Consider the following 72,089-nt stretch of genomic DNA (forward strand, 5'->3'; position numbering starts at 1 on the left):
ACCATTGGAGGAAGTTTACCCTTGATGTGATTTATTATATTATTTACTCTCCTGTTTAAAGTGAAAAGTGCCCCCTGCTGGACCATTGGAGGAAGTTCACCCTTGATGTGAGATTTAATTTATTATTTTCTCTTCTGTTTAAAGTGAAAAGTGCCCCCTGGTGGACCATTGGAGGAAGTTCACCCTTCATGTGATATTTATTATATAATCTACTCTCCTGTTTAAAGTGAAAAGTGCCCCCTGCTGGACCATTGAAGGAAGTTCACCCTTGATGTGATATTTATTATATAATTTACTCTCCTGTTTAAAGTGAAAAGTGCCCCCTGCTGGACCATTGGAGGAAGTTCACCCTTGATGTGATATTTATTATATAATTTACTCCTGTTTAAAGTGAAAAGTGCCCCCTGCTGGACCATTGGAGGAAGTTCACCCTTGATGTGAGATTTATTATATTATTTTCTCTCCTGTTAAAAGTGAAAAGTGCCCCCTGCTGGACCATTGGAGGAAGTTCACCCTTGATGTGATATTTATTATATAATTTACTCTCCTGTTTAAAGTGAAAAGTGCCCCCTGCTGGACCATTGGAGGAACTTCACCCTTGATGTGAGATTTATTTTATTATTTTCCTCCTGTTTAAAGTGAAAAGTGCCCCCTGCTGGACCATTGGAGGAAGTTCACCCTTGATTTGATATTTATAATATAATTTACTCTCCTGTTTAAAGTGAAAAGTGCCCCCTGCTGGACCATTGGAGGAAGTTCACCCTTGATGTGATATTTATTATATTATTTACTCTCCTGTTTAAAGTGAAAAGTGCCCCCTGGTGGACCATTGGAGGAAGTTCACCTTTGATGTGAGATTTATTATATTATTTTCTCTCCTGTTAAAAGTGAAAAGTGCCCCATGCTGGACTATTGGAGGAAGTTCACCTTTGATGTGAGATTTATTATATTATTTACTCTCCTGTTTAAAGTGAAAAGTGCCCCCTGCTGGACTATTGGAGGAAGTTCACCCTTGATGTGAGATTTATTATATTATTTACTCTCCTGTTTAAAGTGAAAAGTGCCCCTGGTGGACCATTGGAGGAAGTTCACCTTTGATGTGAGATTTATTATATTATTTTCTCTCCTGTTAAAAGTGAAAAGTGCCCCCTGCTGGACCATTGGAGGAAGTTCACCTTTGATGTGATATTTATTATATAATTTACTCTCCTGTTTAAAGTGAAAAGTGCCCCCTGATGGACCATTGGAGGAAGTTCACCTTTGATGTGATATTTATTATATAATTGACTATCCTGTTTAAAGTGAAAAGTGCCCCCTGGTGGACCATTGGAGGAAGTTCACCTTTGATGTGAGATTTATTATATAATTTACTCTCCTGTTTAAAGTGAAAAGTGCCCCCTGCTGGACCATTGGAAGAAGTTCATCCTTGTTGTGAGATTTATTATATTATTAACTCTCCTGTTTAAAATGAAAAGTGCCCCCCTGCTGGACCATTGGAGGAAGTTCACCCTTGATGTGATATTTATTATATAATTTACTCCTGTTTAAAGTGAAAAGTGCCCCCTGCTGGACCATTGGAGGAAGTTCACCCTTGATGTGAGATTTATAAAATTATTTTCCCCCTGTTTAAAGTGAAAAGTGCCCCCTGCTGGACCATTGGAGGAAGTTCACCCTTGATGTGAGATTTAATTTATTATTTTCTCTCCTGTTTAAAGTGAAAAGTGCCCCCTGCTGGACCATTGGAGGAAGTTCACCCTTCATGTGATATTTATTATATAATTTACTCTCCTGTTTAAAGTGAAAAGTGCCCCCTGCTGGACCATTGGAGGAAGTTCACCCTTGATGTGAGATTTATTATATTATTTTCTCTTCTGTTTAAAGTGAAAAGTGCCCCCTGCTGGACCATTGGAGGAAGTTCACCCTTGATGTGAGATTTATTATATTATTAACTCTCCTGTTTAAAGTGAAAAGTGCCCCCTGCTGGACCATTGGAGGAAGTTCACCCTTGATGTGAGATTTATTATATTATTAACTCTCCTGTTTAAAGTGAAAAGTGCCCCCTGCTGGACCATTGAAGGAAGTTCACCCTTGATGTGATATTTATTATATAATTTACTCTCCTGTTTAAAGTGAAAAGTGCCCCCTGCTGGACCATTGGAGGAAGTTCACCTTTGATGTGAGATTTATTTTATTATTTACTCTCCTGTTTAAAGTGAAAAGTGCCCCCTGCTGGACCATTGGAGGAAGTTCACCCTTGATGTGAGATTTGTTATATTATTTTCTCTCCTGTTTTAAGTGAAAAGTGCCCCCTGCTGGACCATTGGAGGAAGTTCACCCTTGATGTGATATTTATTTTATTATTTTCCTCCTGTTTAAAGTGAAAAGTGCCCCCTGCTGGACCATTGGAGGAAGTTCACCTTTGATGTGAGATTTATTATATTATTTTCTCTCCTGTTAAAAGTGAAAAGTGCCCCCTGCTGGACCATTGGAGGAAGTTCACCCTTGATGTGAGATTTATTATATAATTTACTCTCCTGTTTAAAGTGAAAAGTGCCCCCTGCTGGACCATTGGAGGAAGTTCACCCTTGATGTGAGATTTATTATATTATTTTCTCTTCTGTTTAAAGTGAAAAGTGCCCCCTGCTGGACCATTGGAGGAAGTTCACCCTTGATGTGAGATTTATTATATTATTAACTCTCCTGTTTAAAGTGAAAAGTGCCCCCTGCTGGACCATTGAAGGAAGTTCACCCTTGATGTGATATTTATTATATAATTTACTCTCCTGTTTAAAGTGAAAAGTGCCCCCTGCTGGACCATTGGAGGAAGTTCACCTTTGATGTGAGATTTATTTTATTATTTACTCTCCTGTTTAAAGTGAAAAGTGCCCCCTGCTGGACCATTGGAGGAAGTTCACCCTTGATGTGAGATTTGTTATATTATTTTCTCTCCTGTTTTAAGTGAAAAGTGCCCCTGCTGGACCATTGGAGGAAGTTCACCCTTGATGTGATATTTATTTTATTATTTTCCTCCTGTTTAAAGTGAAAAGTGCCCCCTGCTGGACCATTGGAGGAAGTTCACCTTTGATGTGAGATTTATTATATTATTTTCTCTCCTGTTAAAAGTGAAAAGTGCCCCCTGCTGGACCATTGGAGGAAGTTCACCCTTGATGTGATATTTATTATATAATTTACTCTCCTGTTTAAAGTGAAAAGTGCCCCCTGCTGGACCATTGGAGGAACTTCACCCTTGATGTGAGATTTATTATATAATTTACTCCTGTTTAAAGTGAAAAGTGCCCCCTGCTGGACCATTGGAGGAAGTTCACCCTTGATGTGAGATTTATTATATTATTTACTCTCCTGTTTAAAGTGAAAAGTGCCCCCTGCTGGACCATTGGAGGAAGTTCACCCTTGATGTGAGATTTAATTTATTATTTTCTCTTCTGTTTAAAGTGAAAAGTGCCCCCTGGTGGACCATTGGAAGAAGTTCACCCTTGATGTGATATTTATTATATAATTTACTCTCCTGTTTAAAGTGAAAAGTGCCCCCTGGTGGACCATTGGAGGAAGTTCACCCTTGATGTGAGATTTATTATATTATTTTCCTCCTGTTGAAAGTGAAAAGTGCCCCCTGCTGGACCATTGGAGGAACTTCACCCTTGATGTGAGATTTATTTTATTATTTTCCTCCTGTTTAAAGTGAAAAGTGCCCCCTGCTGGACCATTGGAGGAAGTTCACCCTTGATTTGATATTTATAATATAATTTACTCTCCTGTTTAAAGTGAAAAGTGCCCCCTGCTGGACCATTGGAGGAAGTTCACCCTTGATGTGATATTTATTATATAATTTACTCTCCTGTTTAAAGTGAAAAGTGCCCCCTGGTGGACCATTGGAGGAAGTTCACCTTGATGTGAGATTTATTATATTATTTACTCTCCTGTTTAAAGTGAAAAGTGCCCCCTGCTGGACCATTGGAGGAAGTTCACCTTGATGTGAGATTTATTATATTATTTTCTCTCCTGTTAAAAGTGAAAAGTGCCCCCTGCTGGACCATTGGAGGAAGTTCACCTTTGATGTGATATTTATTATATAATTTACTATCCTGTTTAAAGTGAAAAGTGCCCCCTGATGGACCATTGGAGGAAGTTCACCTTTGATGTGATATTTATTATATAATTGACTATCCTGTTTAAAGTGAAAAGTGCCCCCTGGTGGACCATTGGAGGAAGTTCACCTTTGATGTGAGATTTATTATATAATTTACTCTCCTGTTTAAAGTGAAAAGTGCCCCCTGCTGGACCATTGGAAGAAGTTCATCCTTGATGTGAGATTTATTATATTATTAACTCTCCTGTTTAAAATGAAAAGTGCCCCCTGCTGGACCATTGGAGGAAGTTCACCCTTGATGTGATATTTATTATATAATTTACTCCTGTTTAAAGTGAAAAGTGCCCCCTGCTGGACCATTGGAGGAAGTTCACCCTTGATGTGAGATTTAATTTATTATTTTCTCTCCTGTTTAAAGTGAAAAGTGCCCCCTGCTGGACCATTGGAGGAAGTTCACCCTTGATGTGAGATTTATTATATTATTTTCTCTCCTGTTAAAAGTGAAAAGTGCCCCCTGCTGGACCATTGGAGGAAGTTCACCCTTGATGTGATATTTATTATATAATTTACTCTCCTGTTTAAAGTGAAAAGTGCCCCCTGCTGGACCATTGGAGGAAGTTCACCCTTGATGTGATATTTATTATATAATTTACTCCTGTTTAAAGTGAAAAGTGCCCCCTGCTGGACCATTGGAGGAAGTTCACCCTTGATGTGAGATTTAATTTATTATTTTCTCTCCTGTTTAAAGTGAAAAGTGCCCCCTGCTGGACCATTGGAGGAAGTTCACCCTTGATGTGAGATTTATTTTATTATTTACTCCTGTTTAAAGTGAAAAGTGCCCCCTGCTAGACCATTGGAGGAACTTCACCCTTGATGTGAGATTTATTTAATTATTTTCCTCCTGTTTAAAGTGAAAAGTGCCCCCTGCTGGACCATTGGAGGAAGTTCACCCTTGATTTGATATTTATAATATAATTTACTCTCCTGTTTAAAGTGAAAAGTGCCCCCTGCTGGACTATTGGAGGAAGTTCACCCTTGATGTGAGATTTATTATATTATTTACTCTCCTGTTTAAAGTGAAAAGTGCCCCCTGGTGGACCATTGGAGGAAGTTCACCTTTGATGTGAGATTTATTTTATTATTTACTCTCCTGTTTAAAGTGAAAAGTGCCCCCTGCTGGACCATTGGAGGAAGTTCACCTTTGATGTGATATTTATTATATAATTTACTCTCCTGTTTAAAGTGAAAAGTGCCCCCTGATGGACCATTGGAGGAAGTTCACCTTTGATGTGATATTTATTATATAATTGACTATCCTGTTTAAAGTGAAAAGTGCCCCCTGGTGGACCATTGGAGGAAGTTCACCTTTGATGTGAGATTTATTATATAATTTACTCTCCTGTTTAAAGTGAAAAGTGCCCCCTGCTGGACCATTGGAAGAAGTTCATCCTTGATGTGAGATTTATTATATTATTAACTCTCCTGTTTAAAATGAAAAGTGCCCCCCTGCTGGACCATTGGAGGAAGTTCACCCTTGATGTGATATTTATTATATAATTTACTCCTGTTTAAAGTGAAAAGTGCCCCCTGCTGGACCATTGGAGGAAGTTCACCCTTGATGTGATATTTATTATATAATTTACTCTCCTGTTTAAAGTGAAAAGTGCCCCCTGCTGGACCATTGAAGGAAGTTCACCCTTGATGTGATATTTATTATATAATTTACTCTCCTGTTTAAAGTGAAAAGTGCCCCCTGCTGGACCATTGGAGGAAGTTCACCTTTGATGTGATATTTATTATATAATTGACTATCCTGTTTAAAGTGAAAAGTGCCCCCTGGTGGACCATTGGAGGAAGTTCACCTTTGATGTGAGATTTATTATATAATTTACTCTCCTGTTTAAAGTGAAAAGTGCCCCCTGCTGGACCATTGGAAGAAGTTCATCCTTGATGTGAGATTTATTATATTATTAACTCTCCTGTTTAAAATGAAAAGTGCCCCCCTGCTGGACCATTGGAGGAAGTTCACCCTTGATGTGATATTTATTATATAATTTACTCCTGTTTAAAGTGAAAAGTGCCCCTGCTGGACCATTGGAGGAAGTTCACCCTTGATGTGAGATTTATAAAATTATTTTCCCCCTGTTTAAAGTGAAAAGTGCCCCCTGCTGGACCATTGGAGGAAGTTCACCCTTGATGTGAGATTTATTATATTATTTTCTCTTCTGTTTAAAGTGAAAAGTGCCCCCTGCTGGACCATTGGAGGAAGTTCACCCTTGATGTGAGATTTATTATATTATTAACTCTCCTGTTTAAAGTGAAAAGTGCCCCCTGCTGGACCATTGGAGGAAGTTCACCCTTGATGTGATATTTATTATATAATTTACTCTCCTGTTTAAAGTGAAAAGTGCCCCCTGCTGGACCATTGGAGGAAGTTCACCTTTGATGTGAGATTTATTTTATTATTTACTCTCCTGTTTAAAGTGAAAAGTGCCCCCTGCTGGACCATTGGAGGAAGTTCACCCTTGATGTGAGATTTGTTATATTATTTTCTCTCCTGTTTTAAGTGAAAAGTGCCCCCTGCTGGACCATTGGAGGAAGTTCACCCTTGATGTGATATTTATTTTATTATTTTCCTCCTGTTTAAAGTGAAAAGTGCCCCCTGCTGGACTATTGGAGGAAGTTCACCCTTGATGTGAGATTTATTATATTATTTACTCTCCTGTTTAAAGTGAAAAGTGCCCCCTGCTGGACCATTGGAGGAAGTTCACCTTTGATGTGAGATTTATTTTATTATTTACTCTCCTGTTTAAAGTGAAAAGTGCCCCCTGGTGGACCATTGGAGGAAGTTCACCTTTGATGTGAGATTTATTATATTATTTTCTCTCCTGTTAAAAGTGAAAAGTGCCCCCTGCTGGACCATTGGAGGAAGTTCACCTTTGATGTGATATTTATTATATAATTTACTCTCCTGTTTAAAGTGAAAAGTGCCCCCTGATGGACCATTGGAGGAAGTTCACCTTTGATGTGATATTTATTATATAATTGACTATCCTGTTTAAAGTGAAAAGTGCCCCCTGGTGGACCATTGGAGGAAGTTCACCTTTGATGTGATATTTATTATATAATTGACTATCCTGTTTAAAGTGAAAAGTGCCCCCTGGTGGACCATTGGAAGAAGTTCACCCTTGATGTGATATTTATTATATAATTTACTCTCCTGTTTAAAGTGAAAAGTGCCCCCTGGTGGACCATTGGAGGAAGTTCACCCTTGATGTGAGATTTATTATATTATTTTCCTCCTGTTGAAAGTGAAAAGTGCCCCCTGCTGGACCATTGGAGGAAGTTCACCCTTGATGTGAGATTTATTATATTATTTTCTCTTCTGTTTAAAGTGAAAAGTGCCCCCTGCTGGACCATTGGAGGAAGTTCACCCTTGATGTGAGATTTATTATATTATTAACTCTCCTGTTAAAAGTGAAAAGTGCCCCCTGCTGGACCATTGGAGGAAGTTCACCCTTGATGTGATATTTATTATATAATTTACTCTCCTGTTTAAAGTGAAAAGTGCCCCCTGCTGGACCATTGGAGGAAGTTCACCCTTGATGTGAGATTTATTTTATTATTTACTCCTGTTTAAAGTGAAAAGTGCCCCCTGCTAGACCATTGGAGGAACTTCACCCTTGATGTGAGATTTATTTTATTATTTTCCTCCTGTTTAAAGTGAAAAGTGCCCCCTGCTGGACCATTGGAGGAAGTTCACCCTTGATTTGATATTTATAATATAATTTACTCTCCTGTTTAAAGTGAAAAGTGCCCCCTGCTGGACTATTGGAGGAAGTTCACCCTTGATGTGAGATTTATTATATTATTTACTCTCCTGTTTAAAGTGAAAAGTGCCCCCTGCTGGACCATTGGAGGAAGTTCACCTTTGATGTGATATTTATTATATAATTTACTCTCCTGTTTAAAGTGAAAAGTGCCCCCTGGTGGACCATTGGAGGAAGTTCACCTTTGATGTGATATTTATTATATAATTTACTCTCCTGTTTAAAGTGAAAAGTGCCCCCTGGTGGACCATTGGAGGAAGTTCACCTTTGATGTGAGATTTATTATATAATTTACTCTCCTGTTTAAAGTGAAAAGTGCCCCCTGCTGGACCATTGGAGGAAGTTCACCCTTGATGTGAGATTTATTTTATTATTTACTCTCCTGTTTAAAGTGAAAAGTGCCCCCTGCTGGACCATTGGAGGAAGTTCTCCTTTGTTGTGATATTTATTATATAATTTCCTCTCCTGTTTAAAGTGAAAAGTGCCCCCTGCTGGACCATTGGAGGAAGTTCACCTTTGATGTGATATTTATTATATAATTGACTCTCCTGTTTAAAGTGAAAAGTGCCCCCTGCTGGACCATTGGAGGAAGTTCACCTTTGATGTGATATTTATTATATAATTTACTCTCCTGTTTAAAGTGAAAAGTGCCCCCCTGCTGGACCATTGAAGGAAGTTCACCCTTGATGTGAGATTTATTATATAATTTACTCTCCTGTTTAAAGTGAAAAGTGCCCCCTGCTGGACCATTGGAGGAAGTTCACCCTTGATGTGAGATTTATTATATAATTTACTCTCCTGTTTAAAGTGAAAAGTGCACCCTGCTGGACCATTGGAGGAAGTTCACCCTTGATGTGAGATTTATTTTATTATTTACTCCTGTTTAAAGTGAAAAGTGCCCCCTGCTGGACCATTGGAGGAAGTTCACCCTTGATGTGATATTTATTATATAATTTACTCTCCTGTTTAAAGTGAAAAGTGCCCCCTGCTGGACCATTGGAGGAAGTTCACCCTTGATGTGAGATTTATTATATAATTTACTCTCCTGTTTAAAGTGAAAAGTGCCCCCTGCTGGACCATTGGAGGAAGTTCACCCTTGATGTGAGATTTATTTTATTATTTTCTCTGCTGTTTAAAGTGAAAAGTGCCCCCTGCTGGACCATTGGAAGAAGTTCACCCTTGATGTGATATTTATTATATAATTTACTCTCCTGTTTAAAGTGAAAAGTGCCCCCTGGTGGACCATTGGAGGAAGTTCACCCTTGATGTGATATTTATTATATAATTTTCTCTCCTGTTTAAAGTGAAAAGTGCCCCCTGCTGGACCATTGGAGGAAGTTCACCCTTAATGTGAGATTTATTTTATTATTTTCTCTCCTGTTAAAAGTGAAAAGTGCCCCCTGCTGGACCATTGGAGGAAGTTCACCCTTGATGTGATATTTATTATATAATTTTCTCTCCTGTTTAAAGTGAAAAGTGCCCCCTGCTGGACCATTGGAGGAAGTTCAGCTTTGATGTGATATTTATTATATTATTTACTCTCCTGTTTAAATTGAAAAGTGCCCCCTGCTGGACCATTGGAGGAAGTTCACCCTTGATGTGATATTTATTATATTATTTACTCTCCTGTTTAAAGTGAAAAGTGCCCCCTGCTGGACCATTGGAGGAAGTTCACCCTTGATGTGAGATTTATTATATAATTTACTCTCCTGTTTAAAGTGAAAAGTGCACCCTGCTGGACCATTGGAGGAAGTTCACCCTTGATGTGAGATTTATTTTATTATTTTCTCTCCTGTTTAAAGTAAAAAGTGCCCCCTGATGGACCATTGGAGGAAGTTCACCCTTGAGGTGAGATTTATTTTATTATTTTCTCTCCTGTTTAAAGTGAAAAGTGCCCCCTGCTGGACCATTGGAGGAAGTTCACCTTTGATGTGATATTTATTATATAATTGACTCTCCTGTTTAAAGTGAAAAGTGCCCCCTGCTGGACCATTGGAGGAAGTTCACCTTTGATGTGATATTTATTATATAATTTACTCTCCTGTTTAAAGTGAAAAGTGCCCCCCTGCTGGACCATTGAAGGAAGTTCACCCTTGATGTGAGATTTATTATATAATTTACTCTCCTGTTTAAAGTGAAAAGTGCCCCCCTGCTGGACCATTGGAGGAAGTTCACCTTTGATGTGAGATTTATTATATGATTTACTCTCCTGTTTGAAGTGAAAAGTGCCCTCTGGTGGACCATTGGAGGAAGTTCACCTTTGATGTGAGATTTATTTTATTATTTTCCTCCTATTTAAAGTGAAAAGTGCCCCCTGATGGACCATTGGAGGAAGTTCACCCTTGATGTGAGATTTATTATATAATTTACTCTCCTGTTTAAAGTGAAAAGTGCCCCCTGCTGGACCATTGGAGGAAGTTCACCCTTGATGTGAGATTTATTATATTATTTACTCTCCTGTTTGAAGTGAAAAGTGCCCCCTGCTGGACCATTGGAGGAAGTTCACCTTTGATGTGAGATTTATTTTATTATTTTCTCTGCTGTTTAAAGTGAAAAGTGCCCCCTGCTGGACCATTGGAGGAAGTTCACCCTTGATGTGAGATTTATTTTATTATTTTCTCTCCTGTTTAAAGTGAAAAGTGCCCCCTGGTGGACCATTGGAGGAAGTTCACCCTTGATGTGATATTTATTATATAATTTTCTCTCCTGTTTAAAGTGAAAAGTGCCCCCTGCTGGACCATTGGAGGAAGTTCAGCTTTGATGTGATATTTATTATATTATTTACTCTCCTGTTTAAATTGAAAAGTGCCCCCTGATGGACCATTGGAGGAAGTTCACCTTTGATGTGATATTTATTATATAATTGACTATCCTGTTTAAAGTGAAAAGTGCCCCCTGGTGGACCATTGGAGGAAGTTCACCTTTGATGTGAGATTTATTATATAATTTACTCTCCTGTTTAAAGTGAAAAGTGCCCCCTGCTGGACCATTGGAAGAAGTTCATCCTTGATGTGAGATTTATTATATTATTAACTCTCCTGTTTAAAATGAAAAGTGCCCCCCTGCTGGACCATTGGAGGAAGTTCACCCTTGATGTGATATTTATTATATAATTTACTCCTGTTTAAAGTGAAAAGTGCCCCCTGCTGGACCATTGGAGGAAGTTCACCCTTGATGTGATATTTATTTTATTATTTTCCTCCTGTTTAAAGTGAAAAGTGCCCCCTGCTGGACCATTGGAGGAAGTTCACCCTTGATTTGATATTTATAATATAATTTACTCTCCTGTTTAAAGTGAAAAGTGCCCCCTGCTGGACTATTGGAGGAAGTTCACCCTTGATGTGATATTTATTATATAATTTACTCCTGTTTAAAATGAAAAGTGCCCCCTGCTGGACCATTGGAGGAAGTTCACCCTTGATGTGAGATTTATAAAATTATTTTCCCCCTGTTTAAAGTGAAAAGTGCCCCCTGCTGGACCATTGGAGGAAGTTCACCCTTGATGTGAGATTTATTATATTATTTACTCTCCTGTTTAAAGTGAAAAGTGCCCCCTGCTGGACCATTGGAGGAAGTTCACCCTTGATGTGAGATTTATTATATTATTTACTCTCCTGTTTAAAGTGAAAAGTGCCCCCTGCTAGACCATTGGAGGAACTTCACCCTTGATGTGAGATTTATTTTATTATTTTCCTCCTGTTTAAAGTGAAAAGTGCCCCCTGCTGGACCATTGGAGGAAGTTCACCCTTGATTTGATATTTATAATATAATTTACTCTCCTGTTTAAAGTGAAAAGTGCCCCCTGCTGGACTATTGGAGGAAGTTCACCCTTGATGTGAGATTTATTATATTATTTACTCTCCTGTTTAAAGTGAAAAGTGCCCCTGGTGGACCATTGGAGGAAGTTCACCTTTGATGTGAGATTTATTTTATTATTTACTCTCCTGTTTAAAGTGAAAAGTGCCCCCTGGTGGACCATTGGAGGAAGTTCACCTTTGATGTGAGATTTATTATATTATTTTCTCTCCTGTTAAAAGTGAAAAGTGCCCCCTGCTGGACCATTGGAGGAAGTTCACCTTTGATGTGATATTTATTATATAATTTACTCTCCTGTTTAAAGTGAAAAGTGCCCCCTGATGGACCATTGGAGGAAGTTCACCTTTGATGTGATATTTATTATATAATTGACTATCCTGTTTAAAGTGAAAAGTGCCCCCTGGTGGACCATTGGAGGAAGTTCACCTTTGATGTGAGATTTATTATATAATTTACTCTCCTGTTTAAAGTGAAAAGTGCCCCCTGCTGGACCATTGGAAGAAGTTCATCCTTGATGTGAGATTTATTATATTATTAACTCTCCTGTTTAAAATGAAAAGTGCCCCCCTGCTGGACCATTGGAGGAAGTTCACCCTTGATGTGATATTTATTATATAATTTACTCCTGTTTAAAGTGAAAAGTGCCCCCTGCTGGACCATTGGAGGAAGTTCACCCTTGATGTGAGATTTATAAAATTATTTTCCCCCTGTTTAAAGTGAAAAGTGCCCCCTGCTGGACCATTGGAGGAAGTTCACCCTTGATGTGAGATTTAATTTATTATTTTCTCTCCTGTTTAAAGTGAAAAGTGCCCCCTGCTGGACCATTGGAGGAAGTTCACCCTTCATGTGATATTTATTATATAATTTACTCTCCTGTTTAAAGTGAAAAGTGCCCCCTGCTGGACCATTGAAGGAAGTTCACCTTTGATGTGATATTTATTGTATTATTTTCTCTCCCATTAAAAATAAAAAGTGCCCCCTGATGGACCATTGGAGGTGTGATGAATTAAAGGATGTGACGCGTGATCTCATGTCGCGCGGCTCGCACACGAGACAGATTAAACCGTGATGCCGCGCGGTCGGTGGGATTGTCCCTGGGGCATTGTCATTTACGGCGGTGGTTCACTTGGTGCTCGTTGAATGGTGAGAATTGAGGGTATACCGGACTCCGTGCTTATGCTGGCTAATTGCTGATTTATTTTGCGGTGATCGACTGCATGTATACCTTGCTGCACATGTATTCCTTTATGTGTCTGAAGAATCGGCTTCAATCAAGTGAAATAAAGCCTACACTCCGAAGGTTTTTCCCTCGCATTCATTTCAATTTATTTCACTTGATTCCTTCGGCTCCCTCAACCGACTATGGACAAGATCTACAAGCCGGAGAGGTTCGATGCAGACCCCAACGCTACTGACTCGGAAATGAAGTGGTCGCATTGGTTCCGTTCCTTCTCACACTATCTGACCATCATTGAAGAGGGAGCCGACAAATTGGCCGCACTTGTGAATCATGTCTCGCCCAGCGTATTCAGGCTCTTCTCGGAGTGTGACACCTACGACGCAGCGATCGACGTGCTGCAGGCGCTCTACGTGAAGCGCAAGAACGAGGTATACATACGACATCTTCTCAACACACGCAGGCAAGCAGCCAGGGAGACAATCGATCAGTTCCTGCAAGCTCTGAGGCAGTTGGGCAAAAACTGCAGTTTCCGGGCTGTGACCGCCGAGGAACCGACCGAGATGAAGCGACCAGAGAGGCGTTCATCCAGGGGCTCCGGTCAGCCCCCATTCGGCAACGCTTACTGGAAAAAGCACAATCCACTCTTGAAATGGTATCTGACCAGGCCCGAGCTATGGATACGGCTCAGCAGCAATCTGAGTCATATGGGACACCGGTGTTGCTAATGAAGGAACCTCCCGGGACACCTTCGACACTGAGGATGGAGATAAACAGCAGGAATTGGATACCCAGACCTCATCAAACTCCTCAGCAACTACTTCGGTTGGTAAATGTTTCTTTTGTGGGTATAAAAGACACCCCCGAAACAAATGCCCCGCCAGGGATGCCACATGCATGAACTGTGACAAGAAAGGGCATTATGCCAGGGTATGCAAATCTACCCTTAGAAGAAATAAACCCACTTCTGCGGCCCTCTACTCACAAAAGAAAGTAACAGCAGCTTCACCGGGGAATCTATCCAAAGTTATCATCAACGTACGAATTAACGGGCATATGGCTGAGGCTCTGATTGATACCGGGAGCTCTGAAAGTTTCGTCAACAGCTCGCTAGTGAAGGGCAGGATATGGAAGATCCACCCGACAGACAATACGGTATGCATGGCCTCCACATCACTACAGTCCAGTGTACGAGGGTACTGCAATGTTGAATTGGACGTAAAAGGGTACACGCATCGGGATGTAAGGGTACTGGTGCTTCGTGATTTATGCGCAGATGTAATTTTGGGTCATAATGTCCTCAAGCAGCACATGAGCGTCGAAATACCCTTTGGAGGAAGCAAACCTCGTCTAATTCTAAATGCTCTGACCACCGCAGACGTATCGTCCCCCCAGCTGTTTGCTAACTTGTCGCCGGAGTGTAAACCGATAGCGATCAAATCGCGACGATATACCACTGCCGATATGAACTTCATCACTTCTGAGACCAAGCGATTGCTGGAAGAAGGTATTATAGAACCAAGCGATTCGCCATGGCGCGCGCAGGTGTTGGTGACCAGCAGCCAGAACCATAAGAAACAAATGGTTGTCGATTATTCCCAAACGGTCAATCGCTTCACCCAACCCGATGCTTACCCTTTGCCGCGCATAGATGAGATGGTCGAACGTGTGGCCAATTATAAAATATTCAGCACCATAGATTTGCGAAGCGCCTATCATCAAATTCCCCTCCGAGAGGAAGACAAACCTTACACCGCGTTCCAGGCAGGTAGACGCCTCTACCAATTCAGGAGGATTCCGTTCGGTGTCACAAATGGAGTAGCTTGCTTCCAACGAGTTATGGACGACATCATCTCGGATGAAAACCTCAAAGACACTTGTTTACGTGGACAATGTCACGGTGTGCGGTAAAGATTGGGGGGAACATGATATGAATCTGGACAGATTCCTGAGCATTGCTGGAAAATATAATCTGACCCTCAACTACGAGAAATGCGTATTCTCGGCAAGGTCAATTGACCTTCTCGGCTACACAATAGCCGACGGCACGATTAAGCCTGATCCTGAATGATTGCGCCCACTCCGTGAGCTACCCCCACCTCATGACCTGCAGACAATGCGGCGGGTGATCGGGATGTTCGCTTACTACGCGAGATGGATCCCCCAATACTCCGAGAAAATACATCCCCTAGTGCATTGCAAAAACTTCCCACCAGATGCCGCTGTTGTAAAAGCTTTCCACAACCTCAAAGACGATATCAGTAATTCCGTGGTTTTATCGATCGATAGCTCGGTGCCCTTTGTGGTGGAGACCGACGCTTCAGATCACGCGATAGCTGCTACACTTAATCAGTCCGGCCGACCCGTCGCGTTCTTCTCGAGAACTCTCTCTGGAAGCGAGCAGAGACACTCGGCAATAGAGAAGGAAGCGTACGCTATTGTCAAAGCCCTGCGTAAATGGAGACATTATTTACTGGGAAACCACTTCACGCTCGTCACGGACCAGCGATCCGTTGCCTTCATGCTTGATGGGAAAAATAACGGGAAAATTAAGAACGAGAAAACAATGAGATGGCGAATAGATCTATCTTGTTATAGTTACAACATTGTTTATCGGCCCGGGAGGGAAAACCCTGCTGCAGACACCTTCTCTCGGGTCTAATGTTTGGCGACAATCAGTCAGGCTTTGCAAGACCTCCATGTGTCTCTGTGCCACCCGGGGGTAACCAGAATGGCACATTTCGTGCGCAGACAAAACCTTCCCTATTCTATCGAAGATATTAAACAAATGAATGCTTCATGCCCTGTTTGTGCTGAACTAAAACCCAGATTATATGGCGCGGCATCTGGCAGGTTGATCAAGGCCACTTCACCCTTCGAGAGACTAAATATCGACTTCAAAGGGCCCCTGCCGATCGAGACTGACAACAGATACATACTCACGGTTGTTGATGAATACTCAAGGTTCCCTTTCGCGTTTCCGTGCTCGGATATGACCTCGGGCACTGTCGTGAAATGTCTGTCTGACCTCTTCGCTATGTTTGGGAAACCTTCGTACATACATTCAGACAGAGGGCCGTGTTTCATGTCGGCCGGGCTAAAACAATTCCTATTAGAGCACGGCATCGCAACTAGTCGAACGACGGGTTACAACCCACAGGGTAATGGGCAGGTGGAACGGTATAATGGAGTCATTTGGAAAGCCGTAACTCTGGCGTTGAAATCAAGAGGGCTGGGGACCGAGCGGTGGGAGGTTACCCTTCTCGACGCTCTGAATTCCATACGCTCTTTGCTCTGCACGTCCACCAATGCAACTCCTCACGAACGAATGTTTACTCACCAGCGACGTTATGTTGACGGCCAATCGGTGCCCAACTGGCTAACCCATCCCGGAACAGTGTTCATGAAACGCCCGGTACGACAAAGCAAGTATGAACCCATGGTGGAGGGGGTCGAACTCATCGATACTAATCCTGAGTATGCTCATGTTAGACTCCCTGATGGCTGTGTATAAACACTGTGTATAACTGTGTATAAACAGTTGTATAAACACGATTGGGTGTGATTTCTATCTTGTGAATGTTAAACGCTGTGCGGTGTATAAACACGATTGGGTGTGATTTCTATCTTGTGAATGTTAAACACTGTGCGGTGTATAAACACGATAGGGTTTGATTTCTATCTTGTGAATGTTAAACACTGTGCGGTGTATAAACACGATTGGGTTTGATTTCTATCTTGTGAATGTTAAACACTGTGCGGTGTATAAACACGATAGGGTTTGATTTCTATCTTGTGAATGTTAAACACTGTGCGGTGTATAAACACGATAGGGTTTGATTTCTATATTGTGAATGTTAAACACTGTGCGGTGTATAAACACGATTGGGTTTGAGTTCTACCTTGTGAACGTTTAACGTGAGGGACAGTGTTTATCTCCCTGTCTATTTGTACCGAGTCCCGCATCGTGAGGACAGAATAACACGAAATATGAGACGCAGACTCCGCGCATCCAAAGCACCGTACTGTTGCCACCAGGGAGGTGACCAGAGGCTGGATCTCCATTTAATGTTGTTATTGAGGTTTTGGCTTCTGAGAAGTAATATTTAATCTCATCATTATTCAGAATTTGTATCGTGTCAAAGTTTTTCTCATCGCGCGATCAATTAATGAGTTTTCCTTATTGTACCGTCGGTCACGTGGCTGGGCGGCACGAATCTGCCGCTGAGAAACCGCGATTCAAATGGTTTTGTGATCACGTGGTTTTCTTTTGTTTTCTCTGTGTCTGCTTTGTAAATTACTTGCCTTTTGTCACACCCCACAAATTCCTTGCTGTCCCTGCTGTACATAATAATAAACCCCATTCACTGTGCCACGGCTTAATTGTAAATTAATTAATTTCCTCGCTTAATTGTAAATAAATGCTGATGTGGAGATGTTCCCAGCTCGTTTTCATCATTTCTTTCATTGGTCCAACATGGTCCGTATTCTAGCTCAGCCGGGACGTTATCTGAGCCGGGCTGGTGTGTCCCCCGGTAATTATATCACGTGACCATTAGGTAACCGGTATTCATTGGACGGAGGACCCCAAGTCATGTGGTCGAGTTATTGGCGTTCATGGTCGTTCACGCGACCCGCCGTGTCACGGAGTTATTCGTGTGCGACGGCCTGCGATTCCAGAGAGTTTGGTGGGAACCCGAGGTCGCTTCCCACCCCCCCCCCCTCGTGGTCTTCTCGTCCTCGACCCCGGGTCCGCAACAATATTTTGCTTTGAAACTCATGAAGGGAAACCACATAACTTTTGTAAAGTACACCGAGTCACATAAAATAACCAATTGCCTTGGAAACAGCCACGAGGACAAAGGAATACGTGATCGCTCGTACGCCGCTGACCCATCATCATCATCAAAACCTCCACCACCCATCATCATCATAAGATACGGGATGGAACTTTGCCACCACAACACCCATAATCAAGCATGCAGCAGACATGCACACTTACCGACAGAGAGTCCCTTTACAAATCCAAATCTACAGATGTGTACCTCTACCTTGTAGCAACTGTGGACTGTATATCCCGATCCAGACATGAACTACACTGTTATCGACTGCAAGGTGCTTGGAAAGTGGCTTAAGCACTCAAGCAACCTCTCAAATTAAATGGTTGATAAGGAGCGGGTGGCTTGGTAAGTGATAGCAAGCTGATTGGTGATGGAACATACCCGCAAAAACACTTAACATTGCCGATTGCTAAACATTTTCAGACTTCACTCCTGGTTTCAAGTTTTTTTTAGTCCACGTTATCCAATCCTCCAAACTCAAATGAGATTTCTATCACATAATTTAACTAGTCCGTGAGAGGAGATCGTGGGAAAATCGTATCATGTCATGCATGTGATCACTCGAAGGTCCTAATTTGAAAACTACAGCACTTACAAAAGCGATGTACACAGTGATTCATAGCTACTGTATATCGATGAAGCATTCGATGATGTGAGTGAGGAAAGTGAAAAAAAACAACATTTTGAGTACTTTGTCATCAATAAACAGTTGCAGCCCTTTCCAACCCAAGGTATTGTTGAGCAGGCTGAACAAAATGGCGAATTAAGACCCCAGCGAGGCCACTAAGGATGTGCCTTAGACCCCATCGAGAGCGATGTGGCCGAGGATCGCGTGATTTAGGATATAATTAAATAAGGCCGTTAATTGTCTTCAAAAAGGGTGTTTTAATTAACCCAAACACCCAGTTTTCACTCATGCACTTCCTTGGAGTTCCCTTTGTCGGCACGCAAACTTTCAGGCTGTTTGGTTTCATGGTTTTGGAATTAAGGAGGAGAAACACACATATTGACTGAATGACCTTCTGACACACTCTGACATTTATTGGTATCGATGAAGAGGATGCTTCATTGAACTGAATGGACATATTTAATCTGGTGTTTGTGCAGTGCAGGCATGATGGTCCGAATGACCTCCTCCTGCGTCTAAGTTCCTTATTCCTTGTTTATTATTTTTCTCACATCACTGTTGGTGAAAGTCAGGTTCGCCCTCAATTAGCCTTTTATCTTGACTGATTCATCAAAGTGAAAGTGGACGTCCACAAGGAAATTTTGAACACTGAATGTGAAGGCCTTGGAACCCTTCTGTGCCGTGAGATGTGCCACAAGTCACGTGGGGAGGAGTTGGGCACCCTGTGTACATCGACGGCTATTTCGGCTTGATCCTCCGCAGTACAGAATTATTCTTCCCAACCATACTTGATGCATCGTCCTGTAGTTGTCAAAAATGAAACCATTATTTTTGACGATAGGCCGTTGCCTTCAGAATTGATCCTTGTGGATCACTCCTTGGCAGAGGACAAAATATTGTTTAAAGTAGGGATGGCTGGAAAGTTTCATTTTCACTGTTGTAGTTTAATTTTGGTGGAATAAAGTACACTGTGCAAAATTAAAGCTTGTAGACACGAAGGAACAACAGATAATCAAATGAAGATGGGGATGGTCACCCTGCAAGTACAGGTCCAACCAGAGTGGCCTCAAAATGAATCTCACTCTGGTTATATCCCGACCAGTAGGGTGGCAATCTCCACTCGGGCGACGACCTCCACCAGATAATCCACCTGAAACTCAGGTGAAGCACACAACTACGGTGCAGACCTTACCGTGCTGTTTCACCCCCCAGGGATCTTTGCCTAGTCGAGGGTGAACAATGACTATCACCGCCGCACCTCAGCACAGAGCGCCATTTCCTGTGTGTTTTATATTTCACGGCGATGGCCCCGCTTCACACAGGAGCGACAAAGGCTTCATCGGCTTGAGCCGTGACCTCCTGAACCAGAATGGGAGGACGGCTGTCTGAACTACGACACAATGACTGGGAAATCTTAGGTATGACAGGGCAGAATAAATCTGAAAGACTGAACCCAAAACATTTTCCAAATTAAATTTAACTGAAAGGTAAAAATAGGAGGAAGATTGAAGGTGAGCGATAAGTTTATACTTGGGAAGGTGACTTTTGTGTGAAATACAAGAAAATAGAAAAATGTTCTCCGTAGAGAAAAATCGAGAAAAGAGGGGCAGAGGGAAAAGTAGGAAGCTTTGAAGATTGGAGTTCTGGATCAGCAGTCATGGAATCATTTGATGAAGTCACCTGGAAAGTAGAGCAAGATTGTCAGACATTTAAGAAGGGAAAGGTGATGTCATATTGAGGAGAAATTTATCTGATGGCCATCAGCCTGCATAATGGCGGCCATCAAATAAATATTGAGAAAAGAGCAGAAAAGAGGGTCAGAGAGGAAAGTAAGAAGTTTCGATGATTGGAGTTCTGGGTCAGCAGCCATGGAATCATTTCTGAGATTCACCTGGAAAGTAAGGCAAGATTGTCAGACGTTTGAGAGGGGAAAGGTGAGGTCATATTGAGGAGCTATTTCCCTGAAGGCTGCCCGACTGGATTATGGCTACGCTCAAAGAACTAAAGTATCTGGAAAAGGACAGATAAGAAAGAAAGTATCCAGACAGGGAAGTAAAAAAGTTTTGTTTCTTGGAATTCAGAATCAGTAACATGGAGTCAATTATTGGAACCACCTGGAAAGTAAGGACAGATTGAGAAATGTTTTTCCACCTCAAGAGAGAATGTCACATGCTGGAAAAGTTTTCTGAAAATAAGGGAACAGGTATGGGGCAGTTATGAGACGGAACTCGGTTAGGGCTTTGGGTTCAGGTTCGGATAAGGTGCCAAACATACCAAGACTTGCACGGGGTGGAGTTCTATCACTGTAGACTGGAATGATTTTTAGAAGGAACTTTCTCAACAATTCCAGTCAACTCAAAGGCTTGATGGTTCTTTTTGTCCAGTTCAGTCAAACTTTTTCAGGTATAGTTCAGCACTTCCGGTGCTGTCACTTCCTGGAATCCTCTGGGTACAAGTGACGTCACAGCAATTTTTCTCATATCACTCAGTGGGGAATTTCCTCAAGAGGAATTTCCTCCTCCCCATTGATGTCAACCGAGCTGTTGCTCCATTTCCTCGGGAATTCAACTCCCGTACCACTTTCTCCTTCTTCACTCTTGAATCTCATTCTTCCCTCGAGGTCTTCAACACTGCTGTTCACCATCATCTCAGATCATCCTCCATCAAAAACCTTCATCTAATCCTTGGTGAGGCCAGATATTCACAGGAGCATCAGCAAAACGCCACAAGAAGATCCGGTTAAACACAGAAAAAAAAATGACACGAAAACACATCTGAATAGGGACAAAAAGATGGAGAGACACGACGGATCTGTTCTGAAAACTTAGCTGTGATAAACTGTGAAGAGGAACTGCACCACCAAAGTCTAACACACTCAGATACAGAACCGCATGTTAACCCTGTGAACCCTCATGGCCGTTTTCCCATCTGATATTCAAACCCTCCATGTATCTGAGCGGTTGTATTTTTCTCTAGGGAGCCCAGGGTGGTGGAGCTAAAAGTCTCAGGAGTTCAGGGTTCAAAGGATTAATGTTTATATTGTCTAATAGTTTCCCTGCTGCCCTATAATTATCAGTTCATGCTCTCCATCACCATGCTCTTCCATGAGGCTCCATCTTCCGGACAAATAATACTAACGGAAGATATTCAGAGTACAAGAGGAGGGCTGCTTACCTTCAAAATTACAAAGAGGGACATTTTCTGAGCCATATGTGCTTTGAAATGTTCTGCAAAAGAATGTGTTGGAATCCAATATTGACACGATCAGGAAACACGTCCACCAGTCAGCAACAGCATTTTTCTCCACCAAAACAGGAGGTCAGCAACTCCAGCACGTGTGAACATACTTGTTCATGCAAATCAAACAGATGAAAACGGTGTCCAACCCTCACCTCCATCGTGAACCTTGACCGAGGATCGTGGTGAGTCATCCCAAGCAAAAGCCACCTCAAATCATCGCTTGCATGTTCTGGCATTTTGCGCAATATTTTCGCGAACTTGTTGACTTCTGACTTTTCCTGTGAACAATTAAACACAAACGTGTTCGTGACATAATCTGAACGAATCGTCACAATCGAATACTTAAATTCACATAATAAGCATATTCCAATCAAGCACTCCCTGATGCAATCACCGAGACTTGACTCAAAACGAATAAAATGCATTCTCATCAATAAATAAATTATGGTGTACATTCGAGAAGTTTTCTTCATGAGCTGAAAAACAAACCCTCTCGACTCAAACCTTGGATATTAAGTCCATGGTTTTATTAAATGCTGTAAATTAATTTGTGACAACTCAAATCTTTGGCAGTCGAAATGAAACAAACCAAAGAAGAATGACAAAAGAGAAGATAAGTGAATGATGAAACAAGTTCTTCTCAACCTATCCGTAACACTTCCAGCAGCAAAAACCGTTTGGATGCCAAAAACTCCTGCCAAGTTCTTTCATCGCACTTCGTTCAACAAAAATCAGAGAGGTCATGTTCAAAAAGGCAACTCTGCACATAATAATGATGACATGTCTTCGTGATGATGATCATGACGCCATAATAAACAAATACTCACATTGTTAATGTCAGATCCATCAAATTCCAGTCCAATAAATAATAGTATGGACAGGATGCCCAGTGACCACACGTCGACTGGGGGACCTTCATAGCCATCCCCTGAGATCTCTGGGGCCATGTAGGCAAGTGTGCCACAGAACTCATGAAGTTTTTCACCTTGCTTGAAAAATGTAGCAGAGCCCAAGTCGATGACCTTCACGGCCATCAGATTGTCGCAAAGCACGTTGTCAAGCTGAAGAGCAAACACAAATCATTATAATAATAACAATCAAACCTTTGATCATAAAATGTGACAAAATAAAAATCCAAATTTGAATGAGAAGAGCAGGTTGGGAAAAAAAACATAACCCGGGCATAAAGGCCTACAGGCCTAATGTGTTAGGCCCAAAATAAAACCAAGATGGCGGCCATATAATTCTGCCTGAGTGCCGTGGTGGGTGGAGTCAAGTGGCCAATGTGGGCGTGGTCAGGCAGCTGTCTGACCAATGGGTGAACATTTCAAAAATCGACCCCAACGATAACCAATACAACAGCAACAACAACAACAACAACAACAACAACAATGCGGAGCTCTTGTGGACCTGCCACACATCACAGGTAAAAATTCCAGGAAGAGAAACAGTTTTAAAAAAAACATCCTCCACCAATGTCAGAAGTTAATACAATAATATGGAGGAGTTTGAAACGAGAGTGGATAGACAATGGAGTCGCAGTTCGTGAGACTCGGTTTCGCTGGAGGAAGGGACGAGAAGGCCACAAGATGTCGAGGTGTGATAGGAAAGAGAAAATAGTAGGAGGTGTATCAATCGAGGTGAAGAACAATACCGTGTGAAATCAAGAGAAAGGGGTGATGTGAAGGAGCGAATTGACGTGGAGGGTTCTGTGTGGAGAGACATTAAAGATGGAAGAATAGTTATCGGTTCGTGTATCAGGTTCCTGGTTTGACGGAAGAAAGGTTCATTAAGCATTCCGAAAGGCATGTGGTCAGGGAAGAGGATTGATTGTGGGTGATTTCAATTTGCCAGGAAGAGATTGGGTTGAGGAATGGGGAATGGGCAGGTGAGGAATTTCTCGATCTAGTCCAGGATTGCTTTTTAATCCAGTTTGTGGATAATCCCATGAGGAGGGGTGGAGTGTTCGACCTCTCAATAGGGAATTACTCGAATATGGTGGAGAAGGTTGAGATGGAAGTGCGTTGATGGACAGGTAGCGTGTATCAGTGGATTCTGCAAAGACGAGTTTGAGATTTTAGAACGACTCACAATGTCAAGATGAATAGGCATCAAACCTTTGATCATAAATAATTAAATACACACTCCGACAGTGGGTGGTTCTGTTTATCACACACTGAAACCGAACTGAAATGGATGTTTAATTTTGACATCTTTTCGAGCTTTCTTGGAGGTCTAATGAATTGTGTAATGAGCACAAAAAGGGTGGATGTGTCACAGCCCCCCAAACTCCACCTCCCCCCTTGTTGATAATCACCCAACAATATAAATTTTATTATTTCCCACCCTCTCCACTTCCCACCCCCATTCCATCCTTGCTGTGCTGAACAATATCTGGTTTTCATTGCAGTGTTACACAAGTGGGTTACCTTGATATCCCGATGCACAATGTTCTTGCTGTGCATATATGTAAAAGCAGAAACCATCTGGAAGGAAGAGATAAAATATTAAATCATGGAGACGGATTGTGATTGTTAACATTGTCCAATTTCGAGTTTCAAAACACATCAAGATCACACTGAGGCTGAAAAGCTCTTTCATCTCACCTGCTTCATGACGTGCCACCCATCAACTAAAGAAAATGTCTTCCGGAAAAAAAGTTGGTGAGAGAGTGAACCTGCACGCATCGAACGTAAACATACAAGGGCAAAGCAATGAGGTTATTCATTTTTGAGAAAACACAAGTTGAGGAACGATAAAATGGAGCAACGACAAACAAAACAATAAAAAAAATCACTCATAGAGCGACACTTGGTAAAACAGAACAAAGTAGAACGGTACTCGGTGGAGCGCATACCTCCGCCAGGTCGAACAGTTTACGTTTTGTATCCCCACTGATGGGTTCAATCTGAACCAAAATCTAATTGGCTTGTTCGTGTCACCTGACCATCTCATCCACCTCGTTTTGTCATCACTCGTCCACAACTTTTTGAGATATCGTGATATGTCGAGATTTTGGCCCTCGACCCCGGGTCCCCTGGTGACCCGTACCAGTGCTCTTTCCTCTGAGCTATCTGGGAGACCTACTGGCTGAGCATTCAATTCTCCCACATCTAGAAATGCCACTCTCTTTCCGCCACTGATTCCGGGACACTCACTGCCAACCATAGGAGCAGCGACGGCCTGTCCACGAGATTATGATGGATTCTATACATCGTTGGATGACAACATTTAGCATCAGCACAAAAACGAATGACAATCCGTCATATAATGGACATATAGCATGCTTTATTGATAGGAACAAGAATAGTGATATTGTCAGAAGGGATTGATTGATTCTTCAGTACAAAATGAATTAATTAATGAAAATCATTTGATGTCCCGGCAGCGAAGAGGAAATCCTTTGAACTATGAACGAGATTCCACGGACAAAGATGACTTTTTGCGACAGATGCTGACTTCGCAACATGGACACTGAGTGGGGAGAAGCAAGTTTCAATGGAATCCCGGGAGAACTGCAGGATAAAGAGATTTTAGCAAACTGTCCGCACGTCCAACAAGAAGTACAAACATACTGAAATGGCTTTGAGCTCGGAATTCGCAGAAACTGAGAATTCGAAACGTCTTTTGTAAAAACGGTCAAACACTCTTTGTGGACGGACGACCGATGAGTGAATGTGTTGAGGATATCACTCTCCAGTGACGTCAACATGAAGTTTCAAGACGATCTTGTGATATCGAGTTATGGAGGCGACGTTTGATGAAACGAAGATTGGAGAAACTCCGCTGTCATGTGACCTGGGAAACCGGTGGTGCCAACGATAACTTGTAGCAACACATGTTATGTACGTGATAGGTGGATGGGCCCACGTCATAGCCTCTCGTTCTATCGGTCGGATCACGAGACCAGTCATTCCGAAGCCCAAAAGGTGACTGGCAGTGGCCCACCAGCCAACCAGCGGACCAGCCCGCCTCGGTCTGACCAGGCAACAGGTGGACCAGTGTGTCCATGGAAAAGAGGAACAAACGAGTGGAGGTGTGTGTGGAAGGTGTGGGCTTCAAGTTTAACTCGGAGGAGCGACTGGAGGAATTTGTATGTACTGGAGGAACAAGAGGTGGTCGGAGGGGTGAGAGACCAGGGGGAGCTCGACTGGGAATCAGCAAAAATGGAACACCAGACGTGTTGCTCCGTGTCTGTGCACAATGTCCCATCATCTGTCTTTCCTCTCCCTGTTCATTCATTCCCTTGTTTGTGTCCAACGATGACCCCACTCTGAATCGAGTGTTACCCTCTGCCAACTCACTCTTCCAAGACCCTCTGTTCTTTTGACAGAACCCTGGCAGAGGGATTGGAACTAAAATATGTCAAAGTTATCTTTTCTGCTCTTTTTGTTGAGCCGCTAAAAAGTCCCAACAATTCACGTTTACTAATTACCATAACTAAATTATTTTAGTGTTCAAATAAAAGTGAACTTGATGGACACAAGCAGTAGATTTTCAGAAAAATGACTTCAGCAACCTCACCTCCAGCAACATACTCCATCACGAGGACCACTTGGTGAGAGATCGGATTTTCAATTATATCAATCAACTTCACTGTGGGGAAACAAGACAGTGGAGCACAAGTTAAGATGGCATAAGAAACCCACCCAAAGTCAAACACCTTTAAACAACATGATGAACAAGCAAATTCCGTGTGACCCTTCCAATGACAAGTCATCAACATAGTGTGTCACAGGCAGGGTGGTTCAGTGTGTGTGTGTGCCGTCCCTCGGATGGACGTTGAACCGACGTCCCGTCTGCAGACAAGAGTTGGTGTACATTAAGGATCCCACGGTGTCCTTCGTGAACTGTAAGTGAGCTATCGTAGGTGAGCTATCACCGGCACCATGAAAAAAATTATTAAATGGTGGCTTAACAACTGTAACTTGTTTTGTTCATCCTGTGATAAGTTCGAGTGAAATCCACACTTACCGATGTTTGGATGATGAAGTCTCCGCATTATGTCAGCTTCCTTGCGGAGCTACAAAAGAAGAAGAAGAAGAAAAAAAGACAAGAAAAAGATCAATCAGAGCAATTACACACCCTCACCAGGACTTGTTTTGTGTGGTGTGTTGCAGTGGTGTTTGTGTGCTGGTGTGTTATGTAATTAGTAAGAGAGACAAGCCGGTAGGTGACGAGGGATTCGCTAGGATCGAAGCGCTGGATGCGATGCTTTTCAGTCTGACCGATCCACCGACGAAGATTCATTGCCAAGACGTATTGGTTCACACACAATTGTTCCTCTTCCTGGGAAGATTTTTCCTATTCCGTATTTTGCCAACTGGCACTCCTCATAAAAAAAATGAAGGTAAATAGACACCCTATTTTTGAAGGACTCCCATTTGAAAAATAAAACCTCAATCAAAAATCGGCTCGAGTAAAATTTTCTAAATATCTCGAAGTGTTTAATTCCGAAGTCTCATTTCTCCACATTCCAAACTGTAGGACAAGTATTGAAAATGGTGAACGCGGTTTTCTGGCCGCTGCACAGCAACCACGAGGAGTTCTTGCTGTGTGCCAAGTTTAAATTTTTTCTTTGTTGCGGTTTCAGAGCTACAGAGGTCCAAAGTTTTCCAGTTTTTCCAACATGGTTGCCACACCACGTGACCCATGACATCATAATTATCATTAAATCGTTTCACATGAGTTGTCGCACCAATGGTGAAAATTTAGTCTCAATCTGACAAGCGGTTGTTGGGAAAAAAACACGGAAGTTCTGTGCGGACAAACAAACAAACAACTAGACCCAAATGCAATACCCTCTCCTCCAGCGACGGTTAAAATCAAAACAAATTCATTCTATAACCAGTATAAAGGTTAACTAACCGCATAGCTGTAACCACAAAGTTGTAACTCACACAGAGGGACTCACAGCCTCAGGGGCCAAAAGACAAAGAACCATCACAGACAAACGTTCCACCAGGACAGTTCAGAGGTAAATTAAACTATTAGTTCAGTAATTAAAACACAGTTATCTCCACATTCACACAAACTTACATTGATGGAATCATTCAAATATTTTGCCTTCTTCAAAGCACCCTGAAAGAGAAAACAAAAGGTCATATTACAACAAATTCGAGAATTAGGGGGACGGGGGGGGGCAGGAATGGGGAAATAAATAATGATTGGAATGATGAAGCCCCCTCGACTTTACCTCTCGACGGTTTTCTCCGGCAAAGATACAAACACCCCGACACATTGATTGGGGTCACGCTGATCCGATATAGCAAGTCCAGATGTAATCGGACAAGCACTGTAGGAGGAGGAGCGCGACAAACACACAAACAAGAAAGACGTCGTGCACAGCACAATGCTTGCCTGATCTAGAAAATAATTGGTGGTTGAATTCAGTTACCTGATCTGCAAATCCTGTTCAAATTTCAAATCAATCGGATGAAAATTGAGGATTTTCGAAATTTGACCTCAGTTGTTGACCTTTGGCCGACATAAACTTTTGACCTCAAAAACAAGAGGCTTCCAGCTTGTCACTACCTCTAACAGGCCGCGAAGTTTCACGAAGGTCGGAGTAAAAACGTGCAAGAAGCCTAAAAATGGAGGCGGTCAGATGTGTTTGGAGCCCATTGATTGTTGTCATGGAGCCCATTGATTGTTGAGGTCAAAAGGTCAACATTTTCCAACAACTTTGGTTACATTTCTAAAATCCTCAATTTTCATCGGATTGACTTGCAATTTGAAGAAGATATGTACATCAGGTCACTGAATTCGCCACCCATTATTTTTGAGGTCAACATCGGATAAAAAGGTCAACAGAGGCCAAAGGTCAACAACTTAGGTCACATTTCTAAAATCCTCAATTTTCATCCGATTGATTTGAAATTTTAAGAGGATTTGCTTCTTTGGTCATTGAATTTAACCACCAATTATTTTTAAGGTCAAATTTGCTTTCGGGATTTTGCAAGGTATCATGCTCTGCACGACGTCTTTTGGGTCGCCGAAATAGGTGACCCTTATTGTCAGTAATTCTGTCTGTTTGTTTGGATGTTTGTTTGGATGTTTGTTCGTTTGTCATCAGCATAATTGGTAGTAAACGTGGGCGGATTTTGACCAAACTCGGGTGGTGGGTACATCTTATGACCTAGTGCTTTATAAATTGTGATGGTTGCTATGGATGCTTTGGTTCCCTAGCAACAACCGAAAAACCTTCAAAATCGGTACCGTTCATGCGAAATCAATTCCAAAAGCCATTATCCCACGTAGGGTTATGAAATTTGGCACGAATGATCTACAGGTGATGCTCTATCAAATATATTCCGTTTTTTGTGATATATGGGATACTTTACCCGCAGCACCCCCTACAATTAGGGTATGCGCGAAAATTGGCGAAAATTGAAGGCCCCCGAGCAACCAGGTGAGTACATCGATACGAATGAAACTTTGCAGGTTCATGGTACTCAATGAGTACTACAACTTTGCCTCAGGACATATTGACCGATTTCGCTTTGGTCAGGGGTCAAAGGTCAATTAGTGCAAAAATCGATAATGTGCGAGAGCTGGAGGTGCCTTCGCGCCAAATGCTACTCCTCCTCGCGTTATGGTGGGATGGTCATGAAAATTCACACTAATCGTCTGGAATACATTGTGCACAAACGATCGAGCCGGATTTTCGATTTCGATCTTTGTTCACCCACAGCACCCCCTCGAACTTTGGGGATTTCCGATTTCAAACCGCATTTTCGGTACTTTTCATTCAAATGGATACCGAGTAGTTATCAGCAGATGGAACTGGATGAGATTTGGTATGCATAATCTTAAGGTGACTCCCTATCCGCTATATGACATCCATTTTGCTCTATATCTTATAGTTTCCGTGCTCGGCGACCCATCGCCGCCTACCGACTTGTCTCATTATTTATCTGTCTGTGAGCAGGATATTTCAGAGTTGTGGACAGATTTGGACGAAACTTGATGGACAAGTTGGGCACGTGACAAGGATTAATTAGTTCGACTTTGTTGAAGATCTGGTTCTGGTTTACGAGCTATCAAGTGATTCTTCACCATTGAGATATGGGGCCAAAAACGCAACGTCGCACAATATCTCAAAAAGATGTGGACGGATTTGGACGAAACTTGGTTGACAGATTGAGTGTGTGACAAGGACGAATCGCTTCGATCTTGGTGACGATCCGAATACTGATCCGGATGCGAGGATTTTTTGTTTTTTTTAAGTGATTCTTCACCATTGAGATGGAGCCAAAAAGCGATATATGGCATGATATTTCAAAAAGTTGTGGATGACTTGTGACAAAACTAGGTGGATGAGTTGGTTTAGTGACAAGAACAAGCCGATACGATTTTGGTTCAGGTTCGAATACAGATCCGGCCTTTCAGTGGTGTCCAAACCATAAACTGTTCAGTCCAGTGGAGGTAGGTACTCTACCGACATCTGTGATGGAATCGTTCGCAGGAATGACGTGGGGCCTGTGAGTCTCAAGAAAATGCATCTTTCATCTCAACGGAAACAAAAGAGACGAATTCAGATGCAGGAGAATCTCCCTGTCCCTTCATTCCACGTGTCCCTGTCCCGTGTTCTATCTAGCTCTCCCAGGAGCTGTTCCAGAAAGAGAAAGGAAGACATGAAGCACACCACAAGCTTGTACCTCCACTGCAGTGTTGATGTTCTTTGCTTTGTAAACCAATCCAAAGCCTCCTTCTCCAATTTTGGAGATGACCTCCCAGTTCCCGATCTGAGAAAGGCACAAACAGAGATTCACAACAATGCTTTTGGAATATAAGAGAAATAATCTAGCTATGATTGAATGAGTGTTTCACATGAACTCAATCATCATCACAGTGTCAATCAATAATAACAACAGTGTAATATAATAACGAATTTGGGCACAAATATAAATATATATATTTGTATACAATGTCGAGGCTCTTATAAGAGCGAAAACACAGAACGTACAACAAGGGGAGCACAAAACAGCAGGGAAGAGAGAAGTGAGGAGGTCTGTGGAAGGGAGAGGGATGGGGCGGGGTACACAGGGTATACAAGATGAACACCACGGAGACTTTCAGGTCCTTACACGACAGGGACTTTCAGGAAGGAAAGCAGGGAATTTGAAGGAGGTGGGTTTGGGGTGGATTAACGAGGGTAGAAAATATAGAGGTTTTGGATGGGGGAAGATAAGAGGTGGTGGTGAACAGCAGTTTTGAAGATCTGGAGGGAAGAATGGGATTGAAGAGAGTGTGGGAGTTTGTTCCAAAGGCGGGGAAAAAGAGGAATGAAAGAGTGAAGGTGAGCAGTGATTCTTGATTTTGGTAGTTCAACCAGAAGTGGGTTTCTGGCAGACCTTGAGCGCCCTGCAGAAATATTGGGGGAGGACATATCACAGACAGAGCAGAGCGGCGAGACTGGAGAGGAGACGGTAGAAGACAGAAAGACCACCGACCTGCCTGCGGTGAGAGAGTGAGAGACCCAAAGACTCAGACTCATCCCGGGAGATGCCAATGATCCAAAATGCCTTGGTTTCCACAACGTGAAGCCGAGAAAGGTGGGAGGCAGGAGCACCAGTCCAGAGGGGAGAGCAGTACTCCATCAGGTTGCGGACAAAAGGTTTGTGCAGTTTGTGGTCAGGAGCTCAGGTGGGCCAAGGAAGGACTGCACGACGGAGGATTCCCAGTCAACGACTGGCTTTGGAGACCAACTTGGAAATGTGCTTTTCTCAGGAAATATCATGGCATTTAGTGAGGCCCAGAAGTTTGAATGAAAGGGCTTCTTCAAGAGAATTGTTGAGAAAGTACATGGGGAAGGGGTGGGGGGGCTCTCGACGGTCCTTTCGGAGAGACATCGTGAGAGTGTGAGATTTGTCAGGATTGACAGACATGTTCCACGTGTTTTGCCAGCTTGTGATTTTATCCAGATCTGCAGAGAGTGAAGAAGCTGATGCTTGCCGGTCTAAGGGATCACAGATGGTACGGCAGAGGGTGGAGTCATCAGCAAAGAGATAAAGAGGGTTTTCCAGAGGGTCGGAGAGATCATTGATGAAAACCAGAAAAAAGAACAGGGCCCAGAACGCTACCTTGAGGAACTCCAGCCTGGACAGGAAGAGGGGATTTAGGGCCACACGTTGGCTGTGACAGGAGAGGAAGTCTGCGAGCCATGAGTGGAGATGGCCTTGGATACCATGGGAAGAGAGTTTGGTGAGTAGGGCAGGGTGCCAGACTGTGTCAAAAGCACGTGATATGTCCAGGGATACGGCTCGGATTTCATGTCTGACATTGAGTACCTCCATCCATTGATGGGAGAGCAGAAGCAGCACATCCAGGGGAGAATGACCTGGTCTGATTCCATATTGATGATCGGAAATCAAGCCATTGGAGAAGAGGAAGGATTTAATGTGAGAAACGATGATGGATTCCATAACCTTGCCGATGATTGGGAGAAAGCTGATTGGTCTGCAGATGCAGGGATCTGTTTTTGCACCTTTTTTATGCAGAGCAGTAATGTCTGCTGATTTCCAAGCAGATGGCAGATGACCTTGGGCAAATGAGAGGGTGAAGAGAACAGAGAGAGGGTGAGCAAGAACAGCAGAGCAGTTTTTAGGACACGTGGGCTGATGCCGTCAGGACTGGTGCAGATTCTGAGTCGAGGTTTGACAGCAATCTCCACTTTGTCAGGAGAAAAGGACACAGAGTCCAGGAACAGCTGGATGCGACTGGGTAAGGGTAATACAGAAAGTGATGGGTTTCGGACACAAGATTTAGAAGCAAACACAGAGTTTAGGCATTCAGCCTTTTCACGTGTGTGGCCGCAGTGGTAGGGGGGGGGGGATGGAGGGGGAACATACACCAGAAACAGACTTAACTCGACGCCACCAGGATTTGAAGGAGGGAGACACGTTTGAAAGATCAGACTTGAGATGAGAAAGATGTTGTTTTCTGGCTCTCCTGAGGGTAGATACACACTTGTTCCGAGCTTTATGGAAGGAACTGAGATGACCCTCAGTTGGGTTTGCTTTCCATGAGGCAAAGGCAAGTTGTTTCAGGACAACTGCCTCGCCACAAGCTTCAGTGAACCATGGGCGGGAGGAAGGGGAGGACAACTGAACACGAGAGGGGATAAATCTGAACATGAGGGAGAACAAAATTCTCAGAAATAATTAAATAAGATGATAAATTTGTGTTTGAATTTGTGGTTTGAGAAATCGTGGCGTCGATTTCAGTGGATTCATTCACACTTTGGCATCCCACTGCAGGTAATCCAATATCTGGCTTACCACTCCATGCTTCTCAGATTCCTCGTCCTTCTTCATGTTGATGCCATCACCTTCATTCTTATTGAGAAGCAAATCTGGAAAGATGAAGCAGAATCACGATCAAACGGATATTGTAACAGAAACATATGAATGGACAGAATACCACCGTGTTCAGACGTGTGTGTGTGTGTGTGTGTGTGTGTGTGTGTGTGTGTGTGTGTGTGTGTGTGTGTGTGTGTGTGTGTGTGTGTGTGTGTGTGTGTGTGTGTGTGTGTGTGTGTGTGTGTGTGTGTGTGTGTGTGTGTGTGTGTGTGTGTGTGTTGTGGAAATGAGATGTCAGTTTCATAAATTAGTCTTCTTCTTGTTCTTCTTGGCCAGCCAGTTGATCATACACCATGTCCCCGAGTAAGAGGTCGAGTGCTCAAACCTTCATGAAAGTTTGAAAGTTTGAAGGCCAAGTCTTCATGAAAGACACCGGGGATGTTTAATGTCTCGAAATCAGTGCCGTATAGACAGTGACGTAGTTTGGGTTCGTGTCACCCGGGGTCAAAGGTCAATAATAGCGCCCCAAAGGCACTGACGTCGTCAGGAATTTGTATTTGGGGGGAGTGGGGGGCATATAAAAGAACTCCAAGCTTCCCCAGCGGGCTCAGCAGCAGAGCCCTGGAAGCTGTTCAAAATGAGAATAGATTTAGATTTAGTTATGATATGATATCCTGAGTTGATTAGGCTAACTAGCAACAAAGAATCCCGAATAATTTCCAAGTTTCGAAACACAAACCATGTTTATGTGTTTAGGGCAGTTCAATTGGTCCTTCCACAGCATTATAATTACAAAATAAATAACAAAAACAATGATAACATTGCAACAAAGCATTTATTAATACTCAATATATTACCAATAATAATAATAATAGGACCATTTGGTAATAATAATAATAAAGAAGTATAATCCCTGCCAGGGTCCAAGCAGACGTGGGCTTGTATTGGTGAAAGGCAAGTTAATACTGAAGTAGAACAACAGGCAGGTATGCTACAGGTCGTTAACAATAACTACATCAAACATACATGCAGCATGGGACGGTACTTCTCTGGCCGAGAAACTCGAGCGGATGAGAGAGAGAGAGAGCAGCAGAGGAAGGCAAGGACAGATGATCTCCAAAGGTGAGATGATCTACCTGTGATACACTGGGATAAACAGTTTTTAACTGGGTCGGGATTTGAATCCAGGCAAGACAGCTTGGAGGCCATTGTGCTCCCTCGAGGGGATCCTTCCAATCCAACACACTCGCTGAGGCCTCTCACCATGTTTACCTTTTTGTCCAGTCTCTCTCTCTCTCTCTCTCTCTCTCTCTCTCTCTCTCTCTCTCTCTCTCTCTCTCTCTCTCTCTCTCTGTCTGTCTCTCTCTCTCTCTCTCTCTCTCTCTCTCTCTCTCTCTCTCTCTCTCTCTCTCTCTCTCTCTCTCTCTCTCTCTCTCTCTCTCTCTCTCTCTCTCTCTCTCTCTCTCTCTCTCTCTCTCTCTCTCTCTCTCTCTCTCTCTCTCTCTCTCTCTCTCTCTCTCTCTCTCTCTCTCTCTCTCTCTCTCTCTCTCTCTCTCTCTCTCTCTCTCTCTCTCTCTCTCTTATGCTGTCCAAGCTGATATGCTGAATCATGGATGTAGTGCTCTGAATTTAGCCGGAGCCGAAAGCCAGCCGGTGTGTGATTAATTCATTCGGCGCATCCAAAAAGTACTGAAAATATCATCTTTGGATGTAATTGAAGGGGGTACAAAAATGTCTCTTTTCATGAAATCACCAAGTTTCAGACTCGTCAATTCTACAGATCTGCAGCAATAAACACGTGAGTACGATGTGTGCACATTGGTCCCATCTCTCTCGGATTGCGTGCTCAATGGGTCTCGGCTCGCAGGGGAGCAACATGGCGCCTATCGTTCAGTTGGCCAGGCAGTCTTCATGTCCGGCACTGCTCCAAAAGAATGCGATGAGATGGGACACCAAGGACAAGGTTCATCTGAGGGACTGCGCACTTGTGACCAAATGCCTCACCGGTGAAGCCACAATTGATTTCATGAAACACGGATGGAATCGCCAGGAAGGACAATGATCGAGCGATGCCATCTGCCGTCAGAAGCGAGGGGAAGCTGACGTTTCTTGCATCAAATCTTCGAGATTTATGTCCATGTGCCACTGACTTGAGTGGTCATGTGACATGGAAGAACATTTGTGACATGTGACATTTGCCAAGTTTTAACAAAATCAGACAATGCACGTCTGACAAATGGTTGGGGACACATTCAAGGGACAAAATCTCAGCCAGTCGGCCATCTTGGATCTGATGTCGAAAAAAACCACAGATGAAGTGTAAATGTAGCTGTGTAATGTTCATGATGTGCGTGCCAGGTTTCAACAGCATCGGTGAATGAATGTCCGAGAAATGGTTGAGGACCTGTTCAACATCGGGTTTCTTACAACGAAAATGGCCGCCAGTCGGCCATCCTGGATGTGATCTCGACAACAGACGATGTGCGCGTGTACACCGTCACGTGTTGTCTTTGTGCCGGGTACGAATTAAATCGGTGCGCACACGTCCGAGATGTGGTTGCAGACGCACGCACGCACGCACGCACACGATAATCTAGAACAAATCCATTCGCCCCCGTTTCGAACCAGGTCCATCGGGGGCGAATGGTACAATGGTGTTACGTGAGAGACAAAGATCAAATATCAAGAAAACAAAACATAGTCCGTTGGACTGACTCGATCATCGCCCACTCTGTCCAAAGCCTCTGGACTTCAAGGTCACGATCTACCTTTGGTACTCACCTCTCTTCTTGTGAAACCAGTCATGTAGTGACTGAAGGGCGACATAGTCTTCCATGTACTCATTCAGCACACATCTGTGACAGGACAAGTACTCGCGTACCTCACGAAAATGAGAGGAAAGGTACTTATACAGCACAGGAAAGTTACACTCCAGGTACGCTGCCTGCACATTACTGTTCGACTTGTTGTAAGCCTTCACCTTTGCATCTGAGAAACACACACAAAAAGGAGACATTTGGGAACAGGAATAAACACCAGCAGGGTATCCGCTCTCCGGGCGATCTTGTTCCAAGCGTGCACCGCGTTCTTCTGACACACACCTTTATTTGGGTGGTGTATAGGCAACATTCAGCTGTTTCAATCGCTCACGAAAACGAAATAAAGAACAAGAGTGAGAATTGCTTTGCAATGCACGCCCCCCGACCGTCCGACGTGACATTTTCCAAGTCCAAAAAGGGCACGGCTCGTTGGAAAATTGACGAGATGCCCTGAAACTCGAACTTGCTCTGAAACTTACAATCATGAAGCCAAGTACCGAGTTTCAGGTGAATATGTTCAAAGGTTTTGGGGAAAAAGGGTTTGAAAAAAAAACACAGGTGGGACGGACAGATGGACAGAAAACCGATAATCCCCTCCTGTGAAACCGGAAGGGGACTCATACCCCGGGGTATGTTCATGAAGCAAAAACCTACCGACTGCTTATCGTTCAAAACACCTCACTTGTTAGGGTTAGGGTTAGGGATAGACTTGTAATACCCTCTACCACCTGAAGAGGCGCTGTGTGATTCGGCGGCACCGACGTTCCATGACGCAGTATAAAGAGACGTATCCAAAAGGGTGTTTTGCAAACCTGAACTCTGGTTTGATTGAGTTCAAGAAAAGTTAATAGTTGAGTGATGAGTGATGAATTCATGTCACAGAAACACACAATCTGTAACTTGTTTTACTCACACCGTGAAAAGTTTGAGTGAAATCCACACTTACCAATATCAAAGTTTGGATCACCAAGTCTCTGCATGATGGAATTTTTCACCCAGCGCTACAAAAAGAATAAAAATAAGTAAAGAAAATTAAACAAATTGATTCTATAACCAGTATAAAGGTTAACTCACCCCACAGGTGTAACCACAAAGTTGTAACTCACGCAGAGGGACTCACAGCCTCGGGGGCCAAAAGACAAAGATCCATCATAGACAAAAGTTTCCACCAGGACAGTTCAGACATAAATTAAACTATTCGTTCAGTAATTAAAACACAGTCATCCCCACATCCACACAAACTTACACTGATGGAACCATTCAAACTTTTTGCCTTCTTCAAAGCAACCTGAAAGAGAAAACAAAAGGTCAAATGACAACAACTTCGATACAATGTGGGAAAACTATTAAACTATATGACATTGGTGTGTCGTGACAAACAATGATTACATCCATTCATACAGAAGTCTCTGTGAGGGAGAAAAGTGACAGAAAGGAACAACTTGACATCGACTGAGGATAAAAATGGGGAACAGGTGGGATGATTACATGGACACACCACAAGTGAATCTCGTTGAGTGGCAGCAATTGGAAGAGGAAGAGAAATACAATTGAGGGACGTGGGAAGGAGGGCAGGAAGGCAATGATGGGCATAACAATGAGAATTAGGGGGACGAGGTGGGGCAGGAATGGGGAAAATATATCATGATTGGAATTAACAAACTTTCCCTCAAGATGGTTTTTCCCATTATCTATGGTGAGATTTCTGACAAAGCCATTATGAAACAAATTACACATTGCTCAAAGCACTCACTCCCAACAGGGGTGGGGGGGGTGGGGGTTCTGTTATTATCATTCTTCAAACGTCTAATTTAAATACCTCTCCAAAATAACTCTCGTGAGTAATTCAAAACACTTCACTGCACAGGAAAACTTCGGGACAGCAATACTGAACTGCAAAGGGTGAGACTTGTAATACCCTCTCCCACCTGGAGGTGGCGCAACACCATGCACGTTTACATAGAGAAATTGCGTCATCGTCCCCTCACTCCCTGTGCCCCAAGACCACCGGCAAAGATAAAAAAACACCCCCATACACTAAATAGGGTCGTGCTGACTCTTTGTATCAAGTCTGGATGTAATTGGCCCAAAACTGCAGGATTATCACGACAAACACACACACACACACACACACACACACACACACACACACACACACACACACACACACACACACACACACACACACACACACACACACCGGTCCGTAAATTGCAGTAAGGATTAGATTTTTCACCCCTGTCTGTCTGTAAGTTGCGAAATCAAAGATTCGGAAGTATATTGATTGATTGGTCAGCTCTGTCATTGGTCCCCACTGGTTTTACCAGATGGGACCACGTTTGCTCTCCATCTATCCGTCCATCCGTCCAACCTGTGATTTTTTTCGGACTTTTTTCCCCATACCCTTTGACAAATTAAAATGAAACTTGGAACATTACTTTGTTATGATAAGTTACAGAACGAGTCCGAGTTTCAGGCCGGTTCGTCCATTTTTCACAGAGTTATAGCCTTTTTAGACTCGGAAAATATTGTTGCGGAGCCGGGTATCGGCTGCGAGCACGACCGCTCGGTGGAGCAGTAGGGCCGACTCTACCAAACACCCGGAATTTAGATCGTACCTTTCGGAAAACTCCGAGGGTACGGGTCCCTTACCGGACCGTGAATCGTCAATAATTCCACCACGTGGTACAGGGTTATTCGCCAATCTTCAAAATACCTAGAGATCCACATGGTGAGTTACCGAGTATTCACACCCTCGACGGCACCCATACGAGTCGAGCCGTTGGTGTGCCCGACCCGTGCACAACCCGTGCGCAACCCGAGCGGACGGTTGCCGAAGTCCCGTCGGTCCAAATATACATTTACAGCGGCAACAGCCTTCACAATTCACCAACACGCGCCATGCGAAACCAATGGAAGAAACACAGCAACGAACTGATACATTTAACAAATGTATTTATTTATAATGGGGGAAAGGGGGGAAGCACGCAAGAAGCAGAGTATCCGACTATAGAGATGCAAGTGTGTACAGCAACGAGCACTTAAACAATTCCTACTTACAGATGGGCCCACCAACACACACACACACACACACACACACACACACACACACACACACACATACACACACACACAGATACCCAGGACATGGACTTGTCCACCTCGTGTGGTTTGGGCGAGCCGATTCGAACCAGGCACCAGCGTCGAGATGCGATGATAGAATCCAGAGCTCCCTTCAGCGCTCGTCCCGGCAACCAAAACTCTCCACTGTGTCCTGAACTGTCCAGAAGGCAGGAGGTTTCTCTGCCACTTCTCCAAGTCTTTGAGTTGAACGTCAAAGCGAGGGCTGATGACTCCACACTTGTTCAACCTTCCCGTCAGATTGACCACAACCTTGCCTGCTCGATGGTCATCAACTCTCTCAAAAACTCTCTCGTTCACCGACAGAGAGACGGCGCGCAACCGACTTGCAGTTCTTGTGGAGGAAGAATCTCTCGTCGTCCGATCGTGCCGCAACCTTATTCACCCTTCTCCAGAGGGGGGGGGGGTGACGCCTCCGCCCTCCCCGCTCTCCCTCACTGGACGGTTTTGGCGTGCAGAATCGCTCATCGCCCTGTCATTGGCCAAAACGAGCGGCAAGTCCGTCGACTGGCCCGGGGGCGTGGTGACGTCACGCGGACCGCCTTTCTCACCGTCGCGGGGTCTGAATGGCTGAGCGGCGGCCACCTTACTCGTACCACGCAGATTTGGTTGAGGGCCGCCGCGAGTCTCCTCCTTGAACTCCGCCCACCATGGCGTCGGCCAGAGCGAGGTGAAGGTGAGGGTGATGCTTGCGTTGTTGTCGTTGATGTTGGTGGTGTACAAATAAAAGAAAACCCTGACTATCAAAATAACTTCGCAGCGCATGTACATTCAATTACCCATTAAACAAGGGAAAGGGAGTTATCTATCCACATTTAGTTATCGAAATAACTGAGCTATAGGACTTGTATGTTGAGTGCTCATGGCTTCCAGATTCGTAACAATATCACATATTATACATGGGTCAGTGTTCAGCTGGTCTGACTCCACCCCACTGCTTTACACTCATTGGCTGGACAACTGGCCTGACTCCACCCCACTACTTTACACTCATTGGCTGGACAGCTGCCCTGACTCCACCCCACTGCTTTACACTCTTTGGCTGCACAGCTGGCCTGACTCCACCCCACTGCTTTACACTCATTGGCTGGACATCTGCCCTGACTCCACCCCACTACTTTACACTCATTGGCTGCACAGCTGGCCTGACTCCACCCCACTACTTCACACTCATTGGCTGCACAGCTGGCCTGATTCCACCCCAATAAAATCATGCACCGCCATTGCATGAAGCAGCACAGAGTGGCAGGCCTCAGGCCTCAGGCCTTTTAGTTCATGTATGTCCATCCGGTTATTTTCATCTCAAGAGAAACAAGAGACGAATTCCGACGCAGGAGAATCTCCCCGCCGGTCCCTTTCTTTCATGTGTCCCTCCATCGTGTCCATCTACCTTGTTCCATCTCGCTCTCCCACCTTGGCATCGATTTAAGTGGACTCATACTTTTGCACCTCACTGTAGGTAGTCCAATCTCTTTCTTACCAGGGACAAGGAAAGGACTTGCTTAAAGTTGTACTTCTTCAACATGGTGTCAACTTCATCATCCTTCTTAGGAGTGGGATAAAAACCTGGAAAGACGAAGCAAAATCAAGATAAGACAGATATTATAACAGAAAAATAATGTAACGGTTGTGGAAATTCACAGAACACCATTCAGGTTCCCCAGAGATCAGTTATGTCGATAAGTGCGTGTCCAGGTTAGATTTCCCCACCGATGTATAAAGGGTTTTATTCGTGTGCCGGGCTCTGCATCTTTGAGTGAGCCGTTATTCTGTTCTGTCTTTTATTTCAAACAAACAGCATCTCAACAACCACACCGTCCCCACCACAGCGCCAACCACACTACAACCACTCCACCTCCACCACCACAACAGCATCTCAACAACTCCCGCCCCAATATCCCTCAGAACGAGTAAACAGAAGTGAAGGTTGGGCAATTTTCCCTCAGAAAGACGGAAGAATAGAATGTCGGTTATCACGACCCTCCTCTACAAACAAAGAGCCAAGCCAAACTCCCCTGGAATTTTCCTCCGTGCGCCGAAAAGGGAGGGGCAAACACCCCGGGGCGATAAAAGGGCCGCGTTGGAACGCCGAGAGGGCAGTTGGAGTTGGCGGTTGAAGAGTGAGTAGTTGGCGGTTGAAGAGTGAGTAGTTGGCGGTTGAAGAGTTAGTAGTTGGCGGTTGGCGAGTGGGTGAGAGAGTCTCTCTCCTTGGTCTCCTTGGTCGTTGGAGGCTCCGTTGGCGGCACCATTGAAGGCGTTGTTGGAGGCGTCGTGGGAGTCGAGAGTTGAGTTGGGGTGCTGGTGGAGTCGAGCAGAGTGCGGGCAGAGACATCGAGGGTCGCCCAGCGAGTCACCAAGAGGGTGGCAGGTAGCCTGCTTGGTCTCTCGGAGCCCCTGCGGTCACCCCGGCTCCGAGTAATCATAAAGGCTTACGAGTCCAGCTCTCTTCTTTCTTTCTTGGGGTTTTTTGCATGAAAGTCTGTGGTGCCTTGTCTAATAAGTGGTGAACTGACTAAGTGCATGTACATAATAAATAGACAACGGCTGTAGGTCTTTTTGCTCGTGTCTTGTCCCCTTCCCCCATTCATTGCATACGTGTACAAATAAATGGCCCTCTTTGTTGAATATTCACCTGCTCGTCACGCCCCTTCCTCCATTGAACTGCCGTAATTGCGTTCGGAATAATTAGCTGGTTTTTAACACCGATAATATAATCGGGTCCGACAGGGCTTGGCGATATAAAACCGCTCGGCAATCACAAACGGAACGAGCTGCTTTAAGCGGCTCGTTTCCGTGCAGGCTCCGTTGAGATGTAAATCCCCGGCATTTCTGTCTGCGCGAATAATTAGGTTCATCCACAATTCGGCGATCAGCCCTGTCGCGCGTGGACGGAAGAGTTGGCTGATTTATGGTGTGGTTGACAACACCCGTGGCTGGGTTCCGTGCGGCCGCAAATTAGCTACAGGCGGTCGCCCGCACTCTGGAGTGGCGAGAATCTACAACAATATCAATGGACAAAATACCACTGTGTGTGTGTGTGTGTGTGTGTGTGTGTGTGTGTGTGTGTGTGTGTGTGTGTGTGTGTGTGTGTGTGTGTGTGTGTGTGTGTGTGTGCGTGTGTGTGTGTGTGTGTGTGTGTGTGTGTGTGTGTGTTGCGTACATGAGACTTCAGTTTCATAAATTCTTATGATTGGCCAGCCAGTCTTCGAGTAAGAGGTCTGGTGCTCAGAACATGAAAGGTTGTAAGATTGGGCCGAGTCTTTCAGGAACCGGTTGGCTCGGCCTGACATGAGTGCGTTGATTGGAGTCAGGGAAGGTAACAATCTGTAATTCGTTCTGGGTGTCAACAATACCCTGCCAACTCGTCGTGAAAGACACTGAGAAATGTTTAATGTTTCAAAACGATTGCTCTCAGAAGGGACACCAAGGACGAGACTCATCCGAGGGACTGCACACTTGTGACCAAAGTAGTACAAGCAAGAACAATCAAAATGCTTCCGGGATAGGTTTTGTATTGTGAGGAAAGATTAGAAGTAAAAAATGAAATAAATAATAGAATGCGGTTATATTGGACACAAAGATCAAACACCATGAAAGCAAAATATTGTCCGGCGGACTGACATGAGCGTTGCCCACTCTTTCCGAAGCCTCTGGACCTCAGCTTCACAGTCTGCCTTTGGTACTCACCTTTCTTCTGAGCAAACCAGAACTTTATTGACTGAAGTTCGACATCGTCTTCCACATAATCATTCAGCACATTTCTGTGATCATGAAGGAACTGATGCACCACATTGGTGTGAAAGTGAAGGAACCGCTTCAGCACATCACGGTGACCTTCAAGGTACTCAATCAGTGCAGATTTGTCCAAGGAAAGGAACGTCTTCACCCTTGCATCTGAGAAACACAGAAAAGAGAAAGATGGAGATTCAACAAAGGGAAGGACGCAGCGAAACGGGGAACAAGTTCACACAAGCACTTTATTCAAACGACACACGGAGAGCACACATATACAGCCAAACAGAATCAGAATGCACATAAAGCAAATGCAAGAAGAAAAACAATAAAGCAACGACGACGCAGAGCTACAACCGACTACGCGAACACACGGCAACACTGAAACAGTTTTACTTCACAAGACACGGCGCCACAAGTTCCATACAAAAAAAACCCCGAAAAGAAATGGTGACTTCCCTTTTGGGCCGTCGAGTTCCTCTCCTACGTCCGTCGACGTGGTCCCGCCTGGAACCGACTCCGTGCCCTGGCGTGGTAGGCGAGTCCTCTCCTGCGTGCCTCGCGCCTGCACGTGTTGGCCACTCGACGCCACGGACAGAGTGTTCAGCGCTATCCCAGCGCGGATAGGGGGGGAAACGTGGATGCCCGAAGTCGGGAGAGGGGAATGGCGGACGCTCCTTCCCGCCAGCGGGGTCTTGCAACTGCCCCACAAAAGACCAGGCCAGCGGCCACCAGGACGAGCGAGCCGGAAGACGAGAGCGAGAGCAACCACGAAGCAAGAATATCCACCGAGCAAGAGCATCCACCAAACTGCTTCGCCCATTTCCGACTTTTATATCTCGGAGCTCCGCCCTGTTGCTCCGCCCCGTTCTTTTCTCCACCCCCCTTCGAGGCGCTTCGAGAAAGGTCTCGAAGAGGGGCGTTCCTCCTCCCTGGCCACGTCACACCGCGCATCCACCAATCGGGTGCCAGCTGCCCCCACCCCGCTTCTCCTCCCTCACACCAAGCGCAGAGAAGAACGGCGCGAAAAGCCACCGAGCCCCTTGTTGGTTTTTGTTTGAAAGAAAAGATAGAAAAAGAAAAACGACTGACTCAAAGCGTCGCAGCCCGAATGAATCGCATTTATTCCCTCTAAACTATAGGTTTGGGGCTAACGACACATGTACTTAAGAGATATCTCACCTACGGGACCTGGATGGTGGTTTGCGAATTTCCACAGCCGTAACAATATATATATATATATATATATATATATATATATATATATATATATATATATATATATATATATATATATATCGATATCAACTGTAAATGTATTTTTTTCAAGATTTCTGCCCAAATATGAAAAATTGAAAGCTGCTGAAAGAGGATATTAAATTTCAGGTAAGTAACAAAAAGCCACCAGGAAAGAAGGGGGTGAAAGGTTGTTCAACCACTGCCGTGGCATCAATGGACAATTAAACAAAATGTTCAGAGCACGCACAGTAATGGTTGCTGCGGTGAGAGGAAAGTCGTTCATGTCATTGTCATGAGTAACAAACAGCCACCACCAGCACAGTGAAAAATAAATAAAACAACAACCATTTTTAGGTGTTTCCTCCAACAAGTGCTGAAACACCCAAACGAACCGAGATAACTACTTTATTTTCAGAAAAGATTCATTTTCAAAACTCACCACCAGCTTGCAGCTCTTCCTGAGGAGGTTGTGTTGTCATTGGAGGCTCAGCACTCCTGCAAAAGTTAGAAAGATTTTTTAAAGTTGCAGTTAAAGAAGTTAACAATGTTAAACAATGTCAGAATAAAAATGTATTATATATATATATATATATATATATATATATATATATATATATATATATATATATATATATATATATATATATATATATATATGTTTAAATATGATTCAAAAACTTCAACCAAATTTTGCATGTTGACCAAGGATAACTCGTGTGGTTTCTGTTTGGGTAGTGTATCTGGGGGAGGGAGTTCAAGGTGGGGAGAAGCCCCAATTCTCTCCAGGTAAATGTGTATCATACACCACCACATGGTGATAGCCGGGATTGAAAATCATAATTTGCTGACGTAAAGAAAGTTTGAACAAGTCGATACTTCGCATTGCAATGATGTTGAAATCTGAGTGAGAAAATGTTTAATTTCATTAACTTGAAGCAGAGGTTCAAACCAAAGCATGCAACACAGCTTCGCAGCGAAGCGAGAGTGATTTTGGCTCACGTCATATGCAATGAGCGAGATTGGCTGGCAAAGGTGATGTAAGCTGAGTTCCAAGAGGATGGAAGATGACGTGAAATACGACAATTCAACTTCAATTCCTTTAAAGGAATAACGATTTATATTTCGATCACAATCCATGCCACGACATCCCGAAGGGAGATTTTCTCTTGCTTACGTCGAATGTGAAACATAATGACAACACTTCCTTTTCTTTTTTCTTCTGAACAAGGACCTAAGATGAAAAAGATTGAAAAGTCAATTTCTTGTACATTTTCTGAACTTGATATTTCCAAAAAGAAGTTTTAAAAAGTGTAGAGAGAGAAAATAAATATATTTACTTTAGACTTTCCCAAAGAGTGGTTTTCTTTTTCTTTGGTGGAGTGGAATGTGGTGGTGACTGGTTCACATCAACGTCTTGTGAACCAGGAGACTCGTTCATCTTTGCTTTCCTGGAAAACAACACTCCTTTGAAATCCACAAATTGCGACAAATATGCTAAACCGGATATCATGCACATTCTGTATTTCAACAACTGACACAACAATGCCGCCACCTCCACCACACAAAACAAAACAGGGAGCTGATACTCGAGGTCCCCCTCCTTTTGGGTGGGACGAGGAAAAGATCGGTGTCATCTGAAAGTTAAATCTTGAACAATTTTTGAAATATCACGCACACAAACTAAGTTACTGAGTAGGTTGCCATGGTGACATAATTTAGCCAATCACAGCCGTGATTTAATCAGGTTGAGATGATGTCACGAGGAATAGATATCCGCAATACGAGAGCTAAATGTTCAACGGTTTTTGAAAGATCATGGACGGATGATTGGTCGGTCGGACGGAGCGGAGAACAATCAACTGATTAATTTAAATAATGTGGTGTTCATGAAGAGCAGACTTGTGGAGTAAATGGCTTCCGTGTGTGTGTGTGTGTGTGTGTGTGTGTGTGTGTGTGTGTGTGTGTGTGTGTGTGTGTGTGTGTGTGTGTGTGTGTGTGTGTGTGTGTGTGTGTGTGTGTGTGTGTGTGTGTGTCCATCCCCAACTACATATGTGTGTTTTTAAAATGGTTTTCTCCACAATCACTTGTCTGGTTGATGTGAAATTTTCAACATCGGAAGGACTCCATTTGGAGAATATTTTATTGATAAGTTGGACGTCATAAGTCACATGGTTTTGGAGCGACATTGGATTAAAGGGAGAATTTTTATTTACTTTTCTCTGAAACCGCTCAACGAAAAAAAATGAAACTCAGCATTTGTCATCACCTCCCCAAGGGGTATGGAGGGGGATAATGATGACAGATGACCTCAATGGTGACGTGGGATTCCAACCATAATTGGTTGAATCAAAATCCTTATCCGAAAAATCTAAAACTCCAGAGATCTGATCCGTTGTGAATGAATAATTAAATTTATGACGTCATCGGCCACTTGGTCTGGCAGCCATATCGGATTGAAAATAAAAAATGTGAATTTTTTTTTTCTGCAGAACCACTTCACAGATCGATGTGAAACTTCACACACATGATCAACCAGACATGATGAACTTTTTAAACAAGAAGAAGCTGTTTACATCTGAAAGTAAACTCGATCTACGAGTACTCTACTAATTTGAGCAATAAGCAAGAGCAGACCGGGTCTCAGGCGCATTAACGATGAGAAAAAAAATGGGTTGTTAAATTATCCAGTAAAACATTATCGGACGCTGAAATGTGTGTTCCAACAAAAGGGTTGAATTTCAGCATAATTCATGAATCCATCCATACCTGTGGCCCTGACTGTGGCTAGTGTGGAGTCTGCCGTTACACATGTCCCGCTGGAGGAGAAGACCACGATCACAAACTGCGTGTCTCAGACCATTGGCACCTTCATACACATCAATAAACCCAAACCTAATCTCTCGGTGCCAGAGCTGAAGGCAATGAAAAGTCTGAGAAAGCGAAACCATTTGACCTTTGCATCAGCAGACAAGGGCAGCGCAGTGGCAGTAATGGAGAAGGAGTTGTACCATGGTAAAATCATATCACGACTTGAGCATCTGACCCAATTCCAAAGCACCAAGGGTCCTTGAACATCGAATGTCCATGCTCAAACTAGCAGGCAGGCTGGGCAACCAGCTTTACTGCAGCAAGGGTTCAGCACCCAGACTGCATGGCCTTACCAAGATCCACAAACAGAATGTCCTGAGACTCATCGTGTCCTTCGTCAATGCACCATCTTACCGGTTGTCAGGCTTCCTTGTACGTATCATTGGCAGACTTGTCAGAAAGACTGATAAAACGGTTAAGAATAATGGTAAATTTGTCGAAAGGATAACAGAGGTTAGAATCCAGGATGATGAGACGGTGGTATGTTTCGATGTGGTTTCACTTTTCACCAACATCCCAGTCGATCTGGTGGTGAGCGTCACGTTCGACCTTTTGAAACATTCAAACGATTGGAAAATAGCTTGTTAGAACAGCCGACGAACACCTGAGGATGTTGCGAGCCTGCTGGAGATTCATCTGAACAGCACGACCTTCATCGATGACGGTGCATACGACCGACAAATGTTTGGAACGGTTGTGGGTTCACTTGAGGCTTCGGGACTTGAGGCGACAGCGCAGATGTTCAGTTTAGACACACACACACACACACACACACACACACACACACACACACACACACGCACAATTGTCATGTGACAGGTGGAAAAAATTTGGCTCTGAAATTGAGAAAACACGTGAATGTGGTGAACGGCTCAGAATTCGAGTGTTATCAAATGTATTTTCCTTCGAAACTCACAAAGAGAAACCATGTAACCTTTGTAAAGGATTCCGATTTTCACAAATTGCTTTCGAAACAGCCACGAGGACAAAAACAGTCACGAGGACGTGTCCGGGCGGTGTTTGTCTCCGGATGGCTTGGCTCCGGACACGTCCAAGCGGTGTTTGGCTCCAGACGTGTCTGGGCAGTGTTTGTTTCTGGACGGTGTTTGGCTCCGGACGTGTCTGGGCAGTGTTTGTTTCTGGACGGTGTTTGTCTCCGGACATGTCTGGGCAGTGTTTGTTTCTGGACGGTGTTTGTCTCCGGACGTGTCTGGGCAGTGTTTGTTTCTGGACGGTGTTTGGCTCCGGACGTGTCTGGGCAGTGTTTGTTTCTGGACGGTGTTTGTCTCCGGACGTGTCTGGGCAGTGTTTGTTTCTGGACAGTGCTTGTCTCCGGACGTGTCTGGGCAGTGTTTGTTTCTGGACGGTGTTTGTCTCCGGACGTGTCTGGGCAGTGTTTGTTTCTGGACGGTGTTTGTCTCCGGACGTGTCTGGGCAGTGTTTGTTTCTGGACGGTGTTTGTCACCGGACGTGTCTGGGCAGTGTTTGTTTCTGGACGGTGTTTGTCTCCAGACGTGTCTGGGCAGTGTTTGTTTCTGGACGGTGTTTGTCTCCGGACGTGTCTGGGCAGTGTTTGTTTCTGGACGGTGTTTGTCTCCGGACGTGTCTGGGCAGTGTTTGTTTCTGGACGGTGCTTGTCTCCGGACGTGTCTGGGCAGTGTTTGTTTCTGGACGGTGCTTGTCTCCGGACGTGTCTGGGCAGTGTTTGTTTCTGGACGGTGTTTGTCTCCGGACGTGTCTGGGCAGTGTTTCTTTCTGGACGGTGTTTGTCTCCGGACGTGTCTGGGCAGTGTTTGTTTCTGGACGGTGCTTGTCTCCGGACGTGTCTGGGCAGTGTTTGTTTCTGGACGGTGCTTGTCTCCGGACGTGTCTGGGCAGTGTTTGTTTCTGGACGGTGCTTGTCTCCGGACGTGTCTGGGCAGTGTTTGTTTCTGGACGGTGTTTGTCTCCGGACGTGTCTGGGCAGTGTTTGTTTCTGGACGGTGTTTGTCTCCGGACGTGTCTGGGCAGTGTTTGTTTCTGGACGGTGTTTGTCTCTGGACGTGTCTGGGCAGTGTTTCTTTCTGGACGGTGTTTGGCTCCGGACGTGTCTGGGCAGTGTTTGTTTCTGGATGGTGTTTGGCTCCGGATGTGTCTGGGCAGTGTTTGTTTCTGGACGGTGCTTGTCTCCAGACGTGTCTGGGCGGTGTTTGTCTCCGGACGTGTCTGGGCAGTGTTTGTTTCTGGACGGTGTTTGTCTCCGGACGTGTCTGGGCAGTGTTTGTTTCTGGACGGTGTTTGGCTCCGGACGTGTCTGGGCAGTGTTTGTTTCTGGACGGTGTTTGGCTCCGGACGTGTCTGGGCAGTTTTTGTTTCTGGACGGTGTTTGGCTCCGGACGTGTCTGGGCAGTGTTTGTTTCTGGACGGTGTTTGTCTCCGGACTGTCTCCGGCCAATCCTTCTGTTGAATGGAAGGAATGTGTGATTTGTTCTGGGTACCGGCGATAACTCGCCATCCATTTTCAAGAGACATGATGGGATCCTTTACGTCACCAATACCCCCACGCTGGCAGACAGTCCTCTAGATCCACGTGCTTTGGTGGGACGGCACACACATCGATGTCTCACCCTTCATGCAAAACACCAGGATGAACATTAATATCAGGATCAAGATTCCCACCCCAGCGAACCATCTCGAGGAAGGAACCTCAAAGAAATCCCACAGCCATGAAACCTCCAATCTATGGTGGAGAAAATAATGAAGGATCATCACGTGATCGAGATACGACAGGAATAACTATTTCTATTTCGATCACAATTCATGTCACGACATCCCGAAGGGAGATTTTCTCTTACTTACATGGGATGTGAAACGTCATCACAACACTTCCCTTTCTTTTTTCTTCTGAACAAGCACCTGAGATGAAAATGATTGAAAAATCAATTTCTTGTACATTTTCTGAACTTGATATTTCCAAAAGAGAAGTTTTAAAAAGTGTAGAGGGAGAAAACAAATATATTTACTTTAGACGTTCCCAAAGAGAAGTTTTCTTTTTCGTTGGTGGAGTAGAATGTGGTGGTGACTGGTTCACATCAACGTCTTGTGAAAGAGGTGACTCGTTCATCTTTTCTTTCCTGGAAAACAACACTCTTCTTAAGACCAGTAAGACCAGCCCCTTTTGGTCCCTTCGAAACTTTAGATCTTCTCGACCCGTGAGACTGCTGAGACCACTGGACCCCTGAGAGTTTAGACCACGAAAAGCCCTCAGACCTTTTAAGACCCTTTTAAGACAGTTTAGATGTTTACATCCTTTGGATCCCTTTTTCGACCGTTTTAGACCCTTTAGATCCTAACTTCATTTTTGATATACCCTTTGGAGTTGAGAACATTCAATCCTTTCGACCCCAGATACATTTACACCTGTGAAGAACCTTTAGAAGCTTCGACCTTCTTAAACATTTTTAGCACCTTTTAAGCTTCTTTTTTACGAAATTTTTGCATTCCGAGTCGAGGCTCGTGGAAGAGCTAGTACACTGAACGGATCAGGACGTAACAGACAAAAACAGGACGCAAAACACGCATGCATGGGGTGGAGAAGTTGTACACAGAGGATATTTGGGGTTAACAAGATGGACACAGAGGATGCATGGGGTGGAGAAGTTGGACACAGAGGATGGATGGGGTGGAGAAGTTGGACACAGAGGATGTTTAGGCTGGAGAAGTTGGACACAGAGGATGTTTTGGGTTAACAAGATAGACACAGAGGACGCTTGGAATTAACAAGATGGATACAGAGGATGCATAAGTTGGACGAGATGGACACAGAGGATGCTTGGGGTGGAGAAGTTGGACACAGAGGATGCTTGGCGTGGACAAGTTGGACACAGAGGATGCTTGGGGTGGAGAAGTTGTACACAGAGGATGCTTGGGGTGGAGAAGTTGGACACAGAGGATGCTTGGGGTGGACAAGTTGGACACAGAGGATGCATGGGGTGGAGAAGTTGTACACAGAGGATGTGTGGGGTGAATAAGTTGGACACACAGGATGTTTTGGGTTAACAAGACAGACACAGAGGATGCATAGAGTGGACGAGATGGACACACAAGGAAGCTCAAAAGGAGGGAAAACTGGAAAATTGAAAGGATGAGGATTTAGGTGGGGCTAACAAGGGTAGGAAATATCATGGATTTGGATCGGGGATGATCTGAGATGGTAGTGAACAGCTGTCCTGAAGACCTGGAGGGAAGAATGAGATTGAAGAGGATGTGAAAGTTGATTCCTCAGGTGGGAAAAGGAGGAACAAATGAGTGGAGGAGAGCAGTGATACTGGATTTAGGTAGTTTCACTAGAAGGTGGTTGCTAGTGAACCGTGTGTGTCGTGGAGAAACCTGGGGGGGGGGGAAAGCACGGAATGAGCAGAGGAGTCAAGACGAGAAAAGAGGTGGTCGGTGACAGAGAAACTCCCGACCTGTCGGTGATGGTGAAGTGATAGGCCCATCGACTCAGCTTCATCGCGTGAGATTCCAATAACCGTTAAGACCTTCGTTTCCCCGGCATCAAGCTGAGCAAGACGTGAGGCAGGGGAGCCAGCCTGGAGAGGAGAGCAGTCCTCCATCGAGCTTCAATACCGATGAAGGTATTGTCGGTGGAAAGGAGTTCAGGTGTGCCAAGGAAGGATGTTGGAGGATGTTGGATGAACCACGATTTTGAAATGTGGTTTGCCCAAGAAAGATCATGGCTGATAGTGAGACCCAGGACTTTGAATGACTGAACTTCCTCAAGAGGATTGGTAAGAAAGTCGATCGGAGGAGGGTTTGGCAGACGGTCCTGTCGGAGTGAGATTTGTCAGGATTGGAAGACATGTTCCAAGTGTTTGAGCAGCTTGTGATTTTGTCAAGGTCTGGAGAGAGGGAACAGGCTGCTGCCTGAAAGAAGGATGACTGCGGATGTCACGGCAGAGGGGGGACATACCCCCTGGCAGTACATACAGTAAAACGAGAAAGAAACTTGTGGAGGGGGGTGGAGGTGGGGGTGGGTGGGGGTCACCCAGCTGTTTCGGTGACCTTTGATGATACCTGTATGGTTACCTCTCACATTGTACATGTAATCACAGGGAGGACCAGCAGGATGGCCGACAGGTAATAAGCACACCCTCCTCCTCGCTGTCTCGCCTGGGTTCGAATCCCGACCCAGTTATAAACCGCCATCGCGGTGTTTCACAGCCCGGTGATAAATCAGGTTAAACTCGACATGAAAGGTTAAAGTTCATTTACTGTTGTGAAAACTAAACCGTGTCACGAACCTTCGTTGTGTTTCCCTCGAAAACAGAAACCAATAAAGTCCGAATTGAGTGGAAACTCGGTAAAACTCCGGGAACCACGGGCAACACCGCCGGAGGTCCACGTCGATCCGAGCGCTTCACAGAATTCCACACGATTATTGTGACGTCACCGTAACCAGTTCTTCCGCCCACGTCACAGACTCGCACGTCAGCCAAGCAGCGCAAGTCCTTGACTAAAGAGAAATCGTGAACAAAGAGAAACCTTCAAATAAATAAATCACCACGGGACGTGTTGAGTTGAGGAGGCCGCGACGACGTCAACATCCGTGGAGGCCGAGCCACGCGCCGGACGTAATGACGTCACGACGTAAAACGCAATGACGTCACGGCGTGCTGCAATCATATCGTCGGAAGTTGCGTCACTTGATAAAAGACCGCCGACCTGGAAACTACTTAATTAATTATTACTTATTTATTGTCGAGCACGCACAAACGTTCATGATCATCACCAGGTTGGGAATGGACGAACAGATGGGGAAAATACGTTAAAGTACTCTGAGGTACCCACGACGCTCTGTCGTCATAGCTTTCTGACGGACACCAAGTGTCCGAGGGACGTTAAGCCGGGTGTCCCATATGCTAGCATTAGTTGGTGGATGTTAAAGATCCCAGGGTGTCCTTCACCAAGAGAGGCGACTTATCACCGGCATCCGAGTCTAATTACAAATCCCTGCCCGAACTGCTGCGAAGACAATGGCAAACTACCTCGTGTCACCTTCGCCAAGCACCTGCCCTCAGGCAGAGCACACAATACGTCATATCAAAAGGTCAAAAGGTCAAGGTTGAAGAAGACATCAATATGTCAGTCATATCAACATGTCAGTGGCCCAGCCCAATTCATCGAGTGTAACCTGTGGTCTGTCAAGGTCAACAGGTCAAAGGTCAAAGGCCATAAAATTATCAATCTCAATCTGATTGACTTGAAATTTGAACAAGGTTTGCTTATTGGGTCACTGAAGCCTTTTGCTTTTGAGGTCATAAGGTCAAGGTGGCATTAAATTATTATCAATGTTTTTGTATTTTTTTTTCACTGTTCTCATCATTTTGCATTATGAAGAAGATTTCATGCAGAATGTTAAACCGAATACAAGGTTTGGAAGAGGAAGAAGAGGAAGAAGAAGAAAAAGAGGAAGAAGAAGAGGAAGAAGTAGAAGAAGAAGAAGAAGAAGAAGAAGAAGAAGAAGAAGAAGAAGAAGAAGAAGAAGAAGAAGAAGAGGTAGAGGAAGAAGAAGAAGAAGAAGAAGAAGAAGAAGAAGAAGAAGAAGAAGAAGAAGAAGAAGAAGAAGAAGAGAAAGAAGAAGAAGAAGAAGAACAAGAAGAAGAAGAAGAAGGAGAAGAGGTAGAGGAAGAAGAAGAAGAAGAAGAAGAAGACGAAGAAGAAGAAGAGGAAGAAGAATAAGAAGAAGAAGAGTAAGAAGAAGAAGAGGAAGAAGAAGAAGAGGAAGAAGAATAAGAAGAGAAGACGAAGAAGAAGAAGAGAAGAAGAAGAGGAAGAAGAAGAAGTGTGACCCCAAAGTGGACATGGTCAGGCTTTTCATCTTCAGATGTTTTCTTGTTTGCAATTGTAAATGCAAAACGATTAATCCAACTGTAGAGTTTCTCGGTAGTTGCGAAACAAAAGACTGTGAGCGGGCAGTGAAGGAAGCTGCTGTCATACTTCAACAATCCCTCGAGGTCACAAAAATCGGAAATGTCGATTTTATCGCAAAGGAAGAGAACATCGCCATCACCGCTCCTTGTGCACAGAGCACGGAGGGAGCGCACGCGGTTCAACATCTGAAAAGAGAGAGTACGCTGAGTTCAGGGACACTCACGAACAAAGGCATTGAAAATCCTCCAAGATGACGTCATCACGGACAACAGTGCTGAATTCATGACGTCGATCCGTGCATGCTACAAATCGATGACGTCATTAAAGACAGCCGTGATGAATTCATGACGTCAATCCGTGCACGCTCCAAATCGATGACGTCGTCACGGACAGCCGTGCTGAATTCATGACGTCGATCTGTGCACGCGACAAATCGATGACGTCATCACGGACAGCCGTGCTGAATTCATGACGTCGATCCGTGCACGCTACAAATCGATACTGAATGATATGGATGTTGACAAGTTCAGCTTGTAGAGTCCAGTCCCGAGCTGATGAGATATCAAACCATTTTGGACCTGACGTAGTGATTTAAAAATACAATAGTCACATGGACAAGGACCGTGGTGTTGATGGTGCTGGGCACGAGGCCGAACCCTCTAACCCAAAGGTGACAGAGGCTGCGATCCACGTTCGAGGCAAGATACAAGAGCTACGAGCATCAAGTAAAGGTCTACCTGTTGAGTTGACGGCTGAAGCCCTGGTCGAGGAACAGATGCGCTACCGGTAAAAAGTTTCAGAACACCCCCATTTTTGCAGTATTTACTGAAATTTCAGCAGTTAATGTTTCAATGTACTCTGAAATTTAAGCAGAGGACAAATAAACAATTGCAGATAAAAAAATTAATCATGGAATCGTTTTGTTGAACAAGATTTAATCTAAATTTTTGACTCATCAAAGTTGCCACCTTTTGCAGATATAACAGCCGAACATACTCGTGACATTCTTTCTCTGATGGAGATCAAATATTGTTCGGAAAGTTCTTCCCAACACTGTTGCAGAAGTTCCCACAAATGTGTTGCACTTGTAGGTTGCTTTGCTTTCACCCTTCTGTCCAGTTCATCCCAAACTAGTTCGATGGGGTTTAAGTCTGGAGACTGTACTGGCCATTCCATGATTTGAAGCCTACCGTCTTGTTCTTTTCTTCTGAGGTAGTTCTGAGGTAGTCCAGTTTCCAAGTGCCTTTTGATGGTGTAGGAAACTGTACTCACTGACACCTTGGCTTACTTTGCAATTTCTCGAAAGGAAAGACCTCCACTTTTAAGGGTTATAATGGTGTCTGTCTTCCTTTGTTAATTGTCTTTTTCTCGCCATTATGATAGCAATATACAACTTCCTGCAGTGCAATATTGTCCAAATAATGCTTCAGAGGGTGTAGCAACACAGTCTATTCCAACACTGCTTTTATACAGAGGGTTTGTCACTAATCAACAAAAGTTGGGACACCTGCAGGAATTGTTTGCATCAACTTTCAAGGCTTAATTAACTTCCATTTCTGCAGAACAGCTGCAGTTGCTAACCCATTACTTGTTCCCTGAAAAGGGCCTTTTTAACAACTCTGAAATTTACATTATTTTTCAGTTTTTGATAACCAAAACTTTTTTTTTAACCTCTGACAGTTTACCGCTTAGCTTTGTACCATTTCAGGTTATTCACTGGACTTAAACTGCTTAAAATTCAGTAAAAACTGGAAAAATTGGGGTGTTAAAAACTTTTTTTGACCGGTAGGGTATGTGTGTGTATGTGCGTGTATGTATGTGTGTATGTGAGTGTGTGTGTGTGTGTGTGTGTGTGTGTGTGTGTGTGTGTGTGTGTGTGTGTGTGTGTGTATGTGTGTGTGTGTGTATGTATGTGTGTGTATGTATGTGTGTGTATGTGAGTGTGTGTGTGTGTGTGTGTGTGTTTTTTGTGTCTGTGTATGTACTCTCTGGACTGATAGAGCAGAGCACTCTCCGGGCTTCCTCAATGACCAAGTTGGTGTTCCTGGTGTTTGTTGCTCTCCGTGTACACGTATTGGTGGGCAATAAACAGTTTTCTCTCAAGTACATCGACGTCTTCATGCCTTAACTACAAGGGTGATCGACGATCCGACATTCTGACATGAGGTTTTTACATCCCGAGAGAAGGTGATGGCGTTTTCTGTTTATACCTTACAGAACCTGCACCTGTTCTTCTTGACTCCATCCTGACATCTTCTTAAAGTGTCCTTGGTGTTGGGTATGTGCAGTGTCTATGGAAAGTCTCCACCTCCTTTCAAAATTTTCACCTTTTGGTGCCTTATAACCTGGAATTAAATATCATTAAATCAGAGTTTTTCCACCTTTGTTTACACATCGTAGCCGACAACTTCCGAGTGAAAAACAAATCATACAAATGTCAGAATATTAATTAAAATTACAAAAAGAGAATATCTTGGTTTGATAAGTGTCCACCCCCTGAGTTAATACTTGGTGGAAGCACCTTTAATGGCAATTATAACTGTAAGTCTGTTGGGATTGGTCTCTTCCAACTTTGCACACCTTGATTGGGCAATATTTGCCCATTCTTCTGCACAGAATTGTTCAAGCTCAGTCGAGCTGTGTGGGGAGCGTTGATGGACAGCAATCTTGAAGTCAAGCCACATATTTTCGAATGGATTTATGTCGGGGCTCGGACTGGGCCACTCAAGGACATTTATCTTTTTGTTCCTCACCCATTCCAGTGTAGCTTTGACTTTGTGCTTCGGGTCGTTTTTCATTCTGAAAGGTGAACATCCGCCCCAATTTCAGCTTTCTTGCAGAGGACAGCAGGTTTTCCTCCAGGATTTTTTGCATTTTGCTCTATCCATTTTCCCTTCAATCTTAACAAGTGCCCCAGTTCCTGCAGATGACAAACATCCCCATAACATGATGCTGCTACCACCATGCTTCACAGTAGGGATGGTGTTCTTTGGTCGATGTGCTTTGTTGTTTGTGTGCCAAATGAAGCGTTTTGCATTAAGGCCAAAAAGTTCCATCTTGGTTTCATCAGACCACAAAACTTTTTCCACAAGGCTTCAGAATCTCCGGAATGGTATTTTACATACCTCAAACGGGACTCAAGGTGGGCTTTTATGAGTGAGTAATGGCTTCCTTCTTGCCACCCTACCGTACAAGCCAGACTTGTTGAGTGCTTGTGATATTGTCACATGTACACATTGACCAGTCTTTGCCAGAAAGGCCTGGAGCTCTTTCAAAGTTGCCATGAGCCTGTTGATGGTCTCTCTGATCAGTCTCCTCATTGCTTAATCATCGAGTTTGGAGGGATGGTCTGATCTCGACGGTCTTGGTGATTCCATACACCTTCCATTTCTTAATGACTGTCTTGACTGTGCTCCAAGGGATATTCAAGGCATTTGAAATATTTTTATACCCATCCCCTAATCTGTGCCTTTACACAACTTTATCCTGGATGACTTTTGAAAGCTCGTCGGTTCCCATGGTTGAGTCTTTGCTGTGAGATTCACCACCCAGCAGAGAAACCGACATGAACGGCTGATTTTATTCTGAAATATTCAGAATCACTACAATTTAACACAGATGGAAGCCAATTAACCTGGTGTGTGATTGTGAAGGTGATTTGTTACACCTGAGCTCGTTTACAATTGCCATTATAAGGGGGTTGGACCCTTTTCCACCCCAATTTACAAAAGGGTTGGACCCTTTTCCAATCAAGATATTGAGCTTTTAATTTTTAATTACTTTTCTGAAATTTGTAGAATTTATTTTTCACTCGGAAGTTGTGGGTTACGATGTGTGAATGAAGGTGGAAAAACTCTGATTTAATGACATAATTTCAGGCAAAAAGGCATCAAAAGGTGAAAATTTGGAAAGGTGGAGTGGACTTTCTACAGACACTGTACTATGACTCGTTCTCCATCCCAGTTAACATGATGTCTTCCAAGCCACTGCAAAGTGCCTTCTTTGTCTCTCCCCAACTTTTTCCAGATCTTTTTACAATATTCCTGCTCTTTTGTCGTTCTCCCAGTTGTCGGTGTATCTTTTTGTATTTTTCATTTCTCTTTGCGATTGATGGCGCTGGATTCGCTGCTATTTCCATCCCATGTGTGGCATCTTCTACTCGCACCTGTTCCTGGAAATGATTTGCATTGATGTATTGTTTGATGTCTCGATACAGATGATGGATGAGTAAAGGCCTTCTTGCACACAGACCAATTGTTGAGTTTCTTTCCGGTATGTATCCTTTGATGTGAATGTAAGTTCGATGTCTGATTAAACGCTTTATGACACACAGAACAATTGTAGGGTTTCTCTCCGGTGTGTATTCTTTGATGTGTATGTAAGTACGATGACTGGTTAAACGCTTTGTTACACACAGAACACTTGTAAGGTTTCTCTCCGGTGTGTATTCTTTGATGTGCCAATGCAGTTGATGAATGAGTGAAGGCTTTGTCACACACAGAACAATTGTAAGGTTTCTCTCTGGTGTGTATTCTTTGATGTGCCAATACAGTTGATGAATGAGTGAAGGCTTTGTTACACACAAGACAATTAAACGGTTTCTGTCCAGTGTGTATTCTTTGATGTCTATGTAAGTTTGATGACTCATTAAATGCTTTGTTGCACACAGAACACTTGTAAGGTTTCTCCCCAGAATGTATTTCTTGATGACGATTTAAATTTGATGAAGAAAAAAAGTCCTTCTTGCATTGTGAACACTTGTGGGGTTTCTCACCAGTGTGCACACTTTGATGTGTCAACAGATATGAAGAAGAAGCAAATCCCTTATGACACACAGTGCACCTGAGTGACGTCTCACCTGTGCATATTTTTACACCTCCTTTTAAACACGATGAGGAGGTGTCGTCTTTGTTGGTAACATGAAACTTGTTTGTCTTCACATTTCTTTGGTTCTCCTGTTGCAAGACATTGATGCACCTGTCGCAGTTGTTGTTGTTTGTTGACACACCCCTAAACTTGTCACCATCCTGACACAAAGTCTCTGTCGGGTGATGATCGAAAGAAACTTCTCTGTCCACCGATGAGAAGCAGTTGACACGTGAAGACGTTTCAAATTTTTTTCTCTGCAAAGAGACAATTGAGCAAAAACATCAATAAATCACTTTTACAACTTGAACGACACTCGGAAAGCACATAGTCTCACGTTGCACGTTCATTCTGAACAATATTACCATCGTTAACTGAACACCCCACTATTTTAGCCCACTACTATCATGGACCATACGCTCGTATCATCCATGCACCCTATTATATCACATTGTTTCTTGGCATGGGTTATGAACGTCATAAATGTAATTATTCACTCACATCGGGTCATGCATCAGATAAATGAAGTTTCAGATTTTGCGGATGAGGATTTCAATTCAACCAATGATGGCTGGAGTACCGCTTGAAACGTTGTAAAATCAGAGGGGTGAGACACTTTGAAGAAGGTAATTTTAAATTTGAGAACTAGTTATGAGAAAGTAATTGAAAGAAATTTAATTATGAAATTATGACGTAGATAGAAGATTCTCTGCATGAAAATCTTTGGAGAATAAACCGCTGGACGGGATAACTTGAAAACAGGATGTTATCGTGAGATAATAAATCAAACTCACAGAAGTTGTGCAACTTGTCCGGAAGTTAAAAAAAAACACTCCCTTGTGGGTGTTTCTAGTGGATTTGTAGAAAGATCACTGCAGCAGATTTCAGTCGATGTCGATTGCAGTCCATCACCGAGAACGACAATCGCGACACCAAAATCGAAATATCCGCAGCAAGCGGGTCCCCGGTCCATTGGGATGGGTTGCAGCGGACAAAAGGCAGTGGGGATGTAGTTTATTTTGGTCAACCGCACACTTTGTGTGTATTATTATGTAGAGAACAAGAAAAAGAACAATCAGAGATTGCAGACCCTCGCCAGGACTTTTGTGTGGTGTTTGTGTTCTGGTGTGTTTTGTAATTAATGTGAGATATATTTTAGAACTGCCACTTTAGAACTGCTGGCAGTGATGACCGGGTACCAAGATGTCCCCCTTTGATGCAACCCTGCTTTGATTGGACACCTCACCCTGACCCATGACGTTTTTCATTATCATTCAAATGAATTTAGAATGAGATTTAAAATAAATTCAATTAAAATCAAATAGAAGACTAAATAGGCACAGTCCTGCATTGTGGTCATCAGAAGGAACCCGAACAAGGTAAAAGCAAAGATGAAGTCATCAGGAAGAACCTGGATAGGATTCGTGTTTCAGCTGCTATTCCTCTACCCTCAAACTCATCCAGGCACAGCCAAGTGAACCATATTAAAAAAAAAACCAAAAAAAAAACCCCAGATTTAAAAATATTAAATAAATCTGGCTGCCAGACCATGCATCCGATCAAGATGAGATTTTATTCACCATCTATTCAAAAAATTTATTCACCATCACAACTCGATCATAATTGTGAAGTTTCAGGTCGATTGATTAAGCAGTTCGAGAGAAAACATTATTTAATATTTCACTTCAATCCAATATGGCTGCCAAACCATGTGACCTATCAATTATTTATTCAGGTTTTAGGGTAAATCCAATATGGCTGCCAAACCATGTCATATGTGTGAACATTTTGTTCCTCACGGATAGACGGTCATACGTGTAAAATTTCACCTCAATCCGTTCAGCCACTTCAGAGAAGATTTTTGAAGGTTAAAAAACACAAACAATATGGTTGCCGAATCACGAGACTGATGACATCATCAATTTTTTTATCTGTGCCACATTTTATCCCGAGATGGCCCTCAAAAATTTTGATGTAACGTTATACATATGCAATTATGACGTCATTACGAAGGCACCTATGACGTCATTTAAAAAAAAGATCACACTTATTTCCCATTACGAGTACTTGCCATGTGCGATGTTTCAATTATTTCCTTGGTATGGTTTCAGAGAGAAGTCCAAAGTTTTTCCAACATGGCTGCCACACCACGTGACCTATGACATCATAATCATCACCAAAACATTCTTCATGGGCAGTCGCACCCACAGTGAAAATTTCGTCTCAATTCGACAAGCGGTTGCGGAGAAAAAAACCCATAAAAAAACACAAAGTACTCGCACAGAGTCGGCACTCAGAGCAAAATACAAATCCCTGCCCTCTCCAGTTGAACGTCGGGTCTGGTCAGCGAGTTCGTGAAAGACTGACATGAGGATGCACAAGGAACTTTGATGCAGAAGGAGGTCGTTCGGCCTCTCAAGCCTGTCATACAGCAACACCACATGAACAAGAACGGAACTCGGCGGAGCGCGTACCTCCGCCATGCTGAACAGTTTACGTTTTGTATCCCAGTGATAGGTCGGATCTTCGGCTGAACCAATCAGTGTCTACCTTCCGGAGACTTGCGTATATAAGCACGCGCCTTCACCTCCTTCACTTGCTGCGATCTTACCCTGAAGAGTGCAGCACGAAAAGCTTCGGTCACTATTATGTCGTGTTTGTTTGTGTCCAAATTGAATTTTTTTTTATTAATTTTATCCATTTTGAAGTCAGGCTGCAACACAACAAAATGTGAAAAAGTCGAGGGGTGTGAATACTTCCTGAAGGCATTGTAGGTTTCACCCATGAAACACCACAAAGGGCACGTTGGTGTCATTATTCTCTTTCTGCCGTGACATCGTCCGGGTGGGTAACTGGTGCGCTCGCTTCGGTGCCTCGAGGTGGAGACGGAACACTGTTGTTTGTGTCCTGTATAACATCCTTAATAAACAGTAAGTTTCCCGTTTGGAATGATTTTCATTTTTGTTTCAATTTTGCAGGCAGATTAAAACGATTATCTTCCTCCTCTCCGTGCAGGTGCGATCGGGACGGATTCATCGCCAAAGTACTGATAAACTATTGGTTTGTTTTCCTATCAATGTTCAAAATATAACTTTCAACTGAAATTGAGTTGTTCCTCGAACATAAACTGATGTTTGTAGACAGACATGACGTAATCTTCATCAACCATCCTTGCTGCTTACATCTGCATATGGCGTGAGCAAAAAAAATCACCTCCAATTCACTGCGAAGGTCATTGTTTGCTTTGGTTTGAACATCCGCTTAAAATGAGTGAAATGAAACATTCTGAGAATTTCGAATTATTCTCACTCAGATTTCATCATCACCGTCATGCATATTGTCAACTTGTTTGAACTCTTTTTGTGAGATGATTTGTAATGTCAGATACCACCGGCTGGTACCGTATGATACACATTTACATGGAGATAATTTAGTATTTTAACTTTCTGGCCCCATGCTGTCACATATTTTACCGTTTCGTCCTCGCTCTTTCTTTTAAATACCTCTGTTTCTCCTTGCGGCTCCGCACATAATCCATCTCACTCTGTCTCCCCCTCCGGCTCGCTTTGATATGAATCTATCTCCTGTGGCTCTGTCTCGCGTCGTCTTTTAGTTACGTGCTCCCTTCTAACCCCCCCTGGACAATCCTTTCTGTTTTACCCCTCATCTGATCGACTACCTCTTCATGCTGCACATGTGCCATGCTCCACAATTTGTCGCAGCTTCCCAAGACACGTTCAAATGTGCTGCATTGGGGACACCGGGCTTACGGTCGGGGGCTCAAAAAGGCCACGGAGCAGTGGTTTCGGTGGTGAATGATGGGAAGGAAACATCATCAGGTTTGAACTTTTGTTTTTCATCATAAATACAAGACAAACTACAAACTCTCGTCCTGGTGCTTCACAGGGCGGGTGTCAGTTCAATCAACGAGCGTACCTTCACCTGTAGGTAAAGGTAAGTCACTCGTCTCATCAGCCAGAAGTTCCTTGGGCAGGTGGAAGATCCCACCGTAGTCCTCGAAATGATGAGGCCATTGTGTGCCGGTGCAGGGGTCCCACAAAGACAATAAATGTTCACCTGGCTTGGTGTAAACGAGAGTAAAGAGGCATCGAACGATGACGTCATGAGGTATAACATGGTATTGCAGATGTACAAGTGGGAGGATAACAAGGATGGGATTCCCATGAACAATTAATAACCAACTTGATGGGGATTTGTACCTTGGGGGGAATAACAAGGACCGGGTATACTGTTGTTACATTCACTCTGTGGAGTAATATTATTATTACTATTATTATTCATTATACACAATAAAACTATAACATGAGGAATGAGTTTGTGGTTCAAACCTTCAGATCGAGGGAACGAACCACGGACGGACTCGGACTCGATCTTCCCTTTCACCACATAATCTGAAACATAAAACAATCCATTAAATAAATAATAAACTTTCAGGAAGCACAAGATGTCGGTTCGGAGTGACGTCACGTACCGGGTCCGGACTCGTGATCCTCGGGTGAACCGACCATGGACCCGCGGGATGAGGGAGAACCTCCCGGAGCCGCTCGTGAATCCCGGGACGTTCTCTTTGTGATCTTCACCGGAGAGTCCTCGGGTCATCGTGCACCGTCTGGTCCTGTGAGTACGGAGTGGTGAAGGAAGGTTCGCCGTGCGAAGGACACGTGGTGTTCCGGGATAAGAGGACCGCTCCACCTTGCCGAGTCACGTGATCCAGAGGCTTGACGAGTCGCGCTTTCTCAGCGGCAGATTCGCCACCGATCACGTGACGAACCTCATCCTGACGAGGGAAAGGGAAAGCAAGTTTTCGGGGGTTCATCCGATCAGTTTCCACTCGACCTCGTCCGTCAACTTTTTAAATATTTATAAAATTGATTTGATTTCAACAGGTGCTTCCCGAAAATCACGTGACCTTCCAAAGAGCGTCACAGCTCGATCGGGTTTGTTATTATTGTTAAATAAATAAATATTTGATGATTGAAAGTGACCTCTTGACCTCTTGGGGGAAAACAATGTTCGATGTGAAAGTGAAGTTTTCATTGTTTCCGGTTCTCACATCTAGAGGAGATTTGGGGGGGTGGGGGTGGGGGAAGCCAGTATTCCAAGAGATAGATGGCTTTCATCAGAATTTTGGGTAATAATGATTTGGCAAACCTATTTTAGGTAAAAGAGTGTGCCGATTCCATAAAAAGCAGTCTTGTTGACCTCGCTCAAGACACAATGACCATTTTAACCCTTTCCGGTCAAATTATGATGATATTTGGTCAATTTCTATTGGTCCGCGTTTGGATGTTCTGAAGGTGTGCACATAGTTTGAATTGTATCACATAATATTATGTTCTGTTCATGATAATCATGACATATAAATATATATGATAAATATATAATGAAGAAGTAACCAATTGGCCAATCGCCTTGTTCAGTTTTTTTGCCACCAGTGGTCAAAAAGTTTGAAATTTCATGTTGGGGCATATCGCATGTTTGCATCGTCTTTTCGAGCAGTGTGCAAAATCAACAATGATGTTAAGACTAATTGTTTTAATTTGTATTTTCATTTTCTGTTTGCAGGTGGCAGCACCTCCTTGAGTGGCTCAGATGATATAACATGTGCTTTCGGCCGACATCTTACTGTGCAGCTGACAAGACAGTTCATGTTTTTGGGACATGCTCCGTGAGGAACTACCCAGGAAGTTAGGGTGCCGTTGCAGTGTGTGTTGCATGTGGGTGATACAGAGCATGATGGTGATGCAGTGACTCCTTTTACTAAACAGACATGGGAAACAGCAGGCAACATCGCTCAATCCAGAATTCAATATCAGAAGAATGTAACATTTGGGAATGCAGCAGAGCTGGTCCTGAAGATCATATGCAGTCCAAAGGCAAGGAAAGTGCACTTTGTCTGTGACAGTTATGTGAAAAGCATAAAGAGTGTTGAGCAACAGGCAAGAGGTGAAAATGATGGATCATTTCACATCACAGGTGCAGACCAGTTACGTCCGAAAGATTTCAGACATTCCTTGAGATCACCAAATTTCAAAACTGCACTTATTAAGTTCTTCATGGAGGAATGGAAACATAACCATTATTCACCAATCATAAAACAAAGGACTGTTGTTGTTTCACATGAGGAGCAGTGTCTTCAGTATACAGCATCTCTGTCAGGAAATGTAGAACACAATGAGGCACCAGAGTACGAATGCTCACACGTGGAGGCAGATACCAGCCTCGTATACCATCTCAGCATGCTGTCAAAAGTAATACCAGGACAGAATGTTTTTGTCCGTACAACAGACACTGATATCATGGTCATTCTCCTGAATCATTCAAGACAACTCAAGGCCAATGTGTGGATGGACCTTGGACATTCGAGTGATAACACTAGAAGGTATGTCCATACTACTGCGCTGGCAAACCACCTCGGCACTACCAGGTTATCATGCTCTGACAGGATGCGACTACACGTCGCCCTTCTTCAGGAAGGGAAAGGTGAACCCATTGAAGAAAGCTCAGAAGAGTGCTCTCCATCTCGAAGGCATCAGCATGCTCGGAGAGACAACCGCCTTTGATGATGACGACAGCCTTGTAGAAAGATATGTGTGTTCACTCTATGGTCAGGGAGCATTATCATCCGTGAATGACGCCAGGTTGAAAATCTTCCTACAGAAATACAAACCGACAGATCCAGACAATCCATTGGAGAAAATAAAGGGACTTGATGCAGGCATGCTCCCACCCTGCAAAAATGTTCTGATGCAAAAATTGGCACGATGCCATTACGTGGCATATCTCTGGAAGCACGCACATCGAAGAGATCCACTGGAGAACATTCAGCCCCCAGATCACGGCTGGAAAGAGGTCAACAGAGATTTTGTACCACTTTGGTTTACCGGCAGTCAGATGCCAACTATTCTTTCTCAAACCATGGAACCAGAAGATGTCACAGATGGAGATGAGGATGATGATGACAATGATTGTATTACTGATAATGATTCAGAGGATGAAGGAGACAGTGATGATTATGATAATGGAAATGACTAATTGAATGTGGTAAATTGAAAGGGTAAATGGAAAGCTTGCAAATATCAATATTTGAAATATTGATATTTCCCAGAACAATATTCAACACTGGGGCCAATTCATATTTGGCCATAAACTGGCCAAAAATAGTTATTTTGTCTTACATAGGGTCAATAAGACTGCTTTTTTGGTAATCAGCACCCTCTTTTACTTAAAATAGGCTTCTCAAATCATCTTTACCTAAAGTTCTGATTAAACCCACTATTTGATGGAATAGGGGAATATTTGGCCAAAAAGGGTTAAGATTGTCATTTTGTCTTGATTGAGGTCAATAAGACGGTTTTATTTGGAATCAGCACCCTTTTTTACATAAATTAGGCTTGTTCAATCAGCCTCACCTAAAATTCTGATTAAACCCACCTACCCAACGTAATTTGACCAAATATGGTCATATTTGGTCAAAAAGGGGTTAAAATGGTCATTTTGTCTTGAGTAGGGTCAATTAGACTGCTTTTTTTGGATTCAGCACTCTTTTTTACATAAAGTAGGCCTATCAAACCATCCTTTCCCAAAATTCTGATTAAAGCCATCTATCTCCTAGGGTACAGGGTTCGAATCCCAACCCAGCTATAAACCGCCATCCTGGTGTTTCACAGGCTCTCCCTTGGATGGATGTTAAACCGGCCGGCCTGTCTGCCGGCATCCATTGGTGGACGTTAAAGAGCCCCACGGTGTCTGTCGCGAAAAGTAGGCGAGTGATCTCCGGTACCCTGAACAAGTTACAAACCCCTGTCCTAACCTTCGTCGAGCATCAAGTTTGGCCAACCGGCTCGTGAAAGACCATTCGTTGGCGCGTGTGTACGTTGTGATTTGTGAGTTTGTGACGCAGCTCCTCCATCACCCTTATATATAAATAAATATATAAACAACAACGCCTCCAGGTAGAACGCACACCTCTGCTCAGGTGAACAGTTTCCGCTCGGTATCCCAATCCCACTGATGGGCCGGATCTGGATTCGGACCTTCACCGAACATCGAATCAATTCGTCCTTGTCACGCACCCAACTTGTCCGTCCACCAAGTTTAGTCCGAATCCGTCCGAAACTTCTTGAGATATTATGCAACATCGTTTTAGCCCAATCTCTCAATGGTGAAGAATCAGTAAAAAAATAAATAATTCTCGTATCCAGATCTGGATTCGGATCTTCACCAATTTGAATCAATTCTTCCTCGTGGAACTCCCAACGTGCCCACAAAGTTTCGTCCGAATCCGTCCACAACTTTTTGAGATATCGTGCGATATATCGCACTCATTTTGCCAACCTCAGGATGACAGGCTAATTCAACCCCACCTGGTATTAATTCAACAACAAACCAGGATTTGAACTCAGGACCTTAGGATCCCAATCCCATCACCTGATCCATTCAGCCAACACCAAGCATTGACCCTGACCAATGAGGTTTTTCATTATTATTCAATTGAATTCCGAATGGGATTAAAATAAATTCAATTCAAATCAAATCGGTTCAGTCCTCCATTGGAGTCATCAGAAGGAACCCAAACAAGCAGAGCAAAGATGAAGTCATCAGGAGGAACCTGGATAGGATTTGCATTTCAGCTGCTACTCCTCTACCCTCAAAACCGTCCAGGAACAGCCAAGTGAACCTCATTCAAAAAAAAAATTTTCTTTCAAAAAATAATTAAATAAAAAGCAATGCAGATCAAAAAATCAAATAAATCTGGCTGCCAAATCATGTGTCCGATCAAGTTGAAATTTAAACGATGTATTCCCCATCACCACTTGATCATAATTGTGAAGTTTCACGTCGATTGATTAAGCGGTTCCAGAGAAAACATTTTTTCATATTTTTCTTCAATCCAATCTTCTTCCTCTTTCGGCTCGCTCCCGTTAGGGGTCGCCACAGCGGATCAACCGTCTCCATTTCGCTCTATCCTCCACATCTTCCATTGACACTCCAACCACCTGCATGTCCGCCCTCACCATATCCATGAACCTTTCGCCTTCCTCTCCTCCTGCCTGGCGGCTCCATCTTCAACATCCTTCTCCCGATATACTCCGTTTCCCTCCTGTGCACATGTCCAAACCATCTCAATCTCGCCTCTCACTTTGTCTCCAAACCGTCCTACCTGCGCTGTCCCTCTAAGATACTCATTTCTTATCCTGTCCATCCTCTTCACTCCCAACGAGAATCGCAGCATCTTTAACTCTGCCACCTCCAGCTCCGCTTCCGGTCTTTTTGTTAGCGCCACCGCCTCCAAACCATACAACATTGCTGGTCTCACTACCGTCTTGTATACTTTCCCCTTCACTCTTGCAGCTACCCTTCTGTCACAAATCACTGCTGCAACTCTTCTCCACCCACTCCATCCTGCCTGCACTCTCTTTTTCACTTCTCTCCCACACTCTCCGTTACTTTGGACAGTTGATCCCAAGTATTTAAACCCATCCACCTTCCCCACCTCAACTCCTTGCAACCGCACCATACCACCACCCTCCCTCTCATTTACGCACATGTACTCCGTCTTACTCCGACTGACTAACATTCCCCTTCTCTCCAGTGCGTACCTCCACCTCTCAAGGCTCGATTCAGCCTGCTCCCTACTCTCCCTACAGATCATGATGTCATCCGCGAACATCATAGTCCATGGAGACTCCAGTCTGATCTCGTCCGTCAACCTGTCCATCACCATTGCAAACAGGAAAGGGCTCAGAGTCGATCCTTGGTGCAATCCCACTTTTACCTTAAACCGGTCCGTCATTCCTACCGCACACCTCACCTCTCTTTTTGCCACCTCTCTTTTTGCCTTTCGACGCCACTCCTTGTACTCCTGCCTACTTTCTTCATCTCTCTGACTATCCCACTTCTTTTTCGCCAACCCCTTCTTCCTTATACTTTCCTGTACTTCCTCATTCCACCACCAAGTCTCCTTATCTTCCTTCCTCTGTCCAGATGTCACACCAAGTACCTTCCTAGCTATCTCCCTCACAACTTCTGCTGTCGTTCCCCAATCATCCCACCCATCTTTACCACCATCCAACGCCTGTCTCACCTCCTCCCGAAATTTCACGCAACAGTCTTCCTCCTTCAGCTTCCACCATCTGGTCCTTGGTTCAGCCCTCACTCTCTTCCTCAACCTCACCTCTGAAGTCATCCTACAGACCACCAATCGATGCTGTCGAGCTACACTCTCCCCTGCCACAACCTTACAGTCACTAATCTCTTTCAGGTTGCATCTCCTGCTTAAGATGTAATCCACCTGTGTGCACTTTCCTCCACTCTTGTATGTCACCCTGTGTTCCTCCTTCTTCTTGAAATACGTGTTTACCACTGCCATTTCCATTCTTTTTGCAAACTCGACCACCATTTGCCCTTCCACATTTCTCTTGTTGAGACCGTACCTCCCCATCACCTCCTCATCCTCTTTATTCCCTTCCCCAACATGTCCATTGAAATCTGCTCCAATCACCACTCTTTCATCCTTGGATACACTCTCCACCACTTCATCTAACTCACTCCAGAAATCTTCTTTATATTCCATCTCACACCCCATATGTGGGGCATATGCACTGATGACATTCATCATCACCCCTTCAATTTCCAACTTCACACTCATCACTCGGTCAGACACTACTCACCTCCAATACCCTCTTGACATGATCTTCCTTCAGGATTATCCCGACACCATTTCTCCTCCCATCCACACCATGGTAGAACAGTTTGAAACCACCTCCAATGCTCCTCGCCTTACTCCCCATCCACTTGGTCTCTTGTACACACAGTATGTCCACCTTTCTTCTCTCCATCATATCAGCCAACTCTCGCCCTTTGCCAGTCATCGTCCCAACATTCAGAGTTCCAACTCTCACCTCCACACTTCTACCCTTCCCCCTCTCCCACTGCCTCCGGACTCGTCTTCCTCGTCTCCTCCTCCTTCGCCCAGCAGTAGCACAATTTCCACTGGTACCCTGCTGACCACCGGTACCGGTGGCGGTCGTTGGTAACCCGGGCCTCGACCGATCCGGTATGGAAATTCGTTTTGTTGTCCGCATAATGATTTGGCATAGGTTTTTACGCCGGATGCCCTTCCTGACGCAACCCTGGTCACCTCTTACGACACACAGGGATATGGTACACCTATTCTAACCGGGGCATACACCGGGCCCAGTACAACTGGTGCTCATTTCGCCGACCTCGGAAGGATGGCAGGCTGAGTCAACCCCCTGGTGTTTTCGACTTGGTATATATATATATATATATATATATATATATATATATATATATATATATATATACATATATTAATTCAGTGTCCCATGGGGCTTGAACTCAGGACCTTTTGGGTCCCAAGCCACTGCCCGAACCACTGCGCCAACACCAGGCTCTAATAATAGAGATGTAGTAAAGTTAATCTCTTGACCATAATTGTCCTATTGTACTTTTTCTTTGTCCGCATACAGCACAGGGCTTTGGGGTAGAGTCTTTGGCTGAAGGAGCGGCTGTGCTGCTGATGCAGTGCCCTATGCTGGTGAGGGCAGGAATTTGTAACTTGTCCCTGGTGCCGGCAATAGCTCACCTCCTCTTCAGGAAGGACACCATATGCTCTTTAACGTCCATCCCACGGACGACACACACACATTGATGAATCGTCCTGCCTGTGAAACACCAGGATGACATTTTGTAGCTGTGTCGGGATTCAAACCCAGGCTAGATGGTTTGTAGGTGTGCATACCTCCAGAGTCTAGACCATCCTGTCAGCCCCCTATTGTACTGTAAGGTCTTCATCCTAAAGCCATTACTTTTTACCGCAGCTATAAGGGGATCGTTGTGTAAATTTTGAATACAACATCAAGTTTCATTCATTTATTTGTTAATTTATTTAATAATGTGAGTTATGTACTTTTACACATCCGTTTGTATTAAATTGTAGATGGTGTACGACATGAGACACACCCTAATACACAATGTCCACTTCATAGTAAAATCAAAAGGACACTCTCATCAAAAGGTTTACATTGGTGTTGTACGATGCAGATGGCAGACGCTGTGGTCCGGCCCTGTGGACCCCAATCTTCCACCGATCGCCACTTATAATTTTTCCCCACCGATACACCCACCGGGTTTTGCGACGAACGTCCTCCGTCTGGAGTTCAATTGCTCCCTGAGGCTTTACTGCATGGAACTGGTCACTGTTGTTCTGCACGGGATCCCGGTGGACATTATGCAACCAAAGATGTGCAAGAGTGAATATCTTGCTGAATCAGAAAGACTTCAGCAGAAACGAAACATGATGGAAAGAAGGAGACGAGATATGATCAAAAAGATGGAGGAAGAAAGGAGGGCAAACGAAGAGGAAGAGAAGCTTTCCCCCTTCACAAAAAATGGATATTTTGACCTTTTACCTTTCGAGGTGAGTATGTGAACCCCGACTCGTCATCTTTTCTTCTTTTAAAACTTCGTTTTCCAGATCACATCATCTGATTGTTTGGCTTCAGAATGGTTTTAGATAATGGCATCCACATTGAAATAAATGGCTGTCCATGTCTGTTTGGTAGTCCAAGATGGCTTAACTAGTGGTTACCTGGGTTGTTTTAACGGTTACTGTTTTATCATTCGATTGACATCCTTGACTACCTGGACAGTGACAGCTGGTCAGGTTGATGCACTGATAATTAAATCGATTTTTGTTTTTTTTGCTGCCTTACTTCCACGACAGATTATCGAAATGATTTTATCTCACCTGACGCTCCCTGAGCTGTGCCGCCTCGCTCAATGCAGCCGTACCCTGCGCGACTGCTGCTACAACCCTTCCATGTACAAGCACCTGGACCTCAAGCCTTTCTGGCCATCTCTCTGCGAGGAGGACCTTCTGGCTTTGAAGCCTCGTCTCACCCGTGCACGCTCGCTCTGTCTCTCATGGACTGGAAACGATGGAAGATTCAGTCCTGCGGTCCTTGAAAAGTGAGTGATTGAATACAAAGTTAGTAATCGATGGCCTGGGTTGAGGTGAACCGTCTCCACTTCTCTTTCATTCATTGACTCTCTCTCATTCTGATCAGTTTCCTCGCCTGTCTCGTCTCTCACCACTTCTCCGATCACCACCAAACTTAGTCGACATAATTAACAGATACAATTGTACTAAGTTTACTTACCACTCTTCAGTTTATCTTGGTTGGCCCAATTGAAAGTGGAGTTTTCTCAAAGTGTTTCCAATGCTGAAATCACGGAATTCTGATGGTGGGCACGATTGCGTCACGGGATTGTGACTGCTGCTGCTTTTATTTCATTTAATTTATTTTTGTATAGCACTTCCGTCCTTTGATATCGTTTACCATGTGTTTAGCAGTCCTTGACAGGTGGCTCTTCTGACGTCATTGTGCTCCGGGGTGGTTGTAGTTGTGCAGTCCTCACGTCCCATCACATACTATCCCATTACCATTACTTGACAGTTATATCCAACTGCTATGAATAACGGCCTCGTTTCCTTCATTGAGTTTCGTTTCTTCATTTTCA

At 43.9% G+C, this 72,089-nt stretch overlaps 2 protein-coding genes across 10 annotated transcripts; both read right to left on the reverse strand.

The window, feature by feature from the left end:
• Positions 1-18,278: 18,278 nt before the first annotated feature.
• LOC147007943 (uncharacterized) lies at positions 18,279-52,336 on the reverse strand. Of its 6 annotated transcripts, XR_015053814.1 has the most exons (23): positions 52,025-52,336; positions 49,745-49,855; positions 49,581-49,637; positions 45,212-45,322; positions 45,049-45,105; positions 44,314-44,369; positions 42,591-42,797; positions 40,384-40,469; positions 37,009-37,050; positions 36,709-36,763; positions 35,725-35,931; positions 32,923-32,996; positions 30,301-30,387; positions 27,680-27,721; positions 26,615-26,663; positions 26,165-26,236; positions 24,247-24,317; positions 24,070-24,126; positions 22,468-22,701; positions 21,793-21,918; positions 21,575-21,627; positions 20,675-21,083; positions 18,279-20,080 (listed from the first exon to the last, which is right to left on the reverse strand). XR_015053814.1 is itself a non-coding variant. In XM_085866207.1 (22 exons), the coding sequence occupies exons 2-21, from the start codon at positions 49,843-49,845 to the stop codon at positions 21,583-21,585; spliced, it is 1,836 nt and encodes a 611-aa protein (XP_085722333.1). In that variant the 5' UTR covers positions 49,846-49,855; positions 52,025-52,336; the 3' UTR covers positions 18,279-21,083; positions 21,575-21,582. The 6 variants fall into 6 exon arrangements, 5 of the variants coding, with proteins under 5 accessions (XP_085722333.1, XP_085722335.1, XP_085722337.1 ...); XM_085866207.1 differs by having other exon boundaries at positions 18,279-21,083; XM_085866209.1 differs by lacking the exon at positions 52,025-52,336 and adding an exon at positions 46,641-46,690 and having other exon boundaries at positions 18,279-21,083; positions 49,745-49,797.
• Positions 52,337-56,121: 3,785 nt separating this feature from the next.
• LOC147007944 (uncharacterized) lies at positions 56,122-63,248 on the reverse strand. Of its 4 annotated transcripts, none has more exons than XM_085866156.1 (4): positions 63,013-63,248; positions 62,870-62,932; positions 62,457-62,597; positions 56,122-58,777 (listed from the first exon to the last, which is right to left on the reverse strand). In XM_085866156.1, exons 3-4 carry the CDS (start codon positions 62,490-62,492, stop codon positions 57,746-57,748), a joined length of 1,068 nt encoding a protein of 355 aa, XP_085722282.1. In that variant the 5' UTR covers positions 62,493-62,597; positions 62,870-62,932; positions 63,013-63,248; the 3' UTR covers positions 56,122-57,745. The 4 variants fall into 4 exon arrangements, 3 of the variants coding, with proteins under 3 accessions (XP_085722282.1, XP_085722283.1, XP_085722284.1); XM_085866157.1 differs by having other exon boundaries at positions 62,457-62,601; XM_085866158.1 differs by lacking the exon at positions 56,122-58,777 and adding an exon at positions 59,484-59,554.
• Positions 63,249-72,089: the final 8,841 nt, after the last annotated feature.

This window comes from Eptatretus burgeri, chromosome 23, assembly GCF_056783735.1.
Source record: "Eptatretus burgeri isolate ZD-2024b chromosome 23, Ebu_testis_v1, whole genome shotgun sequence".
NCBI classification, from domain to species: domain Eukaryota; kingdom Metazoa; phylum Chordata; class Myxini; order Myxiniformes; family Myxinidae; genus Eptatretus; species Eptatretus burgeri.

Coding starts and splice junctions, on each gene's coding strand:
- LOC147007944 (XM_085866156.1), bottom strand. CDS start 62,492: ATGAGACGAGTGACTTACCTTTACCTACAGGTGAAG. Junction 58,778..62,456: donor ACCTTTACCTACAGGTGAAG/GTACGCTCGTTG, acceptor GTCTCTTTGCAG/AGAAAAAAATTTGAAACGTC.
- LOC147007943 (XM_085866207.1), bottom strand. CDS start 49,845: ATGAACGAGTCACCTCTTTCACAAGACGTTGATGTGAACCAGTCACCA. Junction 45,106..45,211: donor ACTCTTTGGGAAAGTCTAAA/GTAAATATATTT, acceptor TTTTCATCTTAG/GTCCTTGTTCAGAAGAAAAA. Junction 40,470..42,590: donor CTGGTTTGCTCAGAAGAAAG/GTGAGTACCAAA, acceptor TCGTCTTTCCAG/GTTTTTATCCCACTCCTAAG.